A 53119-nucleotide genomic window follows, 5' to 3' on the forward strand; every position below is an offset into this window, starting at 1 on the left:
GCAGGGCCACCCCTCCCCGGGATTTTCTCTAGCCTGGCAGCTCTACCAGGATGCCCCTGGCCTCCTGCACACCCCCCCCAGTGCAAAGCCCCTCCTTGGGGTGTAAACAGAAACGCAGCTGCCCCCACCGGCCACAGTGGCCTTAGGGCCCCATCAGAGTCTTGCTGGTGCCTGGTTGGGTGGGGGGGGGCAGCGGGCTGGGACAGGGGAATTCTTTTATAGAGCACTCAAAGCAGTACTGTAATGGGGGAGGGGACTGGCTCTGTCTCCCCGCCTCTCCCACCACTACCCCCTGGGGGGCTGCCATAACCCCCCCCCATGGCTTTCAGGAGGCAGAGAGGGGGCTGGGAGTCCCACCCCCTTCACCTTTGTCCTGTAACTAACTTAATACTGTTTGTAAACCAATGTGTGTTCTCAGGTATGGGGGGGGCAAGGGCTTATATGGGGGCTGGCCCCCTTCCCAAGCAGCCCTGCCCCTCTTAACTAGTGGGGTAAACTTGGGGGGGCAGGGAGTCACTCCCTGATTTGGCCGGATTGCCCCGTGTACCCCGCCGGCAGCTGCTGGTTTGGGGGAGTCGCCTGGAGGGTTTGGGTCCACGCTGCTCCCAGCTGCAGCTGGGGGAGTGGAGCCCAGTTCCCCAGAAAGGCTGATATGTGGTAAGGCTGGTGTGACCCCCTCCCCCAGCATGTGCTGCCAGGGGTTTCTGGCACAGCTGGAGCTGCCCCCTTGCGCACACCAGGCCGGGGTCTGGGGAGTTGCAGGTGCCCCACAGCCTGGAGTGGGGCTGCCTCCCTGAGGGCTTGGGGCAGCTCACACTGCTTGAATTGCTGGGGGGGGTGGGGGGGCCGTACTTGAAAAAATTAGGGGGGCGGGAGGGAGTAGGTGATGTCAAGGTGGGGGCAGGGTTAGTGGCAGGATTGATGGGGTGAGACCTGAGGGCTGGGGAGATGATGTCATGGGGCGGGGCTAACTGGGAGAGGTGATGTAATGGTTGTGGGTTGGGTGGATGATGTCACAAGTGGGGTGGGGCTAATAGGTGATGTAATGAATTTGAGGGAAATGATGTAATTTTGACCTCATTCCAATCCCTGCCCCCCCCCCCCCCCCCCCCCAGCCGCATGCACTGACTTTCTGCCCAGAGCTCTCCTGTATCCACAGGCTGTCCTGGCTCCCCCCCACCCTGACTAGTGGCTGTGCTCCCTGGATCAGAATGGGGGGGGGGGGTTTCTGGGGAGCTGGGGGCCTGCTGGTGCCTCTGGACTCTTGATTTTTTTTATATCCCTTTTGTATTTCTATTCAACAACCCCCCCCCCCACTGCGTCCGTCGTCTCCTCTTGCCCATCACTGGGGTCTCTGCATTCAAAATCCCTCCTTTGTAATTTTTTGTAGGGTGGCTGTTTTGATACCAGGGTGTTGGGTTGTGTGTAAAATCAATAAACTCGAAGGACAAAGCTGGGGGAGCTGGTTGGCTCTTGTGTGGAGGGTGGGGAACAACACAGACACGTGCTGCCAGTTTCCCCTGGGCAGTGGCCCCGGCTGGCAGGACATGACTTCACCCTGGGGCCCCCTGCAGTAGGTCACACGTGGACCCATCAACCCCAGTATCCTGGCCCCCCACAGCTGGGGGTGGGGCAGGGGCTCCCTTCAGCACAGCAAGTGAATAGGAATTTCTCTGCCCCGAAGCTGGGGCTGGCTTTTTGGTCCCAGAAGAAGCTGGTAGCAGGTAGTTCCGCAGGCCCCTGGAGGCTGGCTCCTGGCTGGAGCCCAGCACCACGAGATGGGGGAGCAGACAGCTAAGAAAGGGTGAACGCCCCAGCTGCAGCAGTATGCTAGTGCCAGTCACCCTGCTCAGACTGGGGCCCCTCCCAGACCCAGGAGTCCTGGGGCCCCCTAGGGCCGGCCCTAGGCTGATAGGCGTTCTCTCCTGTTGGCCTTCCCAATGCCTTGCGTGTGACCGCGTTGGTTGCCGGGTTCACGGCTGCGCCATCTGATTTCCAGGTGTGATTCTGCTGTGTGTGCCCAGGGGGCTGAGCCGCCCCACAGACAAACCAACCGTCCATGTCCCCTACCGCGGTTTATTCGTAGGACTGATTGGCACGGGCCGAGCGCAGCACTGGCCGCGTCTTCCTTCCAACGCTTGGATTCCCCTCTTGGTGCTAGCGTGGCCCCAGAGCCTGGTGCCCCAGGGGCCTAGCCCCCGCGGCCAGGTCCTGCAGGGCACCCAAGCGGTGAAGTTCCCCCAGCGGTGCTTGGCAGACAGGGCCGGCTCCTATTTGTGTTTCTCTTTTCTCCTGCCCCCTGTGCAGCAGCAGGTCTTCCCTCTGCGTTGGTCACCACTGGGGCCTAATCGCTGCCACCCAGCTGGGGGTGGTGGCTTTGGGGCCCTGGTTTACCGGGCGTGGTGCTAACGGCTCCGTGGGGCCTTTTCTTTCCACCGCTGGGCAGCGTTCCTCTGGCATCCCCAAGCTTCTCCCGCAGACTCAGCCGCCCAAACGCACTTGGGCCTGGCCCAGGGCAGCCTGTTGCGGTTTGACCCTGCCTGGCCTGGAGAGCGGCACAGACTCAGCCCGGGCAGGGTGCGCTGACAGCAGCACCAGCCTGGCCGGGTGCCCGAAAGTGCCCTGGCTCCCCTGGCTGAGCGCCCCCAGCCCCTGTTCACTACTGTGCGATGCACGAGGTTGGCACAATGGTGCTTTGCTCTGTTCCCGGGCACCCGCAGGCCTGGCCGTGCCCGCCGGAGAATTCTTCCCCCTCCACTCACCCAGTGTGGGGCGTTTCCTATGGGAATCTGCCACAGGCCAGAGAGGGGAGGGAAGGTGGGAACCCGGGACTTCAGCTGGCCCGTTTCCCCCCTCGCTCCCGACCTGCAGCGCCCCGCAGCGCCCCTCCCCCACCCCCAACCCCGGGATGTCACCTGCCCCCACAGCGAACAGGAGAGAACCCAGGAGTCCTTGCTCCCAGCCCCCCCCCCCGCGGGCCGGGAACCCAGGCATCCTGGCGCCTGGCCCGGGACAGGACACGTGCAGCGCTGGGCGGATCCTGCCCTGCAATGTCCGGGGAGGGGGGCAGGAGAGACGGCGGGATGGAGACGCACCAAGCGGGGCCCCCCCGGGTTGCTCGTGTCCCTGCTCGCCCCTCCCCCACCGGTAGGAGCGGGGGCGGAGCTTTCACGTCACACCGTGAAGTCCGAAAACTTGGCGGGGGAGCCCGGGCGCCTGGGTTCTATCCCGGGGGGGGGAGCCCGGGCGCCTGGGTTCTATCCCGGGGGGGGGGAGCCCGGGCGCCTGGGTTCTATCCCGGGGGGGGGGAGCCCGGGCGCCTGGGTTCTATCCCGGGGGGGGGGAGCCCGGGCGCCTGGGTTCTATCCCGGGGGGGGGGGAGCCCGGGCGCCTGGGTTCTGTGCGGGGAGACCCACGAAGTTTCTCCCCTTTGAGGTGCCGAGAGCGTTTCCTGCATCAAGCGCATCGGGGCGTCCCTGCTCCGCGGGTAAGTGGGGACCCCCCCCCGGGAACGGGTTCCCTGAGCTCCGCCCCCCCCCGCAGGGCCCCGCCCCCAGCCCCGCCGTCCTCCCCACCAGTCCCCCCTGCACCCCTTCTCTGCGGGTGTCCCCCCAGCGCACCTCCCCCACCAGTCCCCCCTGCACCTCCTCCCCCTGAGCCCCTCCCCTAACATCCCTGTCACACGGGGCCCAGTAACCCCCCTCCCCGCCACTGCTTCTGTTCCAGCTTCGTCCTGTCGCTGCTCCAGCAGCAGGGCCCGGGGCCCCGCCCCAGCCCCCCAGTCACCATGGAGCAGCTGGGGGGTGAGGACACCCCCGACGGGCCCCAGGTCACCTCCCTGCGCCAGTGTCTGCACCGGATTTGGGGGAGCCTGAGCCAGAACCCCGAGATTGACAGGTGAGAGGACCCCGACCCGCAGCCCCCCCAGCCCCGGCAGCGCCCCATACCCCAACCCTCAGCCCCCACCCCAGCCTGGGCACCGCCCCTCACTCCAACCCGCAGCCCCCTCCTGCCAGGGCCGCGCCCGCACACCTGACCCACAGCCCCTCCAACCCAGGCAGCGCTCCTCACCCCAACCTGCAGCTGCTCCCCCAGCCCTGGCAGTGCCCCTTATTGCGACCCTCAGCCCCCCCAGCCTGGGCAGCGCCCTCACCCCAACCCACAGGCCCCCCCCAGCCCAGGCAGCGTCCTCACTCTGACCCACAGCCCCCCCCAGCCCACCGGCGCCCCTCACTCTGACCCACAGCTGCTGCCCTGTCCCTGCAGCCTGGTGCAGTGTGTGGCGGGACAGCCCCCCCTGCCGGCGCTGGCTACAATCTCAGAGCAGGTGTTCGAAGACGGCATCAACTGGGGGAGAGTCGTGGTCTTCTTCTACTTCACCTACCGAGTCATCGCCCAGGTGAGCCGGGGGCTGGTGCCGGATGCTGGGGAGGGTTGCAGCGGGGGCTGGTGCCGGATGCTGGGAGGAGTAAGGGGGGGGGGGCAAGGGGAGGCTGGGAGCCAGGACTCCTGAGGGCAGGGGGGCTGGGATCCCAGGTTGCTGTTTCACCTCCCCCCCCCCATCGCTCCCTCAGGCTCTGAGCAGGTCTGACTGTATCCGGACCTTGGTCGACTGGGCCTTGAACTTCCTATGGGAACGGATCACCCCCTGGATCCAACACCAGGGGGGCTCGGTGAGTGTGGAGCCCCCTCCCCCCCCACCCTGCAGAGACCGCCTCCCTCCACCCACAACCCCCCGCCTCCCTCCGCCATCTACCCCCTCATGTGGGTGTTGGGGGCTCTGTGGGTGGGTGGGGTCACAGACCTCTGTCACTCACCCCCCCCACCTCTGTTTGGCAGGACTCCATCCTCAGCTACCTCCCCTCCTCCGCCTAGGGGGCAGAAACCCCCCCCCCCCCCGTCTGGAACGGAGCCACCGCCCCCCTCTGCAGCAGAGACCCCAGTGTATGGACGGGAGGGGCACTACCCAACGCCCTCCACTCTGCAGGGACGAAGGCCGGGGGAGGGGACATGAGTATATCCCCTCTCCCCGAAAAAAATCATGAATGGAAAAGAAAACTAACCAAATAACCAGGGCTGTCGCGGAATCCCAGTTACTCACAGGATGGACTCAGAACCAAGAACCTTGATCGAAACAATTGGCCACAATGAATTGCCGTTGTAAGGGGCTGTTCACAAGAACCGGCCCCCCCGAGACGTGATACCAACACTGGGCTGGGGCGTTCTGCCTCTCCCCAAGTGTTGATTTCGAAGGCAACCCAATGCCCTGGGCAGCACTTCCCTGGGCCTCCTTGGAGAGAAACACTTGCACTGGAAAGAAAAAAAAATAACATGAGAAATCGTGTTTTCCAGTCCATCTCGCACAAGTGCTGTCGTGCAAGCTGCTTATCCGGAACGTGCAACTTACAAGTGTGGATTTTTAAAATTTTGTTACCGCAAAAACCAAACCGCGCGGACAAGTCCACTCAATCCTAGAACGCTAGAACTGGAAGGAACCGCGAGGGTCATCGAGTCCAGTCCCCTGCCCTCACCGCAGGTCCCAGGACCGTCAGACCATCCCTGAGAAATGTCTATTCAACCTGCTCTTCAATATCTCCATTGATGGAGATTCCACAACCTCCCTGGGCAACTTATTCGTGTTTAACCACCCTGACAGGAAGTTTTTCCTACTGTCCAACCTCAACCTTCCTTGCTGCAGTTTAAGCCCATTGCTTCTTGTCCTGTCCTCAGAGGCCAAAGAGAACAAGTTTTCTCCCTTCTCCTTGTGACACCCTTTTAGATACCTGAAAACGGCTCTCACGTCCCCCCTCAGTCTTCTCCTTTCCAAACTAAACCAGCCCAATTCTTACAGTCTTCCTTCATAGCTCATGTTCTCTAGACCTTTGATCATTCTTGTTGCTCTTCTCTGGACCTTCTCCAATTTCTCCTCATCTTTCTTGAAATGTGGTGCCCAGAACTGGACACAGTACTCCAATTAAGGCCTAATCAGCACAGAGTAGAGTGGAAGAATAACTTCTCGTGTCTTGCTCACAATACGCCTGTTCATGCCTCCCAGAATCATATTTGCTTTTTTTGCAACAGCATCACACTGTTGACTCCTAGTTAGCTTGTGGTCCACTCTGACCCCTAGATCCCTTTCTGCAGGACTCCTTCCTAGACAGTCGCTTCCCATTCTGTGTGTGTGGAACGGATTGTTCCTTCCTAGGTGGAGTATTTTGCATGTGTCTTTATTAAACTTCATCCTGTTTACCTCAGATCATTTCTCAGTTTGTCCAGATCATTTTGAAATATGACCCTGTCCTCCAAAGCAGTTGCAACCCCTCCCAGCTTGGTATCATCTGCAAACTTAATAAGCGTCCTCTCTATGCCAATATCTAAATCGTTGATGAAGATGATGAACAGAGCTGGTCCCAAAACAGACCCCTGCAGAACCCCACTTGTTATGCCCTTCCAGCAGGATTGTGAACCGTTAATAACTACTCTCTGAGAACGATTATCCAGCCAGTTATGCACCCACCTTAGAGTAGTCCCATCTAGGTTGTATTTGCCTAGTTTATTGATAAGAAGATCACGTGAGACCATATCGGATGCCTTGCTAAAGTCTAGGTATACAACATCCACCGCTTCTCCCTTATCCACCAGACTCGTTATCCTAGCAAAGAAAGCATCAGATTAGTTTGACATGATTTGTTCTTTACAGATCCATGCTGCCTGTTACCTATCACCTTATTATCTTCCAGGTGTTTGCAGATGAATTCCTTAATTACTTGCTCCAGTGTCTTTCCTGGCACAGGTAAATGTCTGTTCACATCTATGACCGATAACGCTGCCCACTTCTAATTCATTGGGCCCTGCCAGTTTCACAGCTGTGAAAAACGTGTCACGGTGGTGAAATAAGCCCTTCTCTGTGAAACCACTCTGGGGAGCACCAGCCGTGAAGGCAGCACAGAAGTGAGAGTGGCAATATGGCAAGCGCCCTGCAGGCGGTTTGTGAACCCCCCTTCCTCATAGGGAAACACCTGAAACGGTGCAACTGACCTGTTTCCAAATCCGAGGGCTGTGACATGGACGAGAATGGACTGTGAGTTCGGTCCCGGGGCGCTGTGGCCGCTGGCATTGTCTGCTGCGCTCACGTGGGTTCACACGTTTCACCAGGGCGGGCGTTTGTAACCAGCCGTAACAGGAGAACGTGGGCACCCGGGGGGCCTGTGGTGGGTCTGACAGGGAGGCCTCCAGCCAGGCGGGTTCGTGGCACGGTCTGTCCCCCCCCCCACACACACACCCTGCCTCCTCTACCCCCACTCCCCTCCCTGGCAGCTGCCCCCTTCCCCACCAGCCTGCATACCCTACACTGCCCAGCCCCCCGCTGCCCCTCCTCTACTGTCAGGGTCCCTGCCCAGCCCCCCGCTGCCCCTCCTCTACTGTCAGGGCCTCTGCCCAGCCCCCCGCCCATGCTGACCGCAGCAGATTTGGGGGAGGGGTCACCCCTACATGGCACCCAGGCCGCGGCTGCTTCTGGGGGACGGGTGGGGACCTTCGATCCTTCCAGCTCACATCACCCCCAGTGTCTGGGGCGAGGAGGGTCACAATGTCCTGGGTACATCAGCTTGGGCTCAGCCGGGTGCTGGCTCCGTGTCACCGAAGGGTGGGGGAGTCACCCCCCCCCCCCAATGTGCCGCCAGAGATGACTCCCCGCCAGCCGGGAGAACAGGTTTAGTTGGCGACAGGGACACAGCGTAGAACAGACTTGTCAGCGCAGGAACCAGGAGCAGCCAGTCCAAGCCAGCTTGGGGAGAGGGGCCCAGAGCCAGGCCCTGGCTCCCCTCCCTGCCCCCTAAGCCCGGGAGACAAACACACGCTCTGCAGCCAGTCTTGCCTCTGGCCTTTTTCCAGCTCCCAGGGGCAAAAGGTGTCACCTGGATCCACCCCTTCCCAGGCTCAGGTTACAGACTGCATCAGCCAGCCGGGGAATTCCTGCCCCCAGCTAGGGACTGGGGCCATGCCAGGGAAACTGAGGCACGCAGCCGGGGTTAGTCCAGGCCAGTGGAACTCACACGTGACGTGACAAGGAACCCGCTCGCCACTTTGTCACAGGGCTGGCCCCTCTGGGACATGCAGCTCACAACAGGCCGGAGAAGAAACTTCTCCCCGCCCAGCTGGTCTCCCCTCTGAGGCTCGTTACGGGCTGGAAGAGCGTGTGGCCCTCCTAGCAACGCCTCCGGCCACAGAGCTCGTTAGCACTCAGGTGCCGGATGAGCCAACCCCAGGGCTAATTATTGTGTGTTCACGAGCCATTAGGAACGGGAAACAGCGCGGCCCTGGGGCCCGTGGGTCTCTGGCAGTGCTGCTGGATCTGGGGTGCACAATCATGCTCCCCCCTTGCCCCCCCCCAGGTGTTCTATGGGGCCGGGGGGAGGCTGTGGCAGATGCCGGCCGCCTTCCCGCACCTGGGTCCCGCTGCAGAGGGGGTGGAGGGCTCGGCCCCGGTTCGCACGGACAGTGCTCGTGTCCAGAGCTCCAGGGGGGAGCCGAGCGAGTCGGGAGCCGGACAAACTTACAAAACCACCAATAGTCCGGCAGCACGTTACAGCCTCGCGCCGCACGTAGGTGGGATCACGCGCAGTCCTGGGCACAGCCCATCTCTTCCAATGACTGGAGCGTTGCATGACTGGCGCTGCGTGAGAAGGGGGGCTGGACCGGACTAGGGGGCTCTGTGCCAGGGCCCCAGGGCCAGGAAGGCAGCCTGACACGTCCTCCCTGGCCTTCCCCGGCACCCCAGAGCCAGGCTGGGTGGGAGGGCGGAAAGGGGGAGCGACACCCCGTGGGGTACGGGGGCAAGGAGCTGCAGCACCGCACGCCCGGACGGACGGACGCCCGGCCCTGGGGTGGGCTCTGAACAAGCTGCAGCCGGACCCGTCTGGGCGGCATCTCGCTGGGTGCCCAACACTGGTGCCTGGCTGGGGATGGGAGTTTCAGGTGTGACACCCACCCTGACCCTGGCCTTGACTGGACATTCGCCGGCTGGCACGTTACAAAGCCGATTTCCCCTGCCTGTAACATCCGCCTTTCCACACAGCAAGCTCACCCAGCCCCGGCAGCGAGCCTCGTGAGCCCGGGCCCTACACGGCAGGTGCTGCTACCGACGGCTCGTGGAGTCTGTTACTTGCCCTCCGGCCCCGCCAAGGACGTGGGCTGCCCAGTGTGACGGCGCGTCGGGGCTCCCCCGATCCTGCTCCCCCCGTAGCAGCAAGCACAGATTCCGCTCGCAATAGAACAGAGGGGTTTATTGCTGCTCCAGGATACAGCGCAGCACAGACGTGGTGCGATGACAGGATTCGGGGCCAGGATGTCTCAGCCCCTAGCCTGCCATCCCAAGGAAAGCCTGGACCTGCTCCTCGGTCTGGGGAACCGGCCAGTCTCCGATGGCCTCCACCTTGGCCAGCTCTGGCTTCAAGCAGCCGCTCCCCACCTCACGGCCCAGGTAGGACACCTCGGCCATCCCGACCTCGCACTTCCCAGCCTTTACAGTCAGGCCAGCCTCCCGCAGCCGCTCCGGTACCTGGCTGACCTGGGCCACGTGGCCCTCCCAGGACTGGCTGCAGACACAACTAGCATCGGTGTACGCTAGGGCAAACTCCATCCCCCGCAGCAGCTGGTCCACCGGCGCTGGAAGGGCAAGACCAGGAAGTCGCAGAGCCCCACCGGGGTGATAAACGCCGATTTCAGCGGCTAGCGGCTCCTGCCAGTAGCCCCTGGTGAGGTCCAGGGTGGTGAGGTAGCGAGCCTGGCCCTGAGCCCTGAGTCTCTCTCCCTCTGGTGCCAGCCCCACACTGACCCTTCCCCGGCACACGCCCGGCTCTGCCCTTAACCAGGAGAACCGGTTTGGCCACTGTCCTGGGCCGCTAGCGGGATCCTCCACAGCCCCCTGCCCAAGCCCAGCCACCCGCCCGGCACTGGCCCTGCCTCACACCCAGGAGCCCTGACTGTGTTGGTGCCTCTCCAAGGTGCCACAGGCCGGTTCAGACTCACGGGGCAGCCCCCTGCGCCGCCCACGGAGGGAGGCTGCCCCAGCCGTCCGCGGGACACCCGGCCCCCACCCTGTGCAACCTGAGCCCGGCGGGGGGGCGCCAGGTGACAACGTGTGTCTGGGGAAGCCTGACAAAGGCGGGGGGGGGGGGGGCTGGGAGTTCCCTCTGGCTGCGGGTGGGGGCGCCGGGCCCCTTGACTCCCTGACAGCTCAGTGATACAGGGGGCTGCAGGGCGGGAGTGGGGGGCACCAGCAGCGGCTGCCAGCCCCCTGCTCTACCCACTACACTCCACCCCCTCCCAGCGAGAGAACCCAGACGTCCTGGCTCCCCGCCCCCGCCCTGCCCTGTCCCACTTGACTCCCATTTCCCCTTTGCTGCACCCGGCTCCTCGCCCGCCTGACCCGTGAAAGCTGAGCTCAGCAGAAAACCATCCCCCGCCCCCCTGCCTGCCCCTCACCACCAAACCCCGCCTCCCCCAGACCCCCAACCTCCTCCAGATCCCACCTGCCCCCGCCTCCCCCAGACCTCAGACCCTCCCGCCCCCTGCCTGCCCCTCACCCGCCAAACCCCACCTGCCCCCCCCCCGCCTCCCCCAGACCCCAGACCTTCCCGCCCCCCTGCCTGCCCCTCACCACCTCCCCCAGACCCTGCCTACCCCCGCCTCCCCCAGACCCCCAACCTCCTCCAGACCCCACCTGCCCCTGCCTCCCCCAGACCCCCAACCTCCTCCAGACCCCACCTGCCCGCACCTCCCCCCCCCCCCGAGACCCCCGACCTCCCCCAGACCCCACCTGCCCCCCCGCCTCCCCCAGCCCCCCCGACCTCCCCCAGACCCCACCTGCCCCCGCCTCCCCTAGACCCCCAGCCTTCCTCAGGCCCCACCTGCCCTCCTCAGACGCCATCTGCCACCCCTAGACACTCTCAGCCCCCCCATCCCACCCAGCTAGTAGCTCCCAGGGACCCCGACAGGACCTAGCTTCTCCTAACCCCCATATGGATCCAGCCCCAGCTGGTCCCTTTAAGAGGCTCCCTCCCCAGTGCCCAACCCCGAACCCACTGACCCCCCAGCCTGTTCCCTCCCTCATACCCCCTCCCCCGCCCCATGCCCAGCCCCAGGGAACCGGCTCCGACTGGCTGGGTCCCGAAAACAGGAACTCAGAGGCCCTGACCCCAGGGACGCGGGGAGGGACGAGGAGCCAGGAGCCCACTGGGGTCACATGCGGGGGGGTGGGGGGGAGGGGTTGCTGAGTCATGCTGAGCTCACCCTGGGGGTGGGGCGCTGGGAAGGTTTGTGCTGAGTCACGGTGGGGGCAGCTGGGGGGCGGGGGGCTTCTCTAGCTCTCCCATCAGCCTCCTTCTGCCAGATGGGGGGGGGTCTGCATCCTGCCCCCCTCCCCACCCACAGCTGGGAGAGAGCCCGGGTATCCGGGCCCCCCAGCCCCGCCCCCCTCCGAGTGTGGGGCGTGCCTGGCGCTGCGCAGCTGGGGGGAGGAGCCAGCGTGGGGCTATAAAGGGCCCCGCCAGCCCCAGAGCCCCCATCCGCTCCCCGGCTCTTGCTTCAACAGTGTTTGAACGGAGCCTCCGCCCCGCATCCCGCCCCGGACACCGCGCATCCCGCCCCGAGCATCCCGCCCCGGACACCGCGCATCCCGCACCGAGCATCCCGCACCGGACACCGCGCATCCCGCACCGAGCATCCCGCACCGGACATCATGAGCTCCCAGATCCGCCAGAACTACCACTCCGAGAGCGAGGCGGGCACCAACCGCCTGGTGAACCAGCTGCTGCAGGCCAGCTACAGCTACGTGTCCCTGGTGAGCCCCCGCACCAGCCCCGCGCCGGAGAGAGCCCGGGACACCCCCCCCCCCCCGCACCAGCCCCGCGCCGGAGAGAGCCCGGGACCCCCCCTCCTCCCCCCGCACCAGCCCCGCGCCGGAGAGAGCCCGGGACCCCCCCTCCTCCCCCCGCACCAGCCCCGCGCCGGAGAGAGCCCGGGACACCCCCCCCCCCCGCACCAGCCCCGCGCCGGAGAGAGCCCGGGACCCCCCCTCCTCCCCCCGCACCAGCCCCGCGCCGGAGAGAGCCCGGGACCCCCCCTCCTCCCCCCGCACCAGCCCCGCGCCGGAGAGAGCCCGGGACCCCCCCCCCTCCCCCCCCGCACCAGCCCCGCGCCGGAGAGAGCCCGGGACCCCCCCCCCACCCCCCCCGCACCAGCCCCGCGCCGGAGAGAGCCCGGGACCCCCCCTCCACCCCCGCACCAGCCCCGCGCCGGAGAGAGCCCGGGACCCCCCCTCCTCCCCCCGCACCAGCCCCGCGCCGGAGAGAGCCCGGGACCCCCCCCTCCCCCCGCACCACCCCCCCCCCCCCGCACCAGCCCCGCGCCGGAGAGAGCCCGGGACCCCCCCTCCCCCCCGCACCAGCCCCGCGCCGGAGAGAGCCCGGGACCCCCCCCCCCCCTCCCCGCACCAGCCCCGCGCCGGAGAGAGCCCGGGCGTCCGCCCCAGCGCAGGGACATCTCCCCCGCCCCGCGCGTGTCCCTGACCCCCGCTCTCCGCCGCTGCTGTTTACCAGCCGCTCCCAGGGCAGAGTCCAGCCCCGCTCTCCCCCCCCCAATAATTGCCCAGCCCAAAGGGCAAGTCTCTCCCTGGGGGCGGGGCTGCTGGGTTGGGGGAGCCCTGGATCTGGAGGGCTGAGCGCGCCCCTGGGGATGGGGCTGCTGGGCTTGGGGGGGGTCCCTGGATGGGGGGGGGTTGGTCAGGTTGCTGGGGCTGGGGGCAGGGCTGGTGGGTTGAGGGGTGCCTGGACGGGGGGGGGGCAGCAGGGCTACTGTGGTTGGGGGGTGCCTGGATCTGGGGGCCTCACTGTCTCTCCCCCCCCAGGGCTATTTCTTTGACCGGGACGATGTGGCTCTGGCCCATTTTGCCGAGTTCTTCCGGCACCTGTCGGGCGAGAAGCGGGAGCAGGCGGAGCAGCTGCTGCGCTTCCAGAACCGCCGCGGGGGGCGCGTCCTCCTGCAGAACATCCAGGTGAGGGGGCAGCAGATATGGGGGGGACCATGGGAACCCCGTCTCCTCCCCCCCATGCAGCCCTAACCCTCCCCTCCCCCCAGAAACCGGAGCAGGACGAGTGGGGGAATGGCGCGGCCGCCATGGACTTTGCACTGAAGCTGGAGAAAACCGTCAACCAGGCCCTGCTGGACCTGCACCAGGTGGCCACGCGCCACGCGGACCCGCACGTGAGTGACCCAGCGACCCGCCTCCCCCTGGCTCCCACCACTAGGCCCCGCTCCCTTCCCTGAGCTAGAGAGAAGCCTGGCTCCCAGCCTCCCACCACTAGGCCCCGCTCCCTTCCCTGAGCTAGAGAGAAGCCTGGCTCCCAGCCTCCCACCACTAGGCCCCGCTCCCTTCCCTGGGCTAGAGAGAAGCCTGGCTCCCAGCCTCCCCCTGGCTCCCACCACTAGGCCCCGCTCCCTTACCTGGGCTAAAGAGAAGCCTGGCTCCCAGCCTCCCACCACTAGGCCCCACTCCCTTCCCTGGGCTAGAGAGAAGCCTGGCTCCCAGCCTCCCCCTGGCTCTCCCCACTAGGCTCCACTCTCCTCCCCAAGCTGGAGGGAAGCCTGGCTCCCAGCCTCCCCCTGGCTCTCCCCACTAGGCTCCACTCTCCTCCCCAAGCTGGAGGGAGAACCCAGGAGCCCTGGCTCCCCGCCCCCTCCAACTCCAATCACAGGTGCCCCCTGGAGCTGGGGTGGGGGGAGAACCCAGGAGCCCTGGCTCCCCGCCCCCTCCAACTCCAATCACAGGTGCCCCCTGGAGCTGGGGTGGGGGGAGAACCCAGGGGGCTGCCTCTAACAATCCCCTTGCGCCCCCCCCCCCCCCCAGATGTGTGACTTCCTGGAGACCCACTTCCTGGACGAGGAGGTGAAGCTGATCAAGAAGCTGGGCGATCACGTGACCAACCTGCAGCGCGTGGGGGCGCCCGAGGCGGGGCTGGGCGAGTACCTCTTCGACCGGCTCACCCTGCACGAGAGCAGCTGAGCGCCCCCCACGGCAGCCGCCCCGCGCCGGCCCTTTAAATCCTGCTGCCTGGCCGTGCCGGGGCGTTCAACAACCCCCCCCCCCCCCGCGTTCGAGTCACCTGCCCACCCGGGGGTGAACGGCGCCCCCCCCCCCCCACATCTGTAACTGGCATGGAATAAAGGCTTGGCATCCGCACTGCAGGGTCCGTGTGTCTGTGTCCCCCGTCAGTGCACAGCTGGCAGCCCCTGGGGGAGGCAGCTGCTGTCCCTACCCCCTTCGGGTGGGGCAGAGGCCGGAGAGGGGAAGGGAATGTCCTTGGCTCTGCTCCCCCCTCACAGGGCAAGCCAGGGGTTGGTTGAGGGGCTTCCAGGTGGGGCCAGTGCTGGGAGGGGACCTGGGGGCCACTTACACCCCCCCCCCCGGGAGCTTGGCAGAGGCATCTCCCACCTTGCCTGGCCCCAACCTCAGCACGGGGCTGAGGGGGTGTGTGTGTGGCAGGTTTGAATCCCACCGCTCATCCCCCCCCCCCCCCCAGCGCATGTGGGCTGGGTCCCAGTGAGGAGTCACCACATCCCTGCCCCCCCCGCCAGTGCACAATTGCAAGGAGGGGGGGCCCCTGTCTGCCCAACACCCCACCCTGAGGGGTCCCCTCCTTCCCCAGGGCTGTCTCTCCAGCTGGAGGATCCCCAGCCTCCCATGCTGAGGGGCCATGTCCCAGCACCAGGCAAGGGGACTCCCCTGTGCCCTACCCCCCCAGCCTCCAGCAGGGACCACACGGCGCGAGCAGGCAGGGCCCCCCCCAGATTATAGCTGCCGGCTGGAGCTTAGCTCAATGTTTATTCGGGCTGGGCCGCCCGGCTCCCTCTGGCCAGGGTGAGACAAAACTGAACCCAAGCAATGACATTTGCAACAGCCATAAATATAAAGACGAGCCGCGGGGTGGGGGGCTCATCCCACAGCACCCCCCCCAGTCACCAGTTGAGGGGGGCTCCCCTCCCAGGCACAGGGGAGGGGGCAGAGGCTAGCAGCCCGAATCGCTTGGAAACCTGATTTTCCTTGTGTTGGGGGTTGAGGGAAATTGGCAGCCTGGGGGGGGTGGGGGGAAGAGGCTGCAGCAGGGCCAGCTGTGGGGCACCGGGTGGGTTCTAGACAAGAGCTCATGCAGCCGGGCTGGGTTGTCAGCTGGTCTGGCACTAGAGGGCAGGGAACCAGACTGCAACCCCCACGCTGCATCCAGAAGCCTTCCTGCTGCCCAGACTCCATCCCGGAGCCAGCCGGGTTCTAGAGCAGTGGGGATGATCTAGAACTCCGACTCAACCCTGAGCCTTGAGAATGAGCTAACGCTGTCAGCTCAAACATGGCAAGTGACTCAAAATAACCTAGAGCGTGTGCTCTAGACCCGTGTTCCAGGCAGACGGGGGCACTAGCAGCCACACTGACCCTCCGAGAATGATCTAGAACTGCAGCTCCATAGGCCTCGTTCCACCCTACACACCCGGCTCGGGAGCGAGCTCCAATATGATCCAGAAACCCCCTTTCGCAGCCATGCTGCTCTCAGTCGTGCTGCACCATGCATCTAGAAGGCCTGGGCTTGCCAGCCTGCACCGTTCTAGAATGATCTAGCTTGACCTGCCTTCTGGAGCTCAGGAACCAGCCCCCCTCCGTTCGTTCGCAGCACCCACTGGCACTCTCTGTTCCCGGAGATGCCATTCGAGACACCTTTTCCAGAGCACACACCACCACCTGACATCTCATGACCCTTCTGGACTGATCTAGGACACAACGTCAACCTGTACATATGGCTCCAACACACATCCCTGTATTGCACTGAGTTTTAGAGGAATCCAGAACAGTCTAGACTTCACAGCACTCCCCTGGAGGTCCCAATTCTGGACTGTCCCTCTTAAACAGCTCCAGAACCCTCCTATTTCAGCACATTGCTCTGGGACAATCCAATCAAACGCTACTCCAGAGCCTCATCTGTCACCCAAGAACCATGCCAGGGTACCCTACATTGCTGATGGACCCCCCCCCTTCTAGACATCACGGGCTGATCTAGACTGCGCGGAACGGTCAAAATGAAAGTCATTAAGACACGTTTTTTCCAGCTAACCTCCCCCTTCCTCAAAAAAGGAGGTTGACGCCGCTTTTCAACAACGAGGGGAGGGGGTCGCTGAAAAAGCCGCATCTTAATTACTTTCACTTTGGAAAGCTCTGCTTTCGAACGTGCGATTGGAAGAAGATCCGCAAAGTCCCGCAGAATTTGCGCATCTTCTTTCGACCGTTCCCTGTAGGCCCCACAGGGCCCCCATTTTCACACACAGTCTGAAACAATCCAGCTCTCCCAACGCGAAAGCCCCAGGCTGCCCTGCCTGCCTGAGGGAGAGGCCTTCTTGCAGGATCCAGACCAACCCCACGACGTGGGAGTCAGGTCCTGTTCCTGAGCGGCCTTCTTTCTAGACAACAGCTGAGCACGCTCCTAGCACCCACCCTGCTAGAGGCCCCACCCAAAGGGTGGCAGCTGCAAAGACTAGAAGGATCCAGAATGCTGCAGGCAACCCGGAGGGCATTCTAGATAGTTTGGAGGAGAAGACCAGAGTGTACTCGGACAGCAAACTCTAGAAAGCTCCCCCACTGATCTAGAACACAAACACCCCATCATTTGGGGGCTCCCGAGGGAGAGCCAGAAGCGGGTGATGGAAGGTGGGAGGGGGATACTTAGGTCCTTTTCACATGAGGGTTGCCTCTTGTTTTGGATAACCTAGAACCAATGATCTAGAACCCTGCAAAGGGCGAGATGGGTTCTAGGGGAAGCGCCGGAAGCAGGGGAGTGGAGGGGGTGTTTGTAACCGTTGTGCCTGGGAGGGGTGCCCCAGTGCTAGACCCACCTAGAACCCCTTGGTTTTACCCCCTCTTTCTAGACCAGTCTAGAATCCCACTAGTTCCTCTCCTCGATGATGGAGCTGGTGGGGCTGCTGAGGTCGCTGGGGCTGGAGGGCAGGGTGGGGGTGGAGGCATTGGACGCATTGGACGAGGTGCTGGCCTCGCTGGAGCCTTTCTTGGGTTTGCGCCACTCCGGGATGGAGCCCATGGTGGCCGGGGGCTTGATGTTCTGCCGGTCCTTCTCCGCCTCCTCCTCTTCGTCGTACCGCTCGTCGTCGTCCTCCGTCTCGCTGTGGTGGGGGCTGGAGTGGCGGGAGATGGAGGGGGAGGGCGGCACGGAGGCCGGGCGGGGGTAGCGGAATCCCTGCGCCTGCAAGGAGAGACAGACGCCCGGTAGCGCCCAGACGTGGCCACGCGAGGCACAGCCTGGGGCTGGGGACCCCTCGGGGGAGGCAGGGCAAACGGGGACATGGGAGAATCAGGGACTGAGCACGTCCCTGGCACGGAGACGCCCTCTGGGGCGGGGCAGGGGCCCCGAGGGAGCGGGTACACGGGGGTGCCTTGGGGGGGAAGGGGGCCCCACACTCACCGCCGTCTGCTCCGGGGGCTCGTAGGTGAAGTTGTCGGGGAAGGCCTTGGAGAGTGCCATGTGGCGGGCGTACATGTAATACTGTGGCGAGGAAACAGGGCGGGTTATGGGGAGCCGGGCTGGGCCTCCCCCACCTCATTCCACCCACCCCACGGCTCCCTTCTGCCCCCCCCCCCCCGACAGCAGCCGATTCTCCCCCGGGGGCTCTGTTCCCACAGAGAGATCCCTCCTACTCCAGCTCTTCCCCCATATGGCTCGGCCAGGGATCTCTCACCCTGACAGCCCCCCGGGGTCACTGGCCCTGCCTCACCATGGGGGGCCCATCCCCGAGTCCGGACCCCCACTGCCCCATAACCCCCAGCCAGGCCCACATCCCCCTGTCGCTGCGGTACCCCTCTCTTCCCTACTGACCTGGCCCCGCCTCCATCCTCCCCCAGGGTTCTCGACTTCCATGCCCCTTTACAGTGCCCCCTCCCCCGTCCCCTAGCCCCGCCCCCTGCTCACCCGGCCCAGGTACTTCCAGTCCAGCAGGTCGGAGAGGCGCTCAGTCCGGTTGCGCTGGATGATGCGCTGCCGCCGGCTCTGCTGGCAGAAGCTGTACAGGAAGGACGTCAGCTGGGTGCAGGAGTCGTCCAGCGCCCGGAACCGCCGGTCCAAGATGTAGATCCCTGTGGGGCAGAGGAGGAGGAGAAATAATGGTAACTCTACAACCAAAGAGACTATAAAACAAGTGGGAGCAACAGAAAGGTGACACTTCTCAAAAAGGAGGGATTGTAGAAAATTGATAAGGGAAGCGAAAGGACACGAAGCGAAATCTAGAGCCAGCAGAGTGAAGGATAATGAGGGTTTGCTGTGGGTTTTTTTAAAGCATTCTTAGGAAGAAAATCAGCCCTAGCAATGGACTTGGTCCATTACCAGATGCAAATGGCAGACCTGTCGATAGCAATGCAAAAAAGATCGACGATGGCGAGTTGGGGGTTCCCCAGATCCTGCAGCCCCGTACAGACTCCACCAGCCAGTAGAACAGAGGGAGTTTATTGTACCTTCAGGGTACAGCACAGCACAGACGGAATCTCCTTACAGGAATTAGGGCTAGGATCCCTCAGGCCCCCTTGAGATGGGGGTGACTGGGCCCCTACAGCCCCAGCCTCCTCCTCAGTCTCTCTCCTTCATGGCTCCAGCTTAGCCTGTGCTCTCCCTGCTTCCCAGGCAGCAACTGCCTCCCCCCAAGGCCCTGCCCCTCAGCCAGGTGTTGGTCTCTGCCTTCCTCCCTTTGTCTCTCTCCCTGGGAGACTGAGCCTGGGTGTGTGTGTGTGGGGGGGGGGGGGTTAATACACATGTGGGTGAATCAGTGGGAATCCCATCCCAGCGCAGGGGGACCCCGGGTTACAGAGCAGACAGCCCCCCACTACGTCACAAGCATTCAGTATGGGACTGGGGAAAAAGGGAGCCCATCCAATTCAGGGTGCATATTTGCAGGCAGAATTCCTAGTGCCAGGTAGCTGACAGGGACCTGCCACGGAGTGGGGGGAGTTCAGGGGCCGGGAGATGAGGCAAAGGCCCGCCTGCCCCGGCCACGCAGGAGCAGATTACGGTGGGCTGCCCGGGGGGGAGGGGAGGACAGGGGAGTGGCTGCCCGTGCGGCGCGGCAGGGCCCGGGGCTCACCGTAGGCGGACGGGTCGGCGATGTGCTCCTCCATGAAGCAGCCGAATCCGGAGAGGTTGGTGGAGATGCTGGGAATGCCCATCACTGTGCACTCGGCTGGGGGGGAGGGAGGGGAGAGTTAGAGAGGCGGGGGGGGGGGGGGCAGCTGGGTACCACTCGCCCCGTCTGACCCACAACCCCACCAACAGAGCACGATGGCTCATGGATACCCACCAGCTGGGGCATGGGGGCTGGGTATCCGGGGCCCCCCCTCGCTGGCAGGGGGCTGGGTATCCGGGGACCTCCCCGCCCCCCTCCCCCGCCTAGTCCCGGGATGCAGCCTCTTTGAGGCAGGGGCAAATCAGTGCAGATGAAAACCCAACCCAGACATTTTGACTGTTGCCCTTCCCCCTCCGTCCTGTAACCCACCAGCCCTCTCCCTTGCCAGCAGCGGGTCCTGTCTGCCCGCTCCCCCCGCCCCCAGCGTGGGCCCGGGCGCCCGGCCCCTTGCCTGGCGTGTAGCCCCACGGCTCGTAGTAGGAGGGGAAAACTCCCAGGTGGCAGCCTCGGACGAACTCCTCGTAGTCCAGGGGCAGCAGGGGGCTGGTGGAGGACAGGAACTCGGGGTGGAAGATGACCTGGGGCACAGAGGGGGGAGGGTTACCTCTGGCCAGGGCAGCCCCCCCCCCCGGGCGAATCCCCCCCGGCTCACCTTGACGCGGTCGGCGCTGCTGTTGAAGAGGCCGATGCGCCGGATGGTGTTGAGGATGGCGTCCGTGGAGTCGTCCAGCATGTTGTGGGTACAGATCGGGGGGAAGGACTGACGCTGGGACACAGACAGATGCCCGTCAGGCCAGGGGGCCGGGCTCGCAGCCCCCACCGCCCTGCTCTAACCACTAGACCGCTCTCCCCTGGCTCCTGGCCCCTCCATCCATTAGACCCCACCCCAGCCGAGCCAGGAGGACCCAGGCGTCCAGTACCTGGGTGGCAAAGATCGCTCTCTTCATCATGGTAAAATCCTCCTTGTCCAGCATCTTGTTCATGTCTGGCAGGTTCCCGCTGGCGGGGGGGGGGGGGGGGGAGGAGTATTAATGGGGGGGGGGGCAGAGCCCAGCACTGGCGCCCCCTAACTCCCAGTCCTTGCAGCCCCCACCCAAAGGCCAGAGCCCCCTCCTCCCTCGGGCGTCTCCATGCATCCCTCTGCCCCCAGCTCCCCCCCAGGGCCACCCACCACAGGGAAGCCAAAAGACTGGCAGCCCCATCCCCCAGGCTGCTGACGGCGGGGGGGGGGGCACCACTCACATCAGCAGCGACTCATAGAGCTTCTTCCCAAACTTCTCCTTCACAGCGTTGGCTGTGTCCCTGCCGAGAGAGAGAGAGAGAGATGCTGGGAGCCCGGACGCCTGGGCTCTGTCTCGGGGGGGGGAAGGGGAGCCTAGTGGTTGGAGCAGAGGGGCTGGGATCCGGGACGCCTGGGTTCTGTCCCCAGCTCTGGAGGGAAGGGGGGTGGTGCCCTTATTGGATGTTTAACACACACGGGCAGAACGTCCTCTCCCCGGAGCAAGGGGACGAAAAGGGCCCCAGAGGCTCCTGCGTTTGCCTTCGGGGCAGCTGAGCCCGGCGCGCCGGGGGACCCAGCCTGCCCAGGGACGGGCTTCGGAGATTGAGAAGCCGGCACTTGGGGCCTGCGATGCCGTTTCTCTAAGCGCCCTGCTCCCCACGGCAAATAATCCGAGACGCCTGCTCCAAGGGGCCGCAGAGCTGAAGCGCCAACGGAGCTGGGACTTTGGGGCGGGCAGGACCTGCTCGGGGTGGGCGAGATGGGTTTCCGGAGCCCCTTGCCCGTGGCAGGAGGGAGCTGGGGGGCGGCCCAGGAGAAGCCGAGGGCCTAGGGAGGTTGTGTTTGTCTTTGTGCTGGCCAGGGTGGCAAACAGCACCTCTTTGTGGCTGGCCTGGAGCCTTAGAGCAAGGCCCCGCCCCAGGCCGGGGCTATAAGTAGCCCTGGTTCTAAGCAATTTGTCCTGACATGACTCTCTCGGCCGGCCCCTGGAACCCACGGGGCGGGGGGGTCTAGTGGTTAGAGCAGGGGGCTGGGAGCCAGAATGCCTGGGCTCTGGGAGGAGAGTGGCACCTAGTGGTCAGAGCGGGGGTGGGGCGGGCTCACCAGAGCTGCTTGCGCACGGCCTGCCCCTTGAGGGTCTCCACGTTGAAGTTGTTGGTCCGAGCCGGCATGATAAAGAAGGCCACGATGGTCACTTGGCTGCCATTCACCTGCGGGGTGCCGGAGGACGGGTGTGAATGGGGGAACAGAAAAATGGCCACACTAGGTCAGACCAAAGGTCCATCTAGCCCAGTATCCTGTCTGCCGACAGTGACCAGCACCAGGTGCCCCAGAGAGGGTGGACCGAAGACAACGATCAAGCGACTTGTCTCCTGCCATCCCTCTCCAGCCTCTGACAAACAGAGGCCAGGGGCACCCTCTCTATCCCCTGGCTTTTATGGACCTAACCTCCATGAATTGATCTAGCTCTTTTTTTAACTCTGTTCTAGTCCTAGCCTTCACAGCCTCCTCTGGCGAGGAGTTCCACAGGTTGACCATGTGCTGTGTGAAGAAGAACTTTCTTTTATTAGTTTTAAACCTGCTGCTCATTCATTTCATTTGGTGTCCTCTAGGTCTTATATTATGGGAACAAGTAAATAACTTTTCTCTATTCACCCTCTCCACACCACTCATGATTTGATAGACCTCTATCCTATCCCCCCTCAGTCTCCTCTTTTCTAAACTGAAAAGTCCCAGTTGCTTTAGCCTCTCTTCATATGGGACCCGTTCCAAACCCCTGATCATTGTAGTTGCTCTTTTCTGAACCTTTTCTAAGGCCAAAATATCTTTTTTGAGGTGAGACCACCACATCTGTACACAGTATTCAAGATGCGGACATACTACAGTTTTATATAGGGGTAGGAAGATATTCTTCATCTTATTTTCTATCCCTTTTTTAATAATTCCTAGCATCCTATTTGCTTTTGGACTGCCGCTGCACACTGCGTGGACGTTTTCAGAGAACTATCCACGATAACGCCAAGATCTCTTTCCTGATTAGTTGTAGCTAAATTAGCCCCCATCGGATTGTATGTGTAGTTGGGGTTATTTTTCCCCGATGTGCATTACTTTACACTTATCCACATTACATTTCATTTGCCATTTTGTTGCCCAACCACTCAGTTTGGTGAGATCTCTTTGAAGTTCTTCCCAGTCTGCTTTGGTCTTGATTATCTTGAACAGTTTAGTATCATCCGCAAACTTTGTCACCTCACTGCTCACCCCTTTCTCTAGATCGTTTATGAATAAGTTGAGTAGGATTGGTCCTAGGACTGACCCTTGGGGGACACCACTAGTTACCCCTCTCCGTTCTGAAAATTTACCATTGATTCCTGCTCTTTGTTTCCTGTCTTTTAACCAGTTCTCAATCCATGAAAGGACCTTCCCTCTTATCCCATGAAAACCTAATTTACACAAGAGCCTTTGATGAGGGACTTTATCAAAGACTTTCTGGAAATCGAAGCACACTATATCTACTGGATCCGCCTTGTCCACGCTTGTCGACCCTTCCAAAGAGCTCTAATAGATTAGTAAGACAGGATTTCCCTTTACAGAAACCATGTTGACTTTTGCCCAACAAATTCTGTTCTTCCATGTGTCTGACAATTTTATTCTTTGCTATTGTTTCAACTCATTTGCCTGGTCCCCACGTTAGACTTACGGGTTTGTAACTGCCGGGATCGCCTCTAGAGCCCTTTTTAAATATTGGCGTTATGGTAGCTGTCTTGCAGTCCCTGGGTAGAAGGGCCTTTTGGGCCATTCCTCAGCCCACAGCAGAGATGGGGGGGGGATTTTGGAACAGCTCAAGTCCCACCCCAGAGCCCCCCGCCCCCACTGCTCTCAGCACAGCTAGGAATCTCCCACACGGACCCTCAGAGGCCCCCGCCCTCTGCTGCCAGGGGTGCGTCGGACCCCTTGTGAATGGGACACCAAGCCGAGGAGTCCGAGGCCTGTGCCCCGCTCACGCCCCCCCGTCCCCTTCCTGTACCAGCGACCCACCACTCTGCCCCGAGGGGGCTCCCACCGCGCCCCCACCCGGCCAGCCCCCCACGCACTCCCAGCCTGGCGCCGGCCGCAGGCTACGGGCACAAAACCAGGCCCAGGGCACCTCCCCAGGAAGGGCGTGCCAGCCCGCCGGGCCCCTCCCCAGGGCGCGGGGGGACGGGGGACAAGGCACCTGCAGCACAGACGCCTCCCCACCCCCACCGGGCAGGGAGCCCCCAGTACCCGGAGCAGGTAATTGAGCCGGGCCAGCGCCTCCAGGAAGATGTCGGCTCCCTTGTTGGAGAACTCGTAACGACCGGCGATGAAGAAGAACAGGGTCTTGTCCAGGTTGAAGTCCAGATTCCTGGGGGAGAGAAAGCGCTGAATGCCCAGCCTCCCAGCCTGCAATCGGGGTCCCCCCGAGTTCCCAGCCCCTGCAGCCTGCCCGGAGGGAGCCCCCATGCGCCCATTGCCAGGCGAGGGGTCCCCAGATCCCCGCACCCCACCCCAGACCCAGCTGCACCCCCAGCCAGGAGGAGTCCAATGGCCTAGCGCTGGGGTGAAGGGGGACGTCTGAGCGCAGCCCCCCAAGGAGCAGGGAAGAGCCAGCGTCTGCAATATCACAGCCGGCCAGCAGGGGGCGCTGACGGGCAACCCAGCAGAAAGGAGCCGGGCCCAGGGCTGGGGGCAGGGGCTAGGCACCGGGACTCCTGGGTTCTCTCCCCTGGGCCGTCGGGGACTCACCCATAGAAGTGTCCCCGGACGAACTCCTGGATCCGGGCCTTGCTCTGCGCGTGGAGGTTCTGGAACTCGTGCATGGCCGAGAATTTCTTGACATTCAGGCCATTGGGGGTTACTAGGTCTGGGGGAGGGGGGGAGGGAAAGGGGGGGGACCAGGGAGGAGCAGCCGTTAGTGGGAAACAGCTGAGCCTGGGACCTCTCGTCCCCACCGTTCTATGCCGCTGCGCCTGTGCTCCACCCCAGAGGGGCTGCATCTCGGTGCCAGGCGAGGGGTCCCCCTGCACCCGCCCCCCCCACCTCCTCACCAGGCTTTCTCTTGAGCAGGTGCTCAGCTTCCACGGCTGTGATCTGGGACACAGTGGTGAAGACGTGGGTGCAGTGCACGGCGGCACGCTCCATGCAATAGCGGTGGTAAATCTGCCGGTCCCCCGCCTCCTTGTCCACGTTAAACTGGGGCAGGAGGGCAAGAGACAGGCGAGCGGTAACGCCTAGCGGTTGGAGCGGAGGGGGGGAGGCAGGTAGGACTTCGGGGTTCTCTCCCAGCTCTACGCAGGGAGTGGAGTCTAGTGGTTAGAGCCAGGAGGAGGGCGGGGAGCCAGGACTCCTGGGTTCTCCCCTGGCTCTGTGCAGGGAGTGGGGTCTAGTGGTTAGAGCCAGGAGGAGGGCGGGGAGCCAGGACTCCTGGGTTCTCCCCGGGCTCTGTGCAGGGAGTGGGGTCTAGTGGTTAGAACCAGGAGGAGGCCAGGGGGCCAGGACTCCTGGGTTCTCCCCGGGCTCTGTGCAGGGAGTGGGGTCTAGTGGTTAGAGCCAGGAGGAGGCCGGGGGGCCAGGACTCCTGGGTTCTCCCCGGGCTCTGTGCAGGGAGTGGGGTCTAGTGGTTAGAGCCAGGAGGAGGCCAGGGGGCCAGGAGTCCTGGGTTCTCCCCCGGCTCTGTGCAGGGAGTGGGGTCTAGTGGTTAGAGCCAGGAGGAGGGCGGGGGGCCAGGACTCCTGGGTTCTCCCCCGGCTCTGTGCAGGGAGTGGGGTCTAGTGGTTAGAGCCAGGAGGAGGCCGGGGGGCCAGGACTCCTGGGTTCTCCCCGGGCTGTGTGCAGGGAGTGGGGTCTAGTGGTTAGAGCCGGGAGGAGGTTGGGGAGCCAAGTTTCCAGGGCTCTCCCGGCTCTGGCAGGGGCCGTGCCCTCACTCACGTTGTGCAGGTTGTTGTAGAAGTCGACGCTGCCCGCGCACAGGTAGCGCCCCAGCAGGGTGGCGTGGGTGGTGAAGATGGTGGCCACGGGCAGCTTGCGGGTGCGGCAGAGGACGAGCCCGACACCGGACAGCCACTCGTGGAAATGGCCGATGACGAACGGCTTCTCGTCGCACTGCGCCACGAACTGGGGGGTGGGCAGAGAGCGAGTGAGCGCCCGTCCGGACGCCGGGGTTCTCTCCCTGGCTCTGGGACGGGAGTAGGGGCTAGTGGTTAGAGCGGGCAGCCAGGACGCCTGGATACTCTCCCTGGCTCTGGGAGGGCAGTAGAGGCTAGTGGTTAGAGCGGGGGGGGGGGGGGAGCGTCTGGGAGCCACAACGCCTGGGTTTTCTCCCTGGCTCTGGGAGGGCAGTGGGAGCTAGTGGTTACGCAGGGGGGGCGGGGCTTGGAGCTAGGATGCCTGGGCTTTCTCCCCAGCTCTGGGGGAGCAGTGATGACTAGTGGCTACAGCGGGGGGCTGGGAGCCAGGACGCCTGGGTTCTGTGACTGGTCATCAAGCATCGAGGGCAGGGCTGGGCCGGGCTCAGGGGCACTGGGTCAGTCGGGGACTCAGGGTAACCCCCCCCCCCACGCACCTCGCCCAGGAACCAGGCGGTGAGGAAGCCGAAGAGCACAGCGTCGTTGGCCTCCCGGTCGTACCAGGGCACCCCGATGGTGCAGCTGTCCCACAGCTCCGTCTTCCAGCGGTCCAGGCTCCACGCCGTGGCCCCCACGTCCAGCAGCACCACGTAGGGGCCCCCCTCGATGAGCCAGCGCCCGAAGTACACCTGGGGGGGCCGGGGTGAGACGGAGCTCCCGGCCCCCCCCCCCGGGACCCCGACCCCAAGACCCCAAACCCGCTTCCCCAGGGGCCCCCGGACATGCACCAAGCCCCTGCCCCGCACACTCCCAGCTGGGACCCCATCTGTCCCCTTGGGGAAGTCCCCCCAAGAACAGCGTTGGGGCCTGGATGCTGTTAGCCCATTCCTGCCCCCTCACGTAGCCCTCCCCCCATCCGCTCCAGCCCCAGTGCCCCCCCCCCCCCCGCCAGGTTAGAGGGAACTTCAGGGCAGATATTTTGAGCACCAGAGAAAAACAACACGTGGGGGGGGGGTGACCTTTGCTGGGGAGCAACGTGAGCCTGGCTGCTAAAGATAGCCCCCTCGGGGCACCGGGCCAAGGGGAGGGGGCTTGGCATCCCCATGGTGCCTGCTGGGGGGGGGGGGGGGGGGAGAAACAAGCTGCCCCCAAAACACCGGGGACTGTTCTAATAGGGGACAGGATTTCTGGGTGCACAGCGGGATCAGGGCTCCGGGAGCGGGGCCTAGTGGTTAGAGCAAGAGGCTGGGAGCCAGGGCACCGGGGTTCACTCCCCGGCTCAGGAGGGCAGGTGGAAGAATCATTCAGATCAAGAAGAGGGGGACCCGGATGCAGAGGAGGGTGGGGGCTCCCCTTGGATCAGGAGGAGCAACAGGGTCACTTCAGGCCCCTCCCCCTCAGGGCAAGGAGGCCCCTCCCCCGGTTGGTGCGCTGAGCGTGCAAGGCCTCCCCTTGCACGGACGGGCTGGCGCCCCGCACTCGTGGGCCCCGTCCCTCCCCTCGCAGGGGCTGGCATCCTGGGACCCCCTCCGTGCCCCCTCCCCCTCTGCAGCTCGCACCTTGCAGCCCTTGGCGTTCATGGAGTCGATGGTGCGCCGCACGGCGGGGTGGGGGGGCTCGATGAGCTCCACCTGGGTGCGCACGTTCTGCTCCAGGTAGGGCCCCATCAGGAAGTAATTCTCCCCCCACTCGTCCGCCGTGATCTTGGCCTTGGTCTGCAGCACCGTGTAGATACCCCCCACTGCGGGGGGGAGGGGTTAGACACAGCCTCTGGCACCCCCATGGACCCTCGCCTCTTTGCCTGGCCCCCCCCCCCGGACCTCCACCCCACTGCCCAGGGGGCGGGGACCCCCTCGATACAGACCCCGCCCCCTCGAGGCACCGGCCTAGGCAGACCACAGCCCCAGTGCATCGTGGGGCCCCCAGCTGCAGGGCCCCTCCCTGACTCCCTTGCCCCACACCCCAGCAGGGCTTTCAGCCTCCCCAGGTCCCAAAACCAGCAACCCCTCTCCCCCCCGCCACTGTCAAACCTTCCCGGTCTGTACCCCTGGCCTGGCTCCCCCTCACTCCTAGCCTGCCCCTACCCCCCACTGCACAATGCCCCCCCAGCTCAGACCAGCTCCACTCAGCCCCCCAACGTCAGGACTTGGGCCTCTGTGTAGGGTGGGGGCTGAGGATACGGGGACCCCTCGCCCGGGAGGCCCCGTAGAGCAGGCCCAAAAGAGTTTAGGACAGGACGCCCCACAGGTACCGCCGCCTGGCGCTGCACTGGGGCCAGCAATATACTGCCTCCTGTTGATCCCCTGGCCCGCCCCCCAAGACCAGCACCCCTCGTGCCCCACTGAAGGTAGGGAAGCGGGGGGGGCTAGGAAGGGGGCAGTCTGTCAGGACATAGCACCTCCCACTGATCCCTACCCCATCCCTTCAGCCCGGCATCCCCCAACTAGCAGTGATGGCCCTAAGGCCCCAGTGCCGGCAGGGGGGCCGAGCTGGGACGGGCCCATCTCTGCCCCGTGCCCACAGCAGGGGCACTGAGTCAGACCCCCGTTGCCCTGCCCCCTGCTCGTCCCCCAGGCTTAATGCTCCTGCCCCCACCCCAGAGGGCACGTACCCCATAGGTCACTACGCTCTGCCCCCAGCAGCTCACAACCCGACCTCCCAGGCTCCCAGCCTGACTGCCGCTGGGCCCCACCCCCCATACCGGAGCCAGGGCAGAACCCAGGAGTCCTGGCTCCCAGCCCCGCCCGCCTCTAACCACTAGCCCTTACTCCCTTCCCAGAGCCAGGGCAGAACCCAGGAGTCCTGGCTCCCAGCCCCTCCCGCCTCTAACCACTAGCCCTTACTCCCTTCCCAGAGCCAGGGCAGAACCCAGGAGTCCTGGCTCCCAGCCCCTCCCGCCTCTAACCACTAGCCCTTACTCCCTTCCCAGAGCCAGGGCAGAACCCAGGAGTCCTGGCTCCCAGCCCCTCCCGCCTCTAACCACTAGCCCTTACTCCCTTCCCAGAGCCAGGGCAGAACCCAGGAGTCCTGGCTCCCAGCCCCGCCCGCCAGAGCCAGGGCTGATGTTGACCCCGGAGAGAATTCAGGCATCTAGCTCACCCTTGTTGGCCACCTCCCAGGCCACCTCGAAGAGGATGGCGTTCTCCAGGTCAATCTCATCCTCCCAGTCCTCCAGCCCCGTCAGGGAGGTGACGGAGAGGCTGCGAGCCAGGGGCATGGCGGCTGAGGCTGGGGGGCAGCGCTGCAGGAGCCAGGTCCGGGTGCTGGGCTGGGGGGACAGACAGGGGGTCACAGCCTTGCTACTCTGCAGCACAGGCTCACAGGAGGGGGGTCCAGGCCTGGGACACCCCCACCTACCAGACCCACAGGAAAGAGGGGGCAGAGCCGTGGCTGGTTGGGGGCTGGGAGACGGCAGTAAGGAGCCCATAAGGGGGCTGGAATAGGGGAGGTAAAAGGGGAAGGGGGCTGGACGGCCCATGGAGGATTGGAGGGAGAAGGGGGCTGGGAGGGACATGGGGAGTTGGATGCAGAAGAAGGGACTGGGAGACATGCAATGTAGGGGGCTGGGAGGAACATCCGGGCCTGGGGAAGATATGGGGCAGGACATGGGGTGGGGGGAGGGGCTGGCAGGGACATGGGGGCACGGTGCAGGTAAGGGGGCTGGGGAGTGCATGGGGGGCTGGATTCAAGTGAGGGGACTCAAGAGCACATGAGGGGCTGGATGCAGGTAAGGGGGGTGGGGGGACATGGGGGGCTGGATGCAGGGGAGGGAACCGGGGAGAGATGGGGCGGTTGGATGCAGGGGAGGGAGGGCTGGGGGGATATGGGGGCCGGATGCAGGGGAGGGGGAGGGGGAGTCTGGAGGGAGATGAGGGATTGGATGCAGGGGAGGGCCTAGGGGAATTAGATGCAGGGGAGGGGGGCTGGAGGGAGATGGGGGGCTGGATGCAGGGGAGGAGGGTCGAGGGAGATGAGGGGCTGGGGGGAGATGGGGGCTGGATGCAGGGGGGGCTGGAGGGAGATGGGAGGCTGGATGCAGGGGGGGCTGGAGGGAGATGGGGGCTGGATGCAGGGGGGCTGGATGAGATGGGGGCTGGATGCAGGGGGCTGGATGCAGGGGGGGCTGGAGGGAGATGGGGGGCTGGATGAGATGGGGGGCTGGATGAGATGGGGGCTGGATGCAGGGGGGGCTGGAGGGAGATGGGGGGCTGGATGCAGGGGGGGCTGGAGGGAGATGGGGGGCTGGATGAGATGGGGGCTGGAGGGAGATGGGGGCTGGATGCAGGGGGGCAGGGGGGCTGGAGGGAGAGATGGGGGCTGGATGCAGGGGGGCTGGAGGGAGATGGGGGGCTGGATGCAGGGGGGCTGGAGGGAGATGGGGGCTGGATGCAGGGGGGGCTGGAGGGAGATGGGGGCTGGATGCAGGGGGGCTGGAGAGAGATGGGGGCTGGATGCAGGGGGGGCTGGAGGGAGATGGGGGCTGGATGCAGGGGGGGCTGGAGGGAGGGGGGCTGGGGATGGGGGGCTGGATGCAGGGGGGCTGGAGGGAGATGGGGGCTGGATGCAGGGGGGCTGGAGGGAGATGGGGGGCTGGAGGGAGATGGGGGCTGGATGCAGGGGGGCTGGAGAGAGATGGGGGCTGGATGCAGGGGGGGGGGGCTGGGTGGAGAAGGGGCGGGGGGAACATGCGGGGCTCACGGAGTCCCCCCCCCCAACTCACCTCCCCCCAGCGCCTCCAGCCACTTCGCAGCGCTGCTCTCAGACTGACCCCGCCCCTCCCCCGCCGGGCTCTGCTGCACCGGAGCCCCGCCCACCAGGGGCGTGGCCTGCGCGCCGCCCCGCCCCATGCGCGCCGCCTGATTCTGAGTGGAGCCCGCAGGCGCCCGAGGGCTCTGATTGGCTAACGTGGCCGGTGCCCGGCGGGGGAGGGACACGTGGGGGAGGGGACGGTACGTGCTTCAAGGTCTTAAAGGGGAAGTGTCACCAATTCCTAGGGAGGGGCGCGGGGCGGGAGGAAGTGGCGGGCGGGGCGGGGCGGGGCGGAGTGAGGAAGGGGCCGCCAGGCAGGGCAGGGAGAGGGGCGGGGCCAGAGTCGGGGGGCGGGGCCTGGGAGAGGGGCGGGGCTGGAGGACCGCGGGCCATCGAGCGGCGGCGGGAGCGGCTCCCTCCGCTCGGCGCGTGGCGGCGACGGGCCACTTCCGGTTTCCGGTCCGCGCCGGCGGCTCGCTGCGGTCTCCGAGCAACATGGCAACGGCGGTGAGCGCGGCCGCCCCGCCCCCCCGGGCCCCCCCGGGCCCCCCGCCGCGCGCTCCCCCCCCCCGCCCCCCCTGACCGGTCTCTGTCTCTCCGCAGAGCACGAAGGTGCCCGAGGTTCGCGACGTGACGCGCATCGAGCGCATCGGTGAGTCCCCCCCGGGCCGGGCTCGGTCTCCATGGCAACGGGGCGCCCCTCGCGCGGGGCGAGGAGCGGGGCAGCGGCGGGGCGAGGGGCGCGCGGGGCGGGGCAGCAGCGGGGGGGCGGGGCGAGGGGCGCGCGGGGCGGGGCAGCAGCGGGGGGGGGGGCGGGGCGAGGGGCGCGCGGGGCGGGGCAGCAGCGGGGGGCGGGGCTGCAGCGGGGGGCGGGGCGAGGGGGGCGGGGCGAGGGGGGGCGGGGCTGCAGCGGGGGGCGGGGCGAGGGGCGCGCGGGGCGGGGCGAGGGGCGGGGGGCGGGGCAGCAGCTGACGGCGCCTCCCCTCTGTCCCCAGGCGCCCACTCCCACATCCGCGGGCTGGGCCTGGACGATGCGCTGGAGCCCAGACAGGTACCGGGGGGGAGGGGGGCTGAGTGGGGGGCAGGCGCCTTGGGGGGGTGGAGCTGGGCAGGTCTGGCAGGAAGGGGGGGTCCCCTATGGGGGGAGGCTGCACGTGACTGGGGTAGAAGGGCGGGTCTGTGGGTGTGGGGCGGGGGGGCGGTGGAGGGGGGCTGGCCGGACCCCCCCTTGCCAGCACCCACCCTGTCTCTCCCCAGGTCTCGCAGGGCATGGTGGGCCAGCTGGCTGCCCGCCGCGCCGCAGGCGTCATCCTGGAGATGATCAAGGAAGGGAAGATCGCCGGCCGGGCCGTCCTCATCGCTGGCCAACCGGGCACCGGCAAGACGGCCATCGCCATGGGTACCGCGCTCAGGGCACTGGAGTCCCTCCTTGCCGGCTCCCCCCCCATCCAGGAATCCCCATCACACGCACCCACCCCTTCCTTAGAGTCCCTGCCCCATCCGAGGAATGCTCTCTCGGGGTGTCTGCCCCGCACCCAGGGAATCTGCCCCCTCTCCCTGCCTGGGAATCCCTCCCACCCTGGCACTCTGCTGTAGATGGCTGGACCCTTCGAGGGAGTTGCCCTGCCCTGAGTGGTGGCTCAGGAGCAGGGATCCTCGGCTTGCCTCTCCCCCCGTGTAACTAGGTCCCCCCTGCCCCCCAGGCATGGCGCAGGCACTGGGGCTGGACACGCCCTTCACGGCCATCGCGGGCAGCGAGATCTTCTCCCTGGAGATGAGCAAGACTGAGGCGCTGACCCAGGCCTTTCGGCGCTCCATCGGCGTGCGCATCAAGTGAGGGGCGGGCCTGGACCCCAGGGTTCTGGCTCAGTGCTGGTGGGGGGGGGCTGGGGGGTAACAGCAGGGGCTTGGGAGCCTGGGCTGTGGGGTTCTCGTGCTGGCTCTGGGAGGGGGGTGGGTAGAGCAGCAGGGCTGGGAGCCAGGCGGGTGCCATAGTGGGCACAGAGCTGCCTGCCCATGGGGGGCAATGGGGGAAGCTGTTCCTGTGTCCCAGGGAGCCACTGGCAAGATGTGGGGGGAGGACTGAGCTTGGCCCTCTCCTTCGCCACAGGGAGGAGACCGAGATCATTGAGGGGGAGGTGGTGGAGATCCAGATCGACCGCCCAGCCACCGGCACCGTGAGTAGGGCGGGGGCAGGGTGGTGGGGCTGGCTGGCTGGGGACAAGACAACTGGCTTGGCTGGCACTGCCATGCTCCTGCCCCCATCTTGTGCCCCTCAGAACAGGTCCTCTCCCATTCCCTGCCCCTACCTGCCCCCCCGAACACGCCCCTCCCACTCACCGGTCCCTCACTTGTGATGTCCACGTGCAGAATGAATGTTACGTGTGCGAGCAGGTGGCGACTGGCCCATCCCCTCCATCATGGCGCACGTCACGTTCATTCTGGGCGTGGACAGTCTGGCCGGGCTGGGGCCAAAGGGTTCGGCGGGTGGGAGCAGGCTCTGGCTGGGGGTGTGGGATCCGTGGTGGGGCTGGGGCTGAGGGGTTTTGGGTACAGGCTCTGCCAGGCCTTTCTCACTGCCGCAGCTCCGGGCCAGGTGCGGGGCGTGTGTCTGCCCACCGTGGCAGCTCTACGGCCCTGAGCCCCTGCACCGGGAGGTTAGAAGGCTGCCCCGTGGCCGCACAGCTTAGGGTGAACTTAGCCCCCATTCCCTGCCTCCCCTCTGCAGGAACTGGCCTCTTCCCCCCCCCCTCCCCCCAGAATGGGAACCTCCCATTCTCTACTCCAGCCCCCAGCAAGCCTGCCCATGGCCGGTGGGCCAGTGCCCATCCCCCCACTTGCTCTCTGCCAGGGACAGTGGGGGAGGGGGGTCTGACCACACACCCTACCCCCGTACGCAGGGCGCCAAGGTGGGGAAGCTGACGCTGAAGACCACGGAGATGGAAACGATCTACGACCTGGGCAGCAAGATGATCGAGTCGCTGACCAAGGAGAAAGTGCAGGCGGGGTGAGTGGGGGGCTGACGGGTAGGGAGGGGGCCCTGTGGGAGTTGTGGCTCCACTGGAGGCGTCCATACAATGGCCCAGTGTTCTCACCGGCCTGGGCTGTGACCACCCCTCCCCCCCAAAGCTGACCACACCTCTCCCTGCAGGGACGTCATCACCATTGACAAAGCCACCGGCAAGATCAGCAAGCTGGGGCGCTCCTTCACCCGGGCGCGCGACTATGACGCTATGGGCGCCCAGGTACGTGCTGGGCTCTGAGCCCCCCACCCATTGGGAAATGCAGGGGGGGGGGGGCAGTGGGAGACTGAGGGGGACGGGATCTGAGTTGTCCCTTCCCCCAGACCAAGTTTGTGCAGTGTCCGGATGGGGAGTTGCAGAAGCGCAAGGAGGTCGTCCACACCGTGTCCCTGCACGAGATCGACGTCATCAACAGCCGCACCCAGGGCTTCCTGGCCCTCTTCTCAGGTACTCCCCCTGCGGGGCCTCCACTGCCCCCCAACTGCCCCACCCAGGGCTTCCTGGCCCTCTTCTCAGGTACCCCCCTGCGGGGCCCCCACTGCCCCCCAACTGCCCCACCCAGGGCTTCCTGGCCCTCTTCTCAGGTACCCCCCTGCGGGGCCCCCACTGCCCCCCAACTGCCCCACCCAGGGCTTCCTGGCCCTCTTCTCAGGTACCCCCCTGCGGGGCCTCCACTGCCCCCCAACTGCCCCACCCAGGGCTTCCTGGCCTCTTCTCAGGTACCCCCCTGCGGGGCCTCCACTGCCCCCCAACTGCCCCACCCAGGGCTTCCTGGCCCTCTTCTCAGGTACCCCCCTGCGGGGCCCCCACTGCCCCCCAACTGCCCCACCCAGGGCTTCCTGGCCCTCTTCTCAGGTACCCCACTGCCGGGCCCCCACTGCCCCACCCAGGGCTTCCTGGCCCTCTTCTCAGGTACCCCCCTGCGGGGCCCCCACTGCCCCACCCAGGGCTTCCTGGCCTCTTCTCGGGTACCCCCATCACACCCTCATCCCCGTGTGCCGGCCCCTCCCCTCTCCCCCAGTCACAGACTCACAGGACTCCTGTGCTCCGTGGGGTCCCTGGGGGAACCCCCTTGAGGGCCACTTCCTGGAACTGCCCCTCCCGGAGCCCCCAGCCTGTCTGTGCTGTGGAGCCCTGTTCTCCAGCTCGAAACAGGCAGATCTATTGAACTTTGAACCCAGCACAGGAACCTGCAGGCCTGGCCCCCCTCGGCCAGCGTGTCCTTCGCCAGCGGCCCCACCCTGGCCTTCGTCTGTCCCCAGAGCCCCTCTCCCCTCCTCCGTCCTACCCCTGGCCCAAGCTGGGCCCAACTGGGCAGGGCATCCCACTGGCCAGACCCGGCTGTGCCGCCCGAGCTGGATCTGCTGGGCTCCAATTCTGTGCTGTGCCCTGTACCAGCAGCCCTCCCCCCGATACACCGGGGGCACTGAGCGCTCCCCGAATCCCCTGGTTCGTCACCCCTCTCCCAGGGTGCAGCTCCTCCTAGTACACCTCTCGCCCCCCCCCCCCCCACACACACACACACACCGTTCTAAGCCCCTGCAGGCCCCTCGGGGACCCCTGGGCTCCAGCCCGAGTGACTCAGTCAGCATCAGGCAGGAGAGTTCGTGAGCATCTGGCCCCAACACAGGAACCTGCCTTGAGCCTGGGCCCCTCTCCACTCCGCCCCCTCCGTCCTGTATCCCCGTGTCCCCCCACTGGCCAGACCCGCTATGCCGCATGATCTGTGTCTCCTACGCCCCCCGTGTCACAGAGGAGTGGGGGAGTCCTGGGCCCTGCGCGCCCCCCCACCCGCAGCCGTCAGGGTGAGCGGGAGGGTCTGAGGCGACAGGGACCTGGCGCAGCACAGACCGGTCAGCGCAGGGACCAAGCGCAGTCAGGGCAGCCCAGTTTGGGGAGAGGGGCCCAGAGCCAGGCCCTGCCTCCCCAGCCTGCCCCCCTCCCAGCTCCCAGCCCTCCTCTTCCCCCCAGATCTTTGTCCTGCTTCCTGGGCAAAGGGTGTCACCTGGCCGTCCCCCTCCTGGGCTTGGGGTAGGAAGGGTGTCAGCCGGTGTGTACTGGGGAGGAGTTGCACCCGAAATTCCCATCCCCATTCAAGCACAGGTGCAGGGCCCAGGGAAACTGAGGCGCACCCACGGGGTTACTGTGGAACAACAGAACTCGCATGTAGCGTACCAAGGAGACTAGAATCTCCCATTCATCTCTCTCTCTCTCTCTCACGCACACCCACACCCCACCACTCCCGGCCGGACACGCACACCTGCAAGGCGGGGCTCACCCCTGGTCCTGTGTAACAACCAACTCTCACTCCCCCGCCCCCCGGTTACACACTCAGCACATGGGGAAACTGAGGTGCAGACACACTATCCGGGTAAAACACAGCACCCCCCCTCCCACTTCCTCACAGTCCCCATTGACACCCACTTCCAGGGCTCCCTGCCCTTTTCCTGGCTCCCGCAGGCGCAGACTCTCCCCCCCCCCCCCCATCCAGTGCCTGAGCCCCCAGAAGCTGGGTCCCTGGGTCCGGAGCATTTGGAGCATGTGTGCTGGGGTGTCGGGGTCGAGCGGGGCCCTGCCGGGGCCTCAGCTCCTGTCTGTGCCCCCAGGCGACACCGGGGAGATCAAGGCGGAGGTGCGGGAGCAGATCAACGCCAAGGTGGCTGAGTGGCGTGAGGAGGGCAAGGCCGAGGTCATCCCAGGGGTGAGTGGGGGTGATCCACCCGGGGGGTTAGCAGGGGGAGGTGCTGGCTGGGGACCCCCGGGGGGAGCTGAGGGCTAGTTGGCTGATTCCTCGGGGGGCACTGGTTGGATGATCCTGCGAGAGGGGCAGTGGGGGCTGACTGGGTGATCCTGCAGGGAAGGACTTGGGGGCTAGTTGGGTGATCCCATGAAGGGTCTGGGGGGCGTCACTGGCTGAGTGATCCCGTGAGGAGGCAAGTGCAGGGGCAAAGCGAAAGGGCTGACCCTAGTGCGGCGACCAGCCGAGAGAGAGTCCAATTGGTAGCCCGTGTGTCTCCCGGGGGTGCACATCCACACGACTCAGTGCACAGAACAGTATTTAATCCGCACAGGGTGCAAGAAATGAGCAGGAGCGTTGGGAGGGGAGATCGCTGGGGGGGCCTGGCGGGGTGACCCTGGGGGGGCCTGGCGGGGTGACCCTGGGGGAGCCTGGCGGGGTGACCCAGCCGTACCACTAGGTGCTGTTCATCGACGAGGTTCACATGCTGGACATCGAGTGCTTCTCCTTCCTGAACCGGGCGCTGGAGAGCGACATGGCGCCCGTGCTCATCATGGCCACCAACCGCGGCATCACCAGGTGGGCACCAGGGCAGGGGCAGGCCGGGTGGGGGCTGTTGGGGAGGGCTAGAGCCCCCCCCATTCCTGAGACCTCGCTCCCCCAGGATTCGCGGCACCAGCTACCAGAGCCCCCACGGGATCCCCATCGACCTGCTGGACCGGCTGCTGATCATCTCCACCTCGCCCTACAGCGACAAGGAGACCAAGCAGATCCTCAAGATACGGTGAGGGGGGGCGCGAGTGCCCCTGCCCGGCACCCTGCGCTGCCTCGGAGCCGCAGGTCCCCCCCCCTCCCCCCGGGGTCGCATTCTCCCTGGGGGGAGCCCCTTGGCTTTGACCCTCAGAGCCTGCATCGAGTGCCCTGGGGAAGCTGGACACCCGCAGGGAGAGCCCCCCAGCTCCTGGCTCTGACTTGGCCAGAGGGACGAGCCAGGGGTGTTACTGGGGGTCCAGGCCCAGCGTGGGGAGCCCTGGGTTAGCGCCGAGAACAGAAATTCCAGCCTAGTCTGAGCCAAGGGCAGAGCTCCTGGACGCCGGCTCCCCCCGGCAGCCCCACACAGAACAGCTCCCCGGCCCCTCCCAGCCAGCTCCCTGCCCAGGGCGCCCGTGGGGGTTAGCTGCTGGGTGCCAAAGGGCCATTGTCATGTGGGCCCCTCCTTGGACGTGGGGGGCTGGGCCCAGCCAGCTGTGGTGGGACATACCTGGGCTTGTGCAGCCAGCAACCCCTCCCCCGACCACACCCCTGGGTGCCCCCAGCCAAGGCCGCCTTCCGGTGCTGCGAGCTGCCCCCCAGCAGTGCCCTGGCCCTGTCTCCGCCCCAGGTGCGAGGAGGAGGACGTGGAGATGAACGAAGACGCCTACACGGTGCTGACGCGCATCGGGTTGGAGACCTCCCTGCGCTACGCCATCCAGCTCATCACCGCCGCCAGCCTGGTGTGCCGCAAGAGAAAGGTGCGGCCGGGCGGGGCAGCTCGCACGCCTGGCTTCTCGCCCGGGGGTCCGGACACCTGGGTTCGCTCCAGGCTCTGGTGTGGGGGGGGGGTTGGGTAAGCTGGGCTCCACGCCTGGGGTTCTCTCCTGGCTCTGGAGGGGGTGGGGGGCCCTAGGGCCAGGCTCTGAGCCAGGCTGCCCTCTGCCCCCAGGGCACGGAGGTGCAGGTGGAGGACGTGAAGCGGGTGTACTCGCTGTTCCTGGACGAGTCGCGCTCCACGCAGTACATGAAGGAGTACCAGGACGCCTTCCTCTTCAACGAGCTGAGTGAGTGGGGGGGGCACCCAGGGGCCCCTCTGCCCCCAGTGCCCAGGTGTGGGGCTCCCCCGGCTCAAGGGGGCAGGCAGCGGGGTCCTCTCCATCTGCCGCTCGGGGCTCTCACTGGGCATCTTCCCCCAAAGCCCGGCCCCACACTGACTCTCCCTCCCCCACGGTTCTAACCTTCCCTGTTTCTTGCAGAGGGAGACACCATGGACACGTCGTGACACCCCCCTCCCCCCCCCCCCCCACCTGCTGACCTGCGTCTTTGGTTTCTGGTTTTGTAAAATAAACGTTTTGGACAAATCTACGGCTGGTCTGAGGGCCCCCCCCCCCCCCCCCCCCCCCCCCCCGCCCCGCACAGACCCAGGCGGAGCCGGCGGGCGGCACACAGTGTTTATTGCCTGGCCCCTAGGCGAAGCCGCCCGGGGCGCTGCAGAAGTTGGGCCCGATGCTCTGCACGGTGCAGTCGCTGGAGGCCATGGGGCAGAGGCTGCAGTGGCAGCTGAGCGCCACGGGGAAGGTGAAGGTCGGGTCCACGCCGGGCGGGCAGCCGGGCAGCGCCAGCGTCTCGTAGCGCACGGCCCGGTAGCTGCAGACGTGCTGGGAGACGGGCGAGAGCGCGCTCTTGTACACCGGCTCCTGGGGGGAGAGAGGTAGGGCAGGGGGGCGGGTAGCAGCCAGCCCCCCGCGCCCGGCCCGGCCCCCCGCGCCCGGCCCGGCCAGCCCCCCGCGCCCGGCCCTCACCTTGGTCTGGCAGTACCCGCTGCAGATGGCCGTGGCAAAGGTCACGCAGACGGGGCAGTCGTCCTTCTCGGCCGCGATGGTGGCGTTGACGGGGCGGCAGAAGCGGCGCCCGCGGGGGGCTCCCAGGGCCCCCCCGGCCAGCAGCAGCAGCAGCAGCGTCCGAGCCTGCAGCCCGCGCTGGGGACAGTACGCAGCCGGGCAGAGCGGGCCAGGGCTGAGCCCTTCCCCTGCAGGGGACGGCGTCCCCCCAGGCAGGGGCCTCTGCCCTGCTCCAGTCCCCCCCCCTCGAGCTCTCACCTGTGGGGGGTCCATGATGGCGGCGGTGTGGTGGGGAGTCAGCACCAGCCCTTCCTGCTGCCCCTCTTATAGCAGCAGCTCCCCCCCCCCCACCCAGCTGGCAGCAGCAGGGAGCCAAGGCCACCCCCCATCCAGCACAGGGAGGGGGTGGCTCCAAGGCCAATGTCACCAGCGTGCTGCTCTCCCCCCCCACCTCGCCATAGCCACTGGAGGGTCCAGAGCCGGAGCTGGGACTGCTGCTTTCTCTCCCTCACTCGGCGGGGGGAGGAGGTATTAAAGCAGGGGGGCACAGAGCCTGGCTTCTCTCCCTGGATTGCGGGGAGGGGAGTTAGAGCAGGGGGGCTGGGGCAGGGACTTCTGGGTTCTCACCCTGGTTCTGCGGGGGGGGGGGGGGAGGGACTCCTGGGTTCTCTCCCTGATTCTGCAGGGGGGGGGGGCAGGGACCCCTGGGTTCTCGTCCTGGTCCTGCCCCCCCCCACCGCAGAGACTCCTGGGTCCTCGCCCTGGTTCTGCGGGGGGGGGGGAGGGACTCCTGGGTTCTCTCCCTGATTCTGTGGTGGGGGGGAGCAGGGGGACTCCTGGGTTCTCTCCCTGATTCTGCAGTGGGGGGGGCAGAGACTCCTGGGTCCTCGCCCTGGTTCTGCGGGGGGGGGGGAGGGACTCCTGGGTTCTCGCCCTGGTTCTGCATGTGGGGGGGGGCAGGGACCCCTGGGTTCTTGCCCTGGTTCTGCATGTGGGGGGGGGCAGGGACCCCTGGGTTCTCGCCCTGGTTCTGCATGTGGGGGGGGCAGGGACCCCTGGGTTCTCGCCCTGGTTCTGCGGGGGGGGGCAGAGACTCCTGCCCCCTCTCCCTGGCTCTAGGGAGGGGGCTGGGCTCGCGTCTCCTTTGCCAAGGGCAGGCCGGGCTCCCCGGAAGCCGGGGGCTGGCGCCAGCTGCGTTGCCAGGTGAGAAATCTCCGTGGCCTCGCCCGCCGCGGCCCTGGGCAAATCCCCCCCCAAGGCAGGTGGGCAGGACACCTGGGTTCTCTACCTGGCAGCCCCCCCCTTTGAACCCAGCTGTCCTGGTGGGGGGCTCACCCCACGGCCGGGAAAGGGCTGGGCCCCACGCCCCCAAGCAGCACAGAGCCGAGAACACGGTGCCATTCGCAGCATGTTGGGGGCACAGGGAGGGGCACACGCTGGGGGGGCCTCAGACCGGCCCCGGCTTGTTGCTCCCATAAGACTGGCTCTCCGTGCGGTACATCAGGGGCACAGCCAGGATCTGGGGCGCAGCCGCAGGGGGGCAGACAGTGGGGGGCCGGGCCAGGCAGGCCAGTCCACTGGGGGCCTGGCGGGGGGGCCCGTAGGACTCCTGCGCCAGGCTCAGTGCCCCGCGGTGTGGCACGGCGGGTGCCAGCATGGGCAGGCGGGGCGGCTGGGGGCAGGCAGTGGCCCGGATGAGGGGCTCAGCGTCCCTGCCCCAGGGGGCTCCCTCAGACCGTGCCCCCAGGCCTTCGGGTGCCCCTCCCACTGCCAGTAGGTGAGAGCGTCCTTCCGGGCGTAGCCCTGCAGCTCCTGCCTGAGAGAAACAGGGTCAGACCATGGGTCCTGCCCCCCAACCCCGTCAGCCACACCCACCCCATCCTAGCTGTGGGCATCCTGCCTCCCAGCCCCTGCTCTAACCCTTAGCCCCCACTGCCCTCCCCGAGCCAGGAGATAACCCAGGTGTTCTGCCTCCCAGCCCCTGCTCTATCCATTAGCCCCCACTGCCCTCCCCGAGCCAGGAGATAACCCAGGTGTTCTGCCTCCCAGTCCCTGCTCTAACCACTAGCCCCCACTGCCCTCCCCGAGCCAGGAGATAACCCAGGTGTTCTGCCTCCCAGCCCCTGCTCTAACCACTAGCCCCCACTCCCCTCCCCAAGCCAGGAGATAAACCAGCTGTCCTGCCTCCAGGCCCCCCTGCTCTAACCACTAGCCCCCACTCCCCTCCCCAAGCCAGGAGATAAACCAGCTGTCCTGCCTCCAGGCCCCCCTGCTCTAACCACTAGCCCCCACTCCCCGAGCCAGGTGGGAACCCAGGCATCCTGGCTCGCCACTCTTCCCTCCCCCTTCCCCTGCACTGAGGTCTCACGGGGTGAAGGCGCGGAAGTCCCTGGTGGTGACGGAGACGTTGGGGTCCAGGCGCCGCAGAACCGCCCCATCGCGGATGTAGAACACGGACCCTGCCAGGGCCTTGTTCTGCGTGCTGGGCACCATGGACTGGGGGTGCCGGGGAGATGGAAATTAGTTTCAGCCCCCTCTGGGGAGCCTGCCCCCAATGTCCCATTACCGGTGCCCCCCCCGGAGCCTCCCACCTCACCTGCCCACACCCCGCAGGAGCTCCCACCCGTGCACCAGCGCCCCCCCCCCCCAGGATCCTGCCCACCCCATCCACATGCACCCCAGCTGCCTGCCCACTCATCCCCAGTCTCCAGGTCCCTACCTTGGAGGGGCCATCGGCGTGGTGGGCAGCCAGGGCGAAGGGCTGGGGGCCAGGGTGCTGGGCTGGCGCGGGGGGCAGGTTGGGCCAGCCACAGAACTGGAGCCGGGTCTCGCTGGACCGGCCCCCTGGTCTCAGCGGGACCCGCCAGGCACGGAGCTGCAGCTGGGGGCAGAGTGCCGGGGGGTGGGGATCAGTGCCCCCCCATGTTCCAAGTAGCCCCCAATCTATGGCCCTCCCCCCATTCCCTCAGAGCAGATCCCAAAAATCACCTGGGGGGGGAGCTGTGTGGTGACCCCTGAACTCCCCCACTGCCTCCCCGTGAGTAGGGACCCAAGCTCCCAGCCCCCCGTTGTTGTAACCACTAGCCTCCACTACCCTCCCAGAGTCAGGGCGAGAACCCAGGCATCCTAATTCCCACCCCCGAACCACTAGCCCCCTTGCCCTCCCAGAGCTGGGGCGAGAACCCAGGCATCCTGACTCCCAACCCCCCCCCCCACGCTCCTCTGCTGTAACCACTAGCCCCCCCTGCCCTCCCAGAGCCAGGCTGAGAATCCTGGTTCCTGGCCCCCTGCCTTGTCCCGCAGGTCCTTGTTGTAGTGCACTTTGTGCAGGGGTGCGGGCAGGGGGGCGCCAGGCTGCCCCAGGACCCCTCCGTGGGTTTTCACGTCATGGCAGAGCCCGGTGGTGCTGGCCAGGCGCTGGACCAGCTGCTCCTGCGGGTGCTGCTCCGCGCCGGGGGGCAGGGGCTCCTCCACCGTAGACTGGGGGGAGAGGGAGAAAGCCCATCACCCCTGCCCCACAGAGCCGGGCCGAGAACCCCCCGAGCCAAGAGGGAACCCACCCAAACAGCCCCCATCCCTCTCCCTGTGCCAGGCAGGGACCCAGGCGTCCTGGCTGCCTCCCCCTCCCTGCAACCACTAGGCCCCGCTTCCGCTCCCAGCGCCGGCATCGAACCGGGGCGGCCGGCTGGCACTCACGCGGGCCGCAGGGGGCGGGAAGGGTTGGGGGGCCCGGTTCTCCAGCCCCACCCCACTGCTGGAGAGGGGCCAGTCCTGCCTGTGGCGCCAGCGGGCCCCTGCCACGCTCCAGCCCACGTCGGTGCCCGCGGGCGCGGGCAGGGGGGTGCCAGCCATGCCAGCCTCTGCCCAGGCCCTGCCGCGGGGTGTGCGTCTGTGTGTGTTTGTGGCACGTCACCCTGGAGACGGAACCTGGCACGGGCCCAGGGAGCAGCTGGCAGCCAGGACACCTGGGTTCTCTCCCCATGTCAGGGAGGGGAGAGGGGACTAGTGGTTACAGGGGTGAGCTGGGAGCCCGGACGCCTGGGTTCTCTCCCCATGTCAGGGAGGGGAGAGGGGACTAGTGGTTACAGGGGTGAGCTGGGAGCCAGGACACCTGGGTTCTCTCCCCATGTCAGGGAGGGGAGAGGGGACTAGTGGTTACAGGGGTGAGCTGGCAGCCAGGACGCCTGGGTTCTCTCCCCATGTCAGGGAGGGGAGAGGGGACTAGTGGTTACAGGGGTGAGCTGGCAGCCAGGACACCTGGGTTCTCTCCCCATGTCAGGGAGGGGAGAGGGGACTAGTGGTTACAGGGGTGAGCTGGCAGCCAGGACGCCTGGGTTCTCTCCCCATGTCAGGGAGGGGAGAGGGGACTAGTGGTTACAGGGGTGAGCTGGGAGCCCGGACGCCTGGGTATGTGACAAAGGTGCGTAGCAGAGCGTAGTGTTTTGCATGGACTCGGTGTGTGCCTCAGTTTCCCCTATGCACTGTGTGTGTAACACGGGGGGGGGGTGTCTTTGCTGAAAGGGGAAACTGGAGCTCGGGAGCAGCTGGGTCTGGCCAGACAGCTAAGGGCGGGGGGGGGTGTCAGACCCAAAGGTAAAAGGGGGCCATGGGGGAGGGGAAACGGGGCCCAGCTGGAAGACGGTGGGGAGCTGGTGCTTGGAGCAGAAAGGTGGGAGCCTGTGCCACTGGCTACCCCTCCCCCAGCTCAGTTATTTGCCCCCTTTGGGGTGTCAGGGGGCTGGCTCTGAGGTTTCTGCACGGTTGGGTCCCATTTGGGGGGTGCCACACTGGCCCCCCCAGTGGTAACCCCCCAGGACCCCCAGCGGGGCATGCCCCACCCAGGGTCAGGATTGCACAGGGGCGGTTGGGGGTTGATTCCTCTCCCCCACCCCCCAGAGAAGAAGGGGTTGCGAGACCAGCTGGGGTACCAGACTTGGGAGCCCTTGAATATCCTCGTGCAGCCACAAGGGGGAGCCAAACCCTTGAAAACCCCCCAAAGCCACCAGCCCCACCCACAGGGAGTTGGGGGGGGGGGTCACTCGGGTGGTGTCACTCCCTCAGTTGGGGGTGGGTGGGCAGGGGCAGCAAGCAGGAGTGAGGGGCACGGGGGGGGGGGCTTTGATGCTTTGCCATGGGTCCCATGGGAATCGCAGGCCCCCAGCACCCACCCGGGGTCGTTTCTCTGGGGTTCGCCCCCCCCCCGGCCTTAACCCCGCCGAAGGACACGGAGTCGCCCAGTTTGTTTCCTTTGGGTCTTTTCCAGGCACAAGCAACGTCTGGAGGGTCGGGGGGGGGGGAATAATTTAATGGGGGGGACGGAGTCGGATCAGAACCAGGGGGTAATAAATATGGGAAAAACTGCGAACAAAGACACAAAAGTCAGAACCCCCCTCTGGAGGCCAAAACCGCCTGCCCCCCAGCTCAGTCTCCGAGCCTGACCCCAGCGCTTGGGCTGACCCACGGCGCCCCCACCCCCACAGCTTAGTCTTCGAGCTTGACCCCGAGACACGGGGCTGACCCACGGCGCTCCCAACCCCAGAGCTCACTCTCGGAATCTGACTCCAGTCTGGGCTGACCCACGGCGCCCCCAGCCCTACAGCTCAGTCTCCGAGCCTGACCTCAGCACCTAGGCTGACCCACAGCACCACCAGCCCCACAGCTTAGTCTTTGAGCTTGACCCCAGACACGGGGCTGACCCACGGCGCCCCCAGCCCTACAGCTCAGTCTCCGAGCCTGACCTCAGCACCTAGGCTGACCCACAGCACCACCAGCCCCACAGCTTAGTCTTTGAGCTTGACCCCAGACACGGGGCTGACCCACGGCGCCCCCAGCCCTACAGCTCAGTCTCCGAGCCTGACCTCAGCACCTAGGTTGACCCCCGGCGTCCCCAGCCCCACAGCTCAGTCTCCAAGGCTGACCCCAGCATCTGGGCCGACCCACAAGTTCCGGTGTCTGAGCAGAGCCCAGTGGGGCGAGTGGTGGGGCCCGGCCAGCGCAGCCCCCCCCCCAGAGCCGCTATGTCCGCCCAGTCCGGCTCAGCAGGGTGCAGACGCAGGCCGTGTCGATGCGGATCCAGCGCCAGCCCACCAGCTTCTCGGCGTCGGCGGTGAGGGCCCGCACGTAGGACTGCTTGGCCTTGCACTCGGACAGCCAGTGGCGCCGGTCCACGCCCCGGCACCCGCCCACCGTCCCGCCCGCCGGGTTGCACTTGGTCTCGAAGAAATACTGCTTGAGCGGCCCGGTGAGTGTCTGCACCTCGGACAGCACCGTCACCGCCTGGCCCCGGATGTCCACGGCCGTGCGCTTGTCCGTCACCCAGACGCTGACGCTGTCGCACACGGACAGCTCGCCCCGGCGCGCCGCCTCCGGCCCCTCGGCCCTCCGCGCCCGCCGCGTCCCGTTGGCCGGCGCCGCCTGCACGCCCGGCTCCTCCAGCAGCAGCAGCAGGGGGGGCCCGGCGGGGACCTGGCTCGCCAGGGCCACCCGGGGGGACGATAGCGCCCAGTCGTCCGGGGAGGGGGGCGTCCCGTCCCAGGGGTCCCCAGCGTCCGGGCTGTGGGGGGAGGAGAGGTGCAGGGGGGCAGCATGGAGGGCACAAAGCAACGAGGTGACCATGGCGTGGAGCCGAATGAGCATCACCGCGGGGACCTGGGGGGAGAAGGGGGGTTAGTTGGCAGGCCCTGCCCCTCCCCCATGACATTGCCCCCCCAGCACCGAGATGCGCCCCCTCTGCAGGTCAGGAGGGAGGAGCACGAGGGGGAGCCCAGAGCTGGGCTGGCAGGGGCTGCGGTTCATGATGGAGGGGCACGGGAAGGGCCGGGCTGGGCTGGCAGGGACTGCGAGGCAGGAACAAGGGGCGCCAGCAGGGCTGTGGGGACAGGGGCAGAGGGGTGGGAACGGGGGGCGCCAGCAGGGCTGTGGGGACAGGGGCAGAGGGGTGGGAATGGGGGGCGCCAGCAGGGCTGTGGGGGCAGGGGCAGAGGGGTGGGAATGGGGGGCACCAGCAGGGCTGTGGGGGCAGGGGCAGAGGGGTGGGAATGGGGGGCACCAGCAGGGCTGTGGGGGCAGGGGCAGAGGGGTGGGAATGGGGGGCGCCAGCAGGGCTGTGGGGGCAGGGGCAGAGGGGTGGGAATGGGGGGCGCCAGCAGGGCTGTGGGGCAGGGGCAGAGGGGTGGGAATGGGGGGCGCCAGCAGGGCTGTGGGGGCAGGGGCAGAGGGGTGGGAATGGGGGGCGCCAGCAGGGCTGTGGGGGCAGGGGCAGAGGGGTGGGAATGGGGGGCGCCAGCAGGGCTGTGGGGGCAGGGGCAGAGGGGTGGGAATGGGGGGCGCCAGCAGGGCTGTGGGGGCAGGGGCAGAGGGGTGGGAATGGGGGGCACCAGCAGGGCTGTGGGGGCAGGGGCAGAGGGGTGGGAATGGGGGGCGCCAGCAGGGCTGTGGGGGCAGGGGCAGAGGGGTGGGAATGGGGGGCGCCAGCAGGGCTGTGGGGGCAGGGGCAGAGGGGTGGGAATGGGGGGCGCCAGCAGGGCTGTGGGGGCAGGGGCAGAGGGGTGGGAATGGGGGGCGCCAGCAGGGCTGTGGGGGCAGGGGCAGAGGGGTGGGAATGGGGGGCGCCAGCAGGGCTGTGGTGGCAGGGGCAGAGGGGTGGGAATGGGGGGCACCAGCAGGGCTGTGGGGACAGGGGCCGAGGTGAGTGGCACCGGCAGGGCCGTGGGGCAGGACCGGGGGGCACCCTGGCTGTTACCTGCAGCGTCAGCACCTCCTGCAGTGTGGGGCGGCCGGTTCCCTGTGGAGCCGGGCCTGGGTTCGATTCATGACCCTGTGGTAGCCGAGGGCCCGTAGCAACTGCTACCAAGCACAGGGCCCGTGCGGCATGATCCCAGCCCAGAGCCCCACACCATGGCTCAGCAGGGGAGGGGGGCTCAGGGGCAGCACAGGGCTGGGGACCCCTCCCTGGGGGGCTCCGTGCTCATGCTGGAGGCATCCGGTGGTGGTGGAGGTCCCAGCAGGTGGGGAGGGGACTCGCTCAAAAGACCTGAGGGGGAAAGAGAAATTCATGTTAATAGGGAGAGACCCCGGGAATCCTGGCGCCCAGCCCCCGCTCTAACCACTAGACGCCACTCCCCGGGGATGCTGGTTCGTTGCCGAATCTGACAGCGCCCAGATGCCATGGCAAGGTGCTGGAGCACACACCCCGACACGGAGCCTGGAACTCGCCCCGGCCTGTTCGTTGGCTCTAGGACAGGCCCTGAGCCACTCCCGGCATGAGAAAGGGCCTCCTGGGGTCTAGAGCATGCCAAGCAGCCGCCCCCTCCCCCCACGCCCACGGGGGGGGGCATGAGAAGAGTCCCACGCACCCCTCCCGTCGGGAGCCTAGACCACAGTTTGCACCAGGGTCTAGGTCAGCCGTGGGAGGGGGTGGGGTGTGATCTAGAACCCAACCAAAGTCTGGGGCTCTAGAACCCACTGGCTCGTTCTAGACCCTGGATTTTTAAAAGGAAAATCCGGGGGGGGGGGTCATGCCCTTCCTTTGAAACTAGGAAGGCTTTTGCTTCCCCGCTGGCCCCTCCCCCTGAGGGCCCCCCCCCCATCATCCTGCTGGGCCCCGCTCCAGGCAGCAGCGGGGAGGGGCTGGGCGCTGGACCCCTGCGTTCTCCCCCAGCACTGGGAGGGGAGCGGGGTCTAGTGGTTAGATCGGGGCGGGGCGGGGCGGGCGCCAGGGCACCTGGGTTCCCCCCCCCCCCGCTGTGGGGGCGGGGCTAGCAGACTAGAACCAGTTCGCAGAGAGATTAGATTCTGACCTGAGGCTATTTGCATAAAGTGTTACCCACAATCCCCCGCAGCGTGACCCGCCGTGCGGGGACCAGCCCCCGCTGCGAGCAGGTATGCGGCGCTCAGCCCGACGTGCACGAACCTGCCGGCGCGCGAACCAGCCGGGGCAGCCGTGCCCCCCGCGCCCCCCTGCAGCCCCCCCAGTGCCCCTGCAGCCCCCCCAGTGCCCCCCGCGCCCCCCTGCAGCCCCCCCAGTGCCCCCCTGCAGCCCCGCCCGTGCCCCCCGCGCCCCCCTGCAGCCCCCCCAGTGCCCCCTGCAGCCCCGCCCGTGCCCCCCGCGCCCCCCTGCAGCCCCCCCAGTGCCCCTGCAGCCCCCCCAGTGCCCCCGCGCCCCCTGCAGCCCCCCAGTGCCCCCCGCGCCCCCCTGCAGCCCCCCCAGTGCCCCCTGCAGCCCCCCAGTGCCCCCGCGCCCCCTGCAGCCCCCCCAGTGCCCCCCGCGCCCCCCTGCAGCCCCCCCAGTGCCCCCCTGCAGCCCCCCCAGTGCCCCCCCCAGTGCCCCCGCGCCCCCCTGCAGCCCCCCCAGTGCCCCCCGCGCCCCCCTGCAGCCCCCCCAGTGCCCCCGCGCCCCCCTGCAGCCCCGCCCGTGCCCCCCACGCCCCCTGCAGCCCCCCCAGTGCCCCCGCGCCCCCTGCAGCCCCGCCCGTGCCCCCCGCACCCCCCTGCAGCCCCCCCAGTGCCCCCCGCGCCCCCCTGCAGCCCCCCAGTGCCCCCCTGCAGCCCCGCCCGTGCCCCCCGCGCCCCCCTGCAGCCCCCCCAGTGCCCCCGCGCCCCCTGCGCCCCCTGCAGCCCCGCCCGTGCCCCCCGCGCTCCCTGCAGCCCCCCCAGTGCCCCCGCGCCCCCCAGTGCCCCCCTGCAGCCCCCGCCCGTGCCCCCCGCGCCCCCTGCAGCCCCCCCAGTGCCCCCGCGCCCCCCAGTGCCCCCCTGCAGCCCCGCCCGTGTCCCCCGCGCCCCCCTGCAGCCCCCCAGTGCCCCCCGCGCCCCCCTGCAGCCCCGCCCGTGCCCCCCACGCCCCCTGCAGCCCCCCCCAGTGCCCCGCGCCCCCCTGCAGCCCCGCCCGTGCCCCCCGCACCCCCCTGCAGCCCCCCCAGTGCCCCCCGCGCCCCCCTGCAGCCCCCCAGTGCCCCCCTGCAGCCCCGCCCGTGCCCCCCGCGCCCCCCTGCAGCCCCCCCAGTGCCCCCGCGCCCCCTGCGCCCCCTGCAGCCCCGCCCGTGCCCCCCGCGCTCCCTGCAGCCCCCCCAGTGCCCCCGCGCCCCCCCCAGTGCCCCCCTGCAGCCCCGCCCGTGCCCCCCGCGCCCCCTGCAGCCCCCCCAGTGCCCCCGCGCCCCCAGTGTCCCCCTGCAGCCCCGCCCGTGTCCTCCGCACCCCCCCAGTGCCCCCTGCAGCCCCGCCCATGCCCCGCGCCCCCCCAGTACCCCCCTGCAGCCCAGCCAAGGCCCCCCGCGCCCTCCTGCAGCCCCAGCCCCGCCTGTGCCCCCCGCGCCCCCTGCAGCCCCCAGTAATCCCCCTGCAACCCCCCAGCCCCACCCGTGCCCCCCGCGCCCCCTGCAGCCCCCCCAGTAATCCCCCTGCAACCCCCCCAGCCCTGCCCGTGCCCCCTGCACCCCCCTGCACCCCCCTGCACTCCCCTGCAGCCCCCCACGCCCCCCAGTGTCCCCTGCAGACCCCCCAGCCCCGCCCGTGCCTCCCGCACCCACATGCAGCCCCCCTGTGCCCCCGCGCTCCGCCCGTGCCCCCCTGCAACCCTCCAGCCCTGTCCGTGCCCCCCTGCATCCCCTCCAGTGCCCCCGTGCAGCCCCCTCAGTAACCCCCCAGCCCCGCCCATGCCCCCGCAGCCCCCCAGTAACCCCCAGCCCTGCCCGTGCCCCCCACGCCCCCTGCACCCCCCTGCAACTGCCCCAGCCCCGCTCATGCCCCTGCGCCCCCCTGCAGCCTCCCCAGCCCTGCCCCCGTGCCCCTGCAGTGCCCCCAGCCCTGACCCCTGACCCTCGTGACCCCTGCAGCCCCCCCAGCGCTGCCCCTCCCCCTCATGCCCCCTCAGCCGTGCCCCTCGTGCCCCCCTGCAGCCCCCAGCGCTGCCCCCCATCCTCCCCAGCCCCTGCCCCTGCCCCTGCCCCTCACACCTGCCCTGCAACCCTGCCCTGGTCTAACAGCAAAGCTCCCTCAAGGCACAGGTTGGGTCTCTCTGCAGGATCAAATAAAACTGGGCCTGTGATTCCTCCCGCTGTGCTCCCCTGCATCCCCCCCAGCCCTGCCCGTGCCCCCCTGCAGTCCCCCCAGCCCTGCCTGTGCCCCTCGCGCCCCCCTGCAGCCTCCCACTGCCATGCTGCATCCCTGCTTTCCAGGCTCTGGCTCTGAGCAGGGGCCCAGCAGTGTCCCTCTGCTCAGGCTCAGGGCGGGGGCTGGTGCCTAGTGGTTAGAGCAGGAGGCGCTAGAAGAGAGACCCCAGGTGCCCTGCCGCAGGGAGGCAGTAGCAGGCTGTGCTGGGGGCCCGGAGGGGCAGCGCGGCTGGGCCATGCCCCGACTCTCGGCTAATGGAATCCAGGCCCCACAGCGTCTCCCTGGGAGACATCCCGGCTCCTTCATCTGGCCCCGGCTGCTTCCCATTGTCAGCGGCTCCTGCCCCGCGATGGGGGGAGGGGGCAGATTTCCCCTGCCCTAGGGGCTCCCGGGCCCCCCTTCTTCATGCACAAGCAGCCCCCCACCTCTGAAGAGAACCACTGCCAGTGCCCCCCACTCCCAACCCGCAGCCCCAGCCAGCCCGGCCCTGAGCTCCCCCCCCAGCCCTGCTGGTGCCTCCCAGCCCAACCCCCCAGTCCTGCCAGGGCCCCTGACTTCCCACCTGCGGCTCCTACCAGTCCTGCCGGTGCCCCTCACTCCCGACCCACAGCCCCTGCCAGCCCGGCCCTTCCCCCCCTCCCAGCCCTGCCGGTGCCCCTTCCTGCCAACCCGCAGCCCCTGCCCCCTAGCCCTGCCCGTGCCTTCCAGCCCAGCCCTGCCCCCAGTCCTGCCAGGGCCCCTCCCTCCCCACCTGCAGCCCCTACTAGCCCGGCCTTGCCCCCCCAGCCCTGCCGGTACCCTCACGCCAGCCCAGCAGCCCCCTGCTGTTCCACCCACCTCACGCTGTGATGCCCCCCGTGCAGCCGGAGAGCCGGAGAGGGGCCAGCCGGTTCCCGCGCCGTCGATCCTCCCCCCACGCGCCTTCGGGTTTCCACATGAGAAGTTAATCAGCCGTCAGCACGGGGCTGGGATTTGTGTTTCCGGGCTGGCAGGGAATGGCAGGATGGGGTGGGGGGGGCACGTGCGGGGGGGGACGATACCGCCCCCTTCCATCGCTGAGCTATTGGGGCTTGGCTCGGCGGGGTGGGGACCGCCGGCAGGGAGGGCGAGGGGCCGGGCAGGGAGTGCAGGGAAGGGGGGCAGGAGGCAGGTAGAGAGCGAGCGTGCAGCCAGCGAGGGGGGATGGTGGATATCCCCTGGGGGAAAAGGAGGGGGAGGGGATCAGAGAGCTGGGAGGATACAGGGCAGGCCCCCCAAAGTGAGCAGGCTGCCAGGGCCCCTGGCTGGGTCAGGGGCTCATCTGGGAGCCTTCCCCATGCCGACACCCCCACCCACATATCTCACCTGATCCAGGTCTGGCTTTAATTACCACCCCTCACAAATTCCCCCCCCCTCCACCTAGACATGGGGGTGAGGGTCCAGCCTGGGCCAGGGGAGACCTGCGGGGGCAGAGCACCCCCCCGAATCTAGACTCACCCCCGTCTGCCAGAGGGCTGGGGAGGGGACTGAGGCCTAGTGGTTAGAGCAGGGGGAGCTAAGAGCTCAGCTCCCTGGAGGAACCCAGAGTCACCCCAGGTGGGGTGCGCCCAAGCCCGGAGTCCCTCCCCCCACATTTCCTGCCACCCCTCGTGCGCCGCTGGAGTCAGTTCTGGTCACGTCCTTGGGGAGGCTGCTTCACGCCGGCGGCAGGTGGAGCGGCGCGGGGGGGGGGGGGCTCCTCAGGATTAGCTCAGGTTGCAAAAATGCAGTGAGGGAAAAGGAAGAGCCATCGTGAAGGAAGCTGGCGTATCCCCACCCCCTCCCAGAGCAGCCTCCCCCCCCCCCCCCGGGACTGGGTGGGAGCTGGTGCCCCCTAGAGGAGATGGGCCCTGCCCCATTCCCTGCCCTCCCCAGCCAGCTGTCAAAGCAGCCCCTCCTTTCATCCCCAGCCACCTACCTGAAGGTCACAACCCTGCCCAATTCTGGCTCTTCACCTCCCGTGTGGGGCTGACGCGGGGGGAAAGGGGGCGGAGAGGGAAACTTTTCTGGCTGCCAGCGGCACAAGGACCCCGCCTCAGCGCCGGAGCAAAGGTGGGGAAAAGACCCTCGGCGCGCCCGGCCATCAGGAAATCCGGGCACGGCCCTTCCAGAGCCCGTGCTGCCGGTGAAAGCCTGCGTTTGTCCCTCTTTCCCTGCCACGGGACGCCCTCTAGTCCGCCAAACGCTGGGCTCCCAGACTAGAAAGCCCAGTCGGCCGCCGGGGCGTCGGAAGGGGCACACACGCCCGCCTTTCTGCTGCCGGGGGTGCTCAGAAAACCCAGGACACCCCGCAACAGCGTTTACAGGACCAGGGGAGCAGCAACCTGAGCGCAGACCGGGAGGGGACTGGCAGCCAGGCCGGCAGCCGTTCCACATGTTCTGGGTTTTTTTCCTCCATCCGATTTTCTTTTTTCAGGAGAGCCTAGGAAATCGCGAGGCCCAGATGTTGCGAGCAGACCCTCAAAGCAGCCGCATGCCGCCAGGAACCCTGCCGTGAAATCTCCCAGCCTCCGGCCAGCGTTTTATTTCAGCTGCGCCGTTTTGTAGTCGTCTATTCCGCCGTTCTTACCCTACCCCCCCCCAAAAAAAGCAAAAAAATTCCCTACCAAGCCCCTTGTTAGAAGATTTAGGCTGCAAAGCGACAAGCCCCAGGAAATGCTGGGCTGGTTAATTACCCATCTATTTGGCTGGGTCTAGCCTGGCCTAATTTTCCTGCTGGTCCTTCGCATTGCCCCTGGGTGTGTCTTTGCTTGGGGGTGTTTCCCTGGCCCGCTGGGTCTGGGTTGGGAGTGTTACATTTCAGTGGGGGGAGAGTGTCACCGCTAGGCACTGGTGCGGTGCCTGGGGAAACTGAGGCACACACCAGGGGTTACTCCACGTCAGTAGAAATCACACGCAGCATAACAAGGGGAATCAAATCCCCACCCCCACTTCATCCCGGTGGCCAGACTGTGGTTGGGATGGGGGTGAGCACTGATGCCGTCAGTGTTGGGTGTTGGATGGGGGGGGCTGAGAACCCCTCAAGGGAGGCTGGCAAACTTGCCGCACCTAACACCGGCGCCCCAGTTGCTCCGCCCAGCCCCCTCCCCCCGAAGCTAGCCTGGCCCAGAACCCCCAGCTTCCAGCTGCTAGCTTCAAACAGGCTGAGCCTCCATGGCCCGAGGACATGTCCAGCCATGGCCCCGAGAGAGGGTGGCCCACAAAGAGCTGAGATTTCGGTGCCGCTAACCACGAATTGGGGCTGGGGGCCAAACGGGTTCCCCCCCAGTATAGGGTGATCCACATGGGCTCCCCACAGCGGGTCGGCCCCCCGCCAGCACCTGCCACGGAACCGGCGTCTCGGGGGTTTCGCACAGGGGGGAGTCCCCACTGCAGACGGGGCTACGGCGGCTGCCCCCTGGTCTGGTTCTCCCGTGGGCTGCAGGCTGGACCAGCCACCAAGGGCCTTTGGTCTACAGGGAAATGCAGCTGGATCTGATTTACGGGTAACCCTCTGGCGTCACCGAGACCAGCTAGTCTGAATGCAGCACAGGCCTGCACTCACACTGCCTGTGAGCCCCCCCCCCCCCGCTGTCCCCCAGCAC

General features: G+C 66.8%; 7 protein-coding genes across 11 annotated transcripts; 3 read left to right on the forward strand and 4 right to left on the reverse strand.

The window, feature by feature from the left end:
* The first annotated feature begins 2986 nt into the window (after positions 1-2986).
* On the forward strand, positions 2987-6254 carry LOC142825602 (apoptosis regulator BAX-like). Its single transcript, XM_075917521.2, has 6 exons — positions 2987-3147; positions 3436-3487; positions 3727-3897; positions 4267-4399; positions 4575-4673; positions 4840-6254. The coding sequence occupies exons 1-6, from the start codon at positions 3051-3053 to the stop codon at positions 4873-4875; spliced, it is 588 nt and encodes a 195-aa protein (XP_075773636.2). The 5' UTR covers positions 2987-3050; the 3' UTR covers positions 4876-6254.
* A 5286-nt stretch (positions 6255-11540) lies between these two features.
* On the forward strand, positions 11541-14239 carry FTL (ferritin light chain). Of its 3 annotated transcripts, none has more exons than XM_089770116.1 (5): positions 11541-11687; positions 11737-11842; positions 12908-13054; positions 13138-13263; positions 13907-14239. In XM_089770116.1, the coding sequence occupies exons 2-5, from the start codon at positions 11741-11743 to the stop codon at positions 14060-14062; spliced, it is 531 nt and encodes a 176-aa protein (XP_089626242.1). In that variant the 5' UTR covers positions 11541-11687; positions 11737-11740; the 3' UTR covers positions 14063-14239. The 3 variants fall into 3 exon arrangements, with proteins under 3 accessions (XP_089626242.1, XP_075771979.2, XP_089626243.1); XM_089770117.1 differs by having other exon boundaries at positions 11656-11672; positions 11722-11842; XM_075915864.2 differs by having other exon boundaries at positions 11570-11842.
* Positions 14240-14862: 623 nt separating this feature from the next.
* GYS1 (glycogen synthase 1) lies at positions 14863-30177 on the reverse strand. Its single transcript, XM_075917536.2, has 17 exons — positions 30029-30177; positions 28408-28576; positions 26868-27049; positions 25806-25997; positions 25172-25357; positions 24292-24436; positions 23990-24107; positions 23489-23609; positions 21326-21432; positions 20464-20523; positions 20142-20220; positions 19874-19987; positions 19673-19799; positions 19183-19278; positions 18021-18184; positions 17517-17597; positions 14863-17297 (listed from the first exon to the last, which is right to left on the reverse strand). Exons 2-17 carry the CDS (start codon positions 28523-28525, stop codon positions 16983-16985), a joined length of 2205 nt encoding a protein of 734 aa, XP_075773651.1. The 5' UTR covers positions 28526-28576; positions 30029-30177; the 3' UTR covers positions 14863-16982.
* Positions 30178-30409: 232 nt separating this feature from the next.
* Positions 30410-37932, forward strand: RUVBL2 (RuvB like AAA ATPase 2). The gene is made up of 15 exons (XM_075915861.2): positions 30410-30564; positions 30661-30709; positions 31053-31108; positions 31315-31456; positions 31761-31890; positions 32168-32234; positions 32958-33064; positions 33209-33302; positions 33404-33527; positions 35687-35781; positions 36278-36396; positions 36482-36601; positions 37199-37328; positions 37520-37634; positions 37827-37932. Exons 1-15 carry the CDS (start codon positions 30553-30555, stop codon positions 37850-37852), a joined length of 1386 nt encoding a protein of 461 aa, XP_075771976.1. The 5' UTR covers positions 30410-30552; the 3' UTR covers positions 37853-37932.
* A 75-nt stretch (positions 37933-38007) lies between these two features.
* On the reverse strand, positions 38008-39053 carry LOC142824162 (lutropin subunit beta-like). Its single transcript, XM_075915866.2, has 3 exons — positions 38670-39053; positions 38373-38549; positions 38008-38267 (listed from the first exon to the last, which is right to left on the reverse strand). The coding sequence occupies exons 1-3, from the start codon at positions 38682-38684 to the stop codon at positions 38037-38039; spliced, it is 423 nt and encodes a 140-aa protein (XP_075771981.2). The 5' UTR covers positions 38685-39053; the 3' UTR covers positions 38008-38036.
* Positions 39054-39801: 748 nt separating this feature from the next.
* Positions 39802-42324, reverse strand: SAXO3 (stabilizer of axonemal microtubules 3). Its single transcript, XM_075915859.2, is given in 6 exon segments — positions 39802-40079; positions 40082-40227; positions 40780-40907; positions 41131-41292; positions 41703-41891; positions 42108-42324. Coding segments are annotated over 6 exon segments (1002 nt in total). The 5' UTR covers positions 42264-42324; the 3' UTR covers positions 39802-39858.
* Positions 42325-43253: 929 nt separating this feature from the next.
* NTF4 (neurotrophin 4) lies at positions 43254-51181 on the reverse strand. Of its 3 annotated transcripts, none has more exons than XM_089770118.1 (3): positions 50355-51181; positions 46153-46443; positions 43254-45059 (listed from the first exon to the last, which is right to left on the reverse strand). In XM_089770118.1, exon 3 carries the CDS (start codon positions 45045-45047, stop codon positions 44427-44429), a length of 621 nt encoding a protein of 206 aa, XP_089626244.1. In that variant the 5' UTR covers positions 45048-45059; positions 46153-46443; positions 50355-51181; the 3' UTR covers positions 43254-44426. The 3 variants fall into 3 exon arrangements, with proteins under 3 accessions (XP_089626244.1, XP_075771969.1, XP_075771968.2); XM_075915854.2 differs by lacking the exon at positions 50355-51181 and adding an exon at positions 47210-47376; XM_075915853.2 differs by lacking the exon at positions 50355-51181 and adding an exon at positions 46602-47083.
* Positions 51182-53119: the final 1938 nt, after the last annotated feature.

This window comes from Pelodiscus sinensis, chromosome 18 (assembly GCF_052426305.1).
Source record: "Pelodiscus sinensis isolate ZL-2025 chromosome 18, ASM5242630v1, whole genome shotgun sequence".
Classification (NCBI taxonomy): Eukaryota; Metazoa; Chordata; order Testudines; family Trionychidae; genus Pelodiscus; species Pelodiscus sinensis.

What these genes read in the sequence shown, in the direction of transcription:
- FTL (XM_089770116.1), top strand. Translation starts at nt 11,741, where the DNA reads ATGAGCTCCCAGATCCGCCAGAACTACCACTCCGAGAGCGAGGCGGGC. An exon ending in GCTACAGCTACGTGTCCCTG is followed by an intron (nt 11,843 to 12,907) that starts GTGAGCCCCCGC and finishes CTCCCCCCCCAG; the next exon opens with GGCTATTTCTTTGACCGGGA. An exon ending in TCCTCCTGCAGAACATCCAG is followed by an intron (nt 13,055 to 13,137) that starts GTGAGGGGGCAG and finishes CCCTCCCCCCAG; the next exon opens with AAACCGGAGCAGGACGAGTG.
- LOC142825602 (XM_075917521.2), top strand. Translation starts at nt 3,051, where the DNA reads ATGTCCGGGGAGGGGGGCAGGAGAGACGGCGGGATGGAGACGCACCAA. An exon ending in TGCTCGCCCCTCCCCCACCG is followed by an intron (nt 3,148 to 3,435) that starts GTAGGAGCGGGG and finishes CTCCCCTTTGAG; the next exon opens with GTGCCGAGAGCGTTTCCTGC. An exon ending in TCCAACACCAGGGGGGCTCG is followed by an intron (nt 4,674 to 4,839) that starts GTGAGTGTGGAG and finishes TCTGTTTGGCAG; the next exon opens with GACTCCATCCTCAGCTACCT.
- LOC142824162 (XM_075915866.2), bottom strand. An exon ending in GCGGGTACTGCCAGACCAAG is followed by an intron (nt 38,268 to 38,372) that starts GTGAGGGCCGGG and finishes CTCTCCCCCCAG; the next exon opens with GAGCCGGTGTACAAGAGCGC.
- RUVBL2 (XM_075915861.2), top strand. An exon ending in ATGCGCTGGAGCCCAGACAG is followed by an intron (nt 31,109 to 31,314) that starts GTACCGGGGGGG and finishes GTCTCTCCCCAG; the next exon opens with GTCTCGCAGGGCATGGTGGG. An exon ending in AAGCAGATCCTCAAGATACG is followed by an intron (nt 36,602 to 37,198) that starts GTGAGGGGGGGC and finishes TCTCCGCCCCAG; the next exon opens with GTGCGAGGAGGAGGACGTGG.
- GYS1 (XM_075917536.2), bottom strand. Translation starts at nt 28,525, where the DNA reads ATGCCCCTGGCTCGCAGCCTCTCCGTCACCTCCCTGACGGGGCTGGAG. An exon ending in GGCTCAATTACCTGCTCCGG is followed by an intron (nt 21,433 to 23,488) that starts GTACTGGGGGCT and finishes GGCACCCCGCAG; the next exon opens with GTGAATGGCAGCCAAGTGAC. An exon ending in ACTGGAAGTACCTGGGCCGG is followed by an intron (nt 17,598 to 18,020) that starts GTGAGCAGGGGG and finishes TCCTCGCCACAG; the next exon opens with TATTACATGTACGCCCGCCA.
- NTF4 (XM_089770118.1), bottom strand. Translation starts at nt 45,047, where the DNA reads ATGCTCATTCGGCTCCACGCCATGGTCACCTCGTTGCTTTGTGCCCTC.